Raw genomic sequence first — 72,089 nt, 5'->3', positions numbered from 1 at the left:
GATAAAATAGACTTTAAAATAATGTTACAAGAGACAAGGAAGGACACTACATAATGATCAAGGGGTCAATCCAAGAAGAAGATATAACAATTATAAATATATATGCACCCAACATAGGAGCACTTGCTCATGGGCACTCTCTCTTGGCACTCCACCTGCTTGGTTGATCCTGCTCCCTTGGAGCTCCTCTCATATGGCCACCTGTTTGGCATACTGTGCCTCTCTCCTTTAGGAGTTGTGTGTATAATAAATCTCTCTCAGTTTCCTGCACCTCTCCGTGGTGTTATGCTGTGTCTGCCTCTGACTGATCGTCAACAATTCCTATTTTAAGTAACGAAAACAAAACTAAACCAGAAATGGACCAATTCTTAGAAAAACACAAGCTCGTGCAACTCACTCAAGAAGATATAGGATGCTGCTTCAATCTGCATCTACTAGAATGATCTATTGATACATGCTATAACAAGGGTTTAAACAAAGTGCTTGGGGGGGTGGTATTTACAAAAGTGTAGTTAATTTCAGCTGAGAGAATCGGCATGAGTTTAATAATGTGGAGTTGAGGGGAGCTTCAGTGAATAAAATGAATTTTGTTAGGTGGGAAATGTATTTCAGGTTCTGCGAGTAGCCATGAGTAAAGACATGGAGATGTGAGCATATATTGCATGCTTGTTAAACTTTGAGGGCAGTGTGGCTGGGGCTTGAGTGTGTAGAGGGCTGTAGTTGGAGATGAGATTTTTTTAAAAGTACATCAAGACTAGTGGATTAAGGGATGTAAATACTGTCTTCAGAATCTAATCTGAATGATACAGTTAACAAACCATATTTTTTTGTTCAGGGAATGAAGTGATATGATTTGTATTTGTAGACAGCTCCCTCTGTATGTAGTGTAGAGGATGGATTTAAGGGGTTAAGACTTATTAAGAGATATTCAGTTAGCATCAGTGGGGAATGATGAGTACTTGACATAAGATAATGGCAGTAAGAATAAAAATTATCTTTTTCTTTATTTTTTATAGTTTTACCTCATAAAATGATGCTTGACAAATTGCTTTCTCTGAGGATAAAACCATCTCTATGTCATCTACAGTGATTATACCCAATGAATTTGGGCTTCTGTACTACAAGTATCTGGAGGAAGTTTTATCGCTGTCTATTCAGAATTTAGCTTATAAGAAACAATAAGATAGAATGGGGATCCATTCATATCCTGTTATTTTCAGCTTCAGGACCTCAACTATGATGCTTTTGAACATGACTAAAAGATTAAAAATAAAAGCCCTATGAATACCTTGCAGATAGAGCCTGTATTTTAAACCAACAGTTTAATACAAAGCTTGTCTAATAATAGGGGTATAGTAATTATGTTTTTCTTAATGAATGATTAAAAATTATAAACTGCTCTAATGGCTGTCAATAGTTTATAATTATAGTAACTATATGTCATGGATTTTCTGGAGCAGTTACAAGTGAGGCAGCCAAAGTTCAAAACAACTTTTGCAATTTTGCTCAGAACCTTCCTTCTGATTTTTATTCTTTGTCAATTAAACTTCTGAGAGCAGCCGCAGAGCACAGGGAGATCAGCTCGGTGCTTTGTGACCGCCTGGAAGGGTGGGATGGGGAGGGTGGGAGGGAGGGAGATGCATGAGGGAAGGGATGTGGGAACAGATGTATATGTATGACTGATTCACTTTGTTATAAAGCAGAAACTAATTTAAAAAAAATAAAATAAATTTAAAAAATTACACTTCTGAGCACAGAATCAGAGCAGAAATATCCCCCCCCCATTGTGAACAGAGGACCCACAGGTGCATCTAAAACTGATCAAAATGTATAAATTAATTAATGTTACAAGTATTTGATCTCTACTAGGTGAACAAACAAGTGCCCTAAATCACCAGAATTACCCACTTAAGCCCAACAGAACTCAATGATGATAAAGTGAATTTAGAGCCAATAAATCTCAAGAAATAAAAACATGCAACTACCTAGAGATTTATTGGGCAATCATGGTTGTTTTGTTGGTTGCTTTAGTTGTTTTTTATGACCTGAAAACCCTAAAAATGATTGTTACTAGAGAAAGAAATAGGACATCATAAGTACTATATGTTCATTTTCCTTCAGCCTTACATTTGACAATTCTTTTGATTGAAATCAACTGAAGATAAGAAAATAAATGCCTCTACTTTGGTCCTGAATAATCTTATTGTTCTTTAAAGCATAAAAATTATGTCCTTTGTAATACCATCTCCAGGCAGCTCAAAATAAAAAAAGGAAAACAGACTTTGATTGGTATGTATGCTGAAGGTTTGTGTTTGGAGCTGTGTGGAAGAAAGAATTATATAAAGAGGAGGGGAAAATGAGATCAAGAGGTATCCACTGATGACATTTAAATAATAGCAAAGTTATTTCTGAAACAACAGGATAAGGGGGTGTGTTACAGATCTGCGGAATAGAATGAAAACCGTTGTGAAAATTCTGACTCCTGCATTTCCAGAAAGAAATGCAAGAATTAATTAACTCAATGAAGAGTTCACTCTTCTGAATACTAACTGAGACTTCTCATTTTCTGCTGCTCTAGTTGACAGATTTCACATTTTTACTCAACTGGTATATTAATAAACAACATGCTGTGTGGTCTTACTTTCATGGGCTTTTTACTGACATGTTGACATGAATTTTCATTATTCTTTTTAATATGCAATGCACCTTTGATTCTTTTCCTGGAGTTCAAGCCGACAAGAAAGACTTCAACTGTCTGAATGTAGATTCCCAGAAAAACCTTTACCAATAGAGGTTATGAAGGTAAATTTAATGTTAATGTATAATTGGAAGGGAGAGGGGGTGAAGCTGCCTTATAGAAGAAAAATGAGAGGAACTCAGAAAGAAAGAGAGACAGAGACATAGAGGAAGGGAGAGGGAGGGGGGAAAGACAGAAAGAAGAAAGGAAGGAAGGGAGGGAGGGAGGGAAGGGAGATTGAGAGAGAGAGAAAGGGAGAAAGAAAAAGAAAAAAGAGAAAGAAAAGAGCTGTTAGAACTGTCAGGGGAAAAAGGAGAAGGCACTGACTATAGAACTTCAGGGTTTTGTCTGCCTTTGGCAGGAGAATCTAGTAGTCAGTGAGGAGGATTTCTCCACAGGAGGCAAATTGCTTGTGGATTCTGAAAATTACACAGTACTTATAAAACAGTGAACATATCCCTGGTTACAACTATTTAAGTATTCAATTTGGTACTTCTTAGGGAAAGTTTTGCATTACGTAAATTTGTGTTTCAGAGCCTTCTCCCATTCTGGGTACAGGCTGAATAGCCTAGTGGGAGGTGACACAGCTTTTATATTAATCATTATGCAAATCTGCCTTTGGGTCTGCCTCGGGTTTAAAATATTCTCAAGTCTGGAAAAATGATCAAAGTTGGGGAAGTGATGTTTTGCCTAAATAAATGCTCTTCCTCTCAAATCAACCTACATTCTTCATTAATGACATGCATTTTTGAAAGTCAAAAGAGACAAAATGGGTGAGCAGTGATTTAAATGACAGCTTTTATGGATATTTCCTTTAATATCAGAGCTAGAAGAAACCTGAGTCCTACTAAGGTACAGAGCTTGAAACCACTTCTCTAGGAGCTCGCATAAAATTAGTGACAGAGATGAAACTAGATCCCAGGTCTTACTGCTCCCAGACCATTGCTTTATACAAGAGCTGCCTCTGTAAAACTGCAAAGGAAAGGAGACCTTTAACTGCCCTCATTCAAAAAGCAGGCGTTCTCTCCCTCCTATTTACCTGTCTCCCTTCACAAATACAGCACCCTCACCACCTGCCCCTAGATCTGCCATGTCCTAAGCAAAAACGTACCTCTATTGTGAAACTCGACTAACTCCATTCTCCAGCCCACACTGATCACAGATTTCACCTCTAGCTCTAAGCACAACATTCAAGTTTTAATTTTTCTGTGTTTATGTCCTTAATCATGTAGTACTTTGGAATTATTCTTGATTATTTCATGGGGGTTCTTTTGTCCCTTCAATTTAATTGTGAGCTCTTTAAGGACAGGGGCCATGTTTTCTACTTGCTTAATAACAACTCCCAATCCTTTGCCAACCACCCACGCACACCCTTCCACAGTAGAGACAATTGATATATGTTGTTGTTATAACTAGAGTTTTTAGTGAATCACAGGCATTTTCAAACACATTTTTTAAATGTGTTGTTTTTCTCTTTGTACATTTCTCTATTTTAAAAATTCTGTACAATGACTACATTACCTTTTAAACAGAAAATTGTATACCATTAAAAAAATTGAGAGGCCCACATTTTGTTTTTTCTAATGATTCCTTTCCTCACAGCTTCAGCTCCCACCTTTTTTCTGATGCCTCCCCAAAGCTATAAACTCTCCCTGTACTTTTCACCCAAGCTGTATACATGTATATCTTACTGCTTATGACCTATAGGTCTCTCTTCAAACTCTGTCTTAAATCTATCCCATTGTAGTGTTTATTCAGTCAGCCAACAAACATTTGTTAGGCACTGATAAGTGCCAGGGACAGATTTAGGTCTTGCATATACATTGAAGTAAAACATATAAGGTTACCCAGTGAAGCTTAGTTGTTAAAATGCACAGCAAACAAATAAACAAGTCAATAAATCTGTAATTTCTAATTGAGAAAAGTAAATTACAGATTCAGATTTAGAGTCTGAGAGCTAGAAGGGATGTGAATGAATTTCAAACCATTCTATTTTCTATTTCTATTTTTAAGGTCCAACGAAGATAAGTTAGTTTCCCAACATTACACAGCTGAACCTATACTTGTGTGGAGGCCTTGGCTCTCAGATTAGTGCTATTTTGTTTATACATCATTCTGTTACCCTTCCATTTAGATGGCAGCTCATCATTCAAATATGACATCTCTTAACATGTAGTATTCAAGAAAAAAGATGTTCCAAGATCTTTATTAGGTTCTAGGGATACAGTGGCAAAAATATGATCAACAACACCAAAAACAATACATGCAATCACTCTCATCATGGAACTTATCCTAGAGAGTTTGAATCTTGACAGAGGTGTGTTGGTTTTATTAAACCTTTCAGAGAACCATATTTTGATTTTGCTTATTCTCTCATTTTGTTACCATTTTTGGATTAAATTCTTTTCTTCTATCTATTTTGTATTTATTATTTCCTTTTCCAGTTCTTTGAGTTGACTCTTTTGTACTTTTTCCACCTTCTTAATTTGGCTACAATGTAATGATTATCCTTAAAATTCCAAATTGGAAAAGAAGATTTTAAGAATATACATTTTCTTTCATGTGCCATTTTAGCTTCATCTCCAATCTGAAATATAGTGTTTTCATTATTGTTCAGTTACAAATGTTTTCTTATTTCTATTGTGACTTTTTTTTTTACTTATTAGAGTATAATTGCTTTACAATGTTGTGTTAATTTCTGTACAATGAAGTGAATCAGCTAAATATATACATATATCCCCTCCCTCTTGAACCTCCCTCCCACCCCTTCATCCCACCCATCTAGGTCATCACAGAGCAATGAGCTGAGCTCCCATTGACATGTATACACTATCATGTATAAAAGAGATAGCTAGTGACTTCTCCTTTGAACCACAAATTATGTAGAATATTTTTGTTTTTCATTTTCTTAATGCATGGAGGCTACTCTTGTTTTATTGATTTCTAACTTTATCACATATTCTTCAGCAGAAGTGGGCTTTATATCCTATTTTTAGTCTTGCTTTGTGGCCTATACATGGTCAATATCTGTGTTATGTGAATGTGTAATATCTAAATAATGGGAGAAGATATATCTTCTCCAGATAAAGCTTGTTAATTGTGTTTTTCACACATTTTGCATCCTTATTTGTGTTTTGTCTGTGTAATCTTATCAACTCCTGGGGGGAATATCTGTGCTAAAGTCTCCTGGTATAATTAGGGATGTGTTTATTTTCCTTTGTAATTCTATTTTCTTCTATATTTTAAGCCTAAATGACTACAGCAGCCTGTTGCCTCTTCTTGTATCTTGCCTTTCCTCATGCAACCTCTAATTCCCTAAAATGCAAACTTGAGCATATTGTTCTCCTGCACAGTACTCATTAATGGTGCATTTGTCAATCCATCAATCTTGAGTACTTCTGCATGATTTCCATGTTTGGGATCTACCCTATGTCCTCACTCCTATTTCCACCAATTCCTCATCATGAAATTTCTGCATGAATTCTTCTTCTCTTACATAAATCTCATTTCTACTTCCATGTTGGTCACAAATCTAGGAATATCCTCCCTCCTATCCTTTATTCTTCTAATTCCTACCTATTCCTTAAGGACATTTCCTACACAAAGCCTTCATATTCACCAGAACTTGTACTCATCACTCTTTTCTCAGACTTTCAGAGAACGCTGGGTCTAAAGGGCATTTGATAATTTGGGGGTTTTAACTAGACTGGAAAATCTTTGAGTGAGAGGCTGAATCTTATAACATTACAAGGTATAGCATATGGTAGGAATTTAATCCACTTATGCTGCTTAAGGTTTTTATTGATGTTGATTTTCTAAGTTAAATGGAACTCAAGACTGAAGACAAAACATGTTGAAAGACCTGGCATTGTGACTTAGTTTGGTCTAATGATGAAAAGAAACCCTGTTAGTCTTATTTTCAGGGAATAAAATTCTTTCTTTTTATTGGTGTGTTAATTCCTATTTTTAAGACCAAAAAAATGAAAGGTTTTACCCTTCTAATAAAAGAAACTGGAAAGAGAATAGAAAGACAATCCTAGTTACTAAACCATAGATGAAACACATTTATGTGTGCTAGATATCACAATCTTATTACAATTCCTGCTTATATTTGACCTACATCCAAACCAAGAATAACATGCTAAGAAATAACTGTCTTTCACCTTCTTTTTTTATGAAAAAAATCAAAAAAATTTAGGAGGAATTTCCAAAAGGTTAGTTACTGGTTCAGTTTATTTCCTGACAGTTTATTACATGCTTCAGTACACAGGATATTTTCTGCAGAGTAATGGCTAATCAATGTCTTTTTAAAAAATGGTATTTCTTGTAAATCACAGAAAGAGCATCTGTCTCAATACCCTAATTTCTTTTCTCATAGTTTCATTTTGGGGAGTTCAATTATATGGCACATAGTTTCATCCATAAAAAAGACCACATGAGGGCTGTGACATTATCTGAGAGTAGATCTTCCACAGAAAAACTTACTTTCAATTACTTAAAAGATTCTAGTTGGTATAAATATGGTTTAAAGATTTTTTTTTCATAATCTCCTCTTCTTATTGAACTTGGAACCCTTAGGAAATGAGGTCTCAAATTCAACATGAACACTAGGCAATTCTTACCTGTCTATTCTTTCCAAGAACTGAATGATTTTTTTTTGGAAGTGAGTGGTTACTTATTCTTTACTCCACTTGTTCTATATGAAGCCCTTTCCCTAAAGTAATGCTCCTGGCCTTTCTCCTCAGCAGAGGAAGAGTGGTTTAACTGATTGGAGAGCCTGGGAGAATAAACCATGAGAGCATGATTAAACCCTTTTTTTCTCTTTTTCTCTCAGCACTGGATTAACTGTCCAGCTGAGAACATGTGTTTTCACATTATCTCCATATCATGAGGTAAAGGGTATCCCCCTGCATAGTGAGGCCTGAGGTTTACCAGATATGCTGGTGACTTCAGAGCTTCTTAACCACTTATTTGTACTGTTCATCGACTCTGACATTATCTTAGGTTAAGTAGATTGCCCAAAGTCACAAAGAAGTTTAGGGTTGAAATTGGAATTCTAACATAAGTCTTTCTGACTCTAAAGATGTTTTTTTAAAAAGCACTATACTATATTAGTCCAGATTAATGTTAAATTCAAATAATGGAGAGGTCTACTTCTGACCAATATAGAATGACAAGGACCAGATTTATCCTCTGTCCTGAAACAAAAATAAACAAAATAGACAAAATGTATGAAACAATAGATTTCAAAACACTGGCTATCAAACAATGAAGGAAAGTGATCCAAGACAGAAGGGAAAAGGAATCAACTGAGAATTGTGAGTGCCCCAGATTATCTGCCTGAGTTTCCAGACTTCTGTGCAGAGCAGGATAATCCAGGTGAAGCACCCTCGGTATCCCTGATGTAAGGAAATGGAGCTGAAAGTCCAGGGAGAACAAGGTGACTAGAGTTCACAGGACAGAGTACTGCAGAGGAGAGAGTTGCACGGAGTGAGAACCATAGAGATATTTAGAGAATACCCCTATAGTATTTGGCTGAAAATTGATAAGCACATATGTATGAAAAAAATCACCTGAGGCCAGGGGGAAAATATAGTCCATAAGGATTTGAAAAGAGTGGCCCATGCTCATATAGGGCCAGTAATAATGCCTATTCTCACCAGCTAGATGGGAAAAACACATAATTCATGTGGCAGTGGGTGGTGTATTCCTGTCAGTAGACAGGAATAATTGGCACCAAACTGAACACTGCTCTGATCCTTCCTAATAATTTATAAAAGAAAGACTCAAAATGATCAAACTGATTCCAATTATTTTAACTACATCTCAAGGTAAAGCTCAAGAATATTTACAGGAATACAAACATATCCAGCACCCAAAAAAGTAAAAATACCAATGTCTGACATCTAATCAAAGATCAGATATACAAAGAAATAGGAAAACATACCATAATAAGGAGAATAATCAATCAATCAAAACTGACTCAGAATTGACACAGATGTTAGAATTAGCAGATAAAACATTAAATGTTATTGTAACTATGTTGCATATGCTCAAAAAGTTGACTCACATGAAACATCTGGAGATGAAAACTAAAATATATAAGATGAAAAATATACTGAATGGGATTCACAATAAATTAGACATTACAGAAGGTAAGATTAGGTTATGAAGATGTAACAATAAAAACTATTGAAAATTAAACACACGGAGGAAAAATAATCCAATAAAATTAAAAGAGCAGCTATGATCTGTGGGATTACTTCAAGTAACCTAATATACATGTAATTAGACCCCTTATTGGAGATGGTGGTGACACAAAATATATTTGAATAAATAATGGTCAATAACTTTCCCAGGTTTATGAAAATGATCAATCTGGAGAAGATCAACAAATCTCATGTGCAAGAACATGCAGAATTCTATATGAAGTCACATCGTAATCAAGTTACTCTAAACCAGTGATAAAAACTTAAAGCATTCAGAAAACTTGTGGCATACTGCTAAAGCAGTATTAATGAGAATTTTATAGCACTAAATGACTATGTTAGAGAAGAAAAAGTTGTTTCACATTAAAAACCTAAAAGGAAGAGCAAATTATGTCCCAAATAAGAAGAAAATGGAAATAATAAAGCCTAAAGGAGGATTCAATAAAATAAAAAACAAAAGCAATAAAACCCAAAAACTAGTTCTTTGAGAGGATTAATAAAATTTATAAACCTCTGACCAGACTGATCAGGAAAAAAAAAACCCACAAAATTTACCTATATTAGGATGAGAGATGTTACATCAATACATATTCTTAAAAAATAAAATGATAGTAAATGAATATGACCAAATTTATGCCTACAAATTCAACAACTTAGATGAAATGGACAAATTCCTTGAAAGCTATGAGCTACCAAGATCACATCAAAAAGAAATATACAATCTATCTATTAAAGGTAATATATTTTTACTTGGAAATCTTTCCACAAAAAAATCTCCAGGCCCATATGACTTCACTGGTGAATTTTGCCAAACACATACTCTTCCAAAACACTGCAGAACAGGGATACTTCCCACTCATTTGATGAAGCCAGCATTAGCCTAATAGCACAAGTAGACAAAAACATTCCAAGATAAGATAACTACAGACCAATATATCTCATGAAAATTGATGCAAAAACAAAAGATGTAAATAAATTTTAGCAAATTGGATCCAACAATATAGAAAATGATAATAGACCATGACCAAGTGAAGTTTATCCCAGGAATGCAGAGATGGTATAACAAAATCAATCAATGTAATTCACCGTGTTAACAAACTAAAAAAGAAAAAACAAACATATGATCATCTCAAGAGACACAGAAAAAGAATTTGACAAAATCCAACACCCATCCATAATGAAAAAAACACTCTCAGCATAAAACAAAGCAGACAAAGATAAATACTCTATGATACCACTTATATGTGGAATCTAAACAAGTTAAACTCATAGAAACAGAGACTGAAAAGGGAATTACCAGGGGTTGGCAGCACCAGTAAATGTTTGATGAGTTTATTTATTTATTTATTTATTTATTATTCATTCATTCATTCATTCATGAGCTGCATGACAGTAGACCTGAGTTCCAGTTCTAATACTGTCTCTAAATTAGTTTGTGACTTTGGGTAAATCACATTACTTTTAAGCTAGTCACTACAATTTCTTTTAACTCTAATAGTCTGAGACTAGATCTAAAAGTCCAGTCTCCAAGGTTTAGCAAACCAGACTTGGAGCTAAACATCTGAGATAGAGACAGTTCAGTTCCCATAAAAGACAGACATCAAAACAAACAGATCAGTACTATCATAGGATAAAAGACTCCTGTCAAGAATAAGTCTCATCAAAATTATATTTTCTCAAACATAATGGCCATAATAGTCATCCCACAGTTCCTTGTTTTGGAAACTTAATAAACAGAAGACTCCTATACTTCTTTCCTAAGTAATAAATTTATCAAATATTGACAGAACTCTGATAAGTTCCTTTCAGACATGTCCACTAGCTGGAAAAAATGAATCATACTTATTCAGTTATAAACAAACCCATAAATAATTGCTATAAGCACAAATAAAATTCTCTTATTTGGTTTATGAGACATACTCTTAACAATCATATCAGCAATCTGGCCCAGAGTAACAAAATCCATTATGGAGTGAGCTCTGACAGGCAAAGAGCTTGCCAGTCATCACTCCCATCTTTACAACAAGAGAAAAGATGGACAAACTGAAAATCAAAGAGACCCAGAAAAAAACTTAGTTTGGAGGACAACCACTCCATGAATAATGAATAAACAGACAATCCAGAGAACCATCGCTGACATCTGCTTCTCTGTAGTAGAAACTGCCAGAGACATAAATTGGTAAGAACACTTGACTGAGTTGTTGGAAGCTGAAGGTTGATGGGCATGAAAGTGAGAAACAACCAGGGTCCATGATCTTAGCAGGACCCTCACACTTCCATGAGGTTTACAGGCAAAAATCCTACTACTTTCTCATATTAAAGATCTAAGAAAAATCCCTTCATGTCTGTGGCAGAAGTACGGGGAAAGTAACCATTTTGAAGTATGCCCAGAGCATTCTGCATAAGAAAGTCCCATTCTCCAGGGGGAAAGACTTTACCGGAGACTTATGCCGCCTAAGAGAATGACATTTCTCTCACTCCAGCCCCCTCTAACCTTCAGAAACAATTGTGAAGGTCATAGGCCAAAGACATAAGTCCACTAGAAGACTGATATTTAATCAGGAGATTGTAGAAAGTGTTGCCAAAACTGCCTCTGTTCACTGGTGCTGAATAGAAATGCGGAGACAGAGTTTTGGGTGAAGTAGAAAAGAGTACCTTTTATTGCTTTGCCAGGCAAAGGGGGCACAGCGGGCTAATGCCCTCAAGACTGTGTGACCCACCCTGGAGAGGGTTGTGGGGAGTTTTATAGTGTTCAAGGAGCAGGGTGTAATCAGCTTGTGGACAGTTCTCAGATTGGTTGGCAGCAAGGTGAAGTTTCAAGCATCATCATCCTTCTGGTTTCAACCAGTCTAGGGTGTATGTGCTTGTGGTCAGCGGTTTTCATCTGGTGGGGGTCTGCTTCCTGTACAAACAACTTAGGAATGTGTGTCAGGCCTTTATCTATAGCTTTCAGGGAACTGGGAGTTCAGTGATTCTGTGATGTGGCAGAATTATAGTCTAAATTGTTAGCGGTTCCCCAGCCCAACAGCTGTTTTTTGTTTCTGCATCTTCACATTTCTCAATCATTAACTCTTGAGTCAGCATTATACTTCAAAAGGCAAGGACACAGGGGCTTGTACACGGTTTCAAGAGCTCTGCTTCCTCTATATATTACAATGACACTAACAGGCCTGTAGTATGCTAACAGTGGATTACAGCTGAAAGAGCTACAAGACAGAGAATCTCTCTGAGAAGGAGTAGTTATGGAACCCAAACTCAAGGAGACAAAAAGAAAGACACTATAGGGAATTTCTTGGCGGCCCAGTGATTGGGACTCTGCACTCTCACAGCCAAGGGCCTGGGGTTCGATCCCTAGTTGGGGAATTAAGATGCCACAAGTTGCATGGCATGGCCAAAAAAGGAAAAAAAAAGAAGATGCTATAAGAATTTGATGCCTTCAGTGTCTATATCTATAGTTACAAAAAACATTAAACACAGGGCAATTCTTAGAAAAATTAATATATGTCCTCACCCTATAGGCCTATTTATCTCAGTTCCTGTTACCCCATGCATCCTGTCTGGTTTTTAACAAGAACAATATATATATATATATATATATATATATATATATATATATATATATATATATATATATATATGACAGATATGCTAAAAAGAAAGAAGAAAATACATACTCTGAAGAGACAACGCAAGCATCAGAATCAGACTCAGGTATGACACAGATTTTGAATGATCAGATATGAAATTTCAAATAACTATGATTAACATGCTAAGGGCTCTAATGAAAAAATGAAACATTCAAGAAATGGGTAATGTAATCACAGAGGAAAATTTCTAAGAAAAAATCAAAAGGAAATTGTAGATGTAAAAAACTCTGTAACAGTTATGAAGAAAGCTTCTGTAGGGTTTATCAATAGACCAGACATAGCCAAGGAAAAAATTAGTGAGCTTGACAATAGATCAATAGAAACGTCCCAAGTTGAAATGAAAAGAAAAAAAATGGGAAAAAACCCCCACCAGAACATCCAAGAACTTTGGAACAACTTCAAAGGAAATAATTGGAATACCAGAAGGAGAAGAAAGAAAAAATAGAGAAGAAATGTTTGAAGTAATGATGTCTGAGAAATTTCCAAAATTAATGACAGACATCAAACCATAGATCCAGGAAGCTCAGAGAATACCAAATGGGATAAACATTACAAAACTATACCTAGGAATATACTATTTAAACTGCAGAAAAACAAAGACAAAGAAATATCTTGAAAAAAGCCAAGAGTGGGGACACCTTGTCTGTAGAAGGAAAAGAATAACAATTACAGTGGACTTCTCATCAAGAATCATAAAAAGCAAGAAGAGTGACATGAGATATGTAAAGTGTTAAAAGAAAAAAAAACACAATCCAGTAAAATTATCCTTCAAATATGAAGGAGAAAAAAAGCCTTTTTCAGACCCTCCCATTCCCCCCCAACAAGGAATTCATTGCCAAGAGACCTGCCCTCCAAGAAATGTTTAAAGAAAATCTTCAGGAAGAAGAAAAATGTTTTAGGTCATAAACTCAGATCTACATAAGAAAGGAAGAGCATCAGAGAAGGAGAAAATAGAGGTGAAATAAAATCTACTTTTTTCATATTCTTAACTTATCTAAAAGATAACTGTTTAAAGTAATAATATTCACAGTGCATTGAGTGATTATAGCTTACGAATAAATGAGTGAATGGCAGCAATAACATAAAAGCCAGGAGAGAGGAATTGGGAATACTTTGTTATAAGATATCTGCACTACACAAGACATTTTATTTAAAGTGGACTTAGATTAGTATAAATTGCAATTACTAAAATATTTTCAAAAGAAGAATAATTGATACACTAAGGGAGGATATAAAATGGAATAAAATAAAATGCTTAGTTAAAACCAAAGAAGATTGAAAAAAAAGCCTCTGGCAATAGTTAGAAAACAGTTACAAACATGGATGATATTAATCCAAATATATCAATAACTACTTTATTTTTATTTTTATTTTTTTTTTGCTGTACGCGGGCCTCTCACTGCTGTGGCCTCTCCCGTTGCGGAGCACAGGCTCCGGACACACAGGCTCCGCGGCCATGGCTCGCAGGCCCAGCCGCTCCGCGGCATGTGGGATCTTCCGGGATCGGGGCACGAACCCGTGTCCCCTGCATCGGCAGGCGGACTCTCAACCACTGCGCCACCAGGGAAGCCCATCAATAACTACTTTAAATATTAATGGCCTTAACACACCATCCCAGATGATTTCACCATTTAATTCTACCAAACTTTTAAGGAAGAAATAATACCAATTCTCCACAATCTCTTACAAAAAATAGAAGCAGAATGAATATTTCCTAACTCATTCTATTAGGCCAGCATTACTCTAATACCAAAATCAGGCAAAGAGACTACAAGAAGAAAAATGACAGATCAGTATCTCGCACGAACATAGATGTAAAAATCCTTAAGAAAACGTTAGCAAAATGAATCCAACAATGTATAAAAAATACACCGTGACAGTTCTGTGAGGCTGGTCCAACATTAAAATCAGTTAACCACTGAATGTAATCTACCACATCAACAGACTAAAGAAGGAAAATCATATGATCACATTAATTAATGCAGAAAAAGCATTTGAAAAAATTCACCACCGATTTATAGTAATAACTCTCAGCAAACTAGGAATAGAGGGGAAATTTCTCAATTTTATAATGATATTTACAGAAAGCTTAAAGGTATTACCATCATTAATCATGAGAAACTGTACGCTTTTCCCCTAAGGTCAAGAACACGGCAAATTGTCTTTTCTCACCACCTCTATTCAACATCATAATGAAAGTCCTAGCTAGCGCACTAAGACAAATAAGGACATGAAATGTATACAGATTGGAAAGGAAGAAATAAAACTACCTCTATTCATAGACAACATAATTGACTATGTAGAAACCCCCCCCAGAAAAGGACAAAAAATTTCTGGAACTACTGAGTAAAACAAGGTTGCAGGATGCAAGGTTAATATACTAAAGTCAATTGCTTTCTTATATGCCAGCAATGAAAAACTGGAAATTTAAATTTAACAAAACAGTATGATTTATAATAGCATCCCCCTCTAAATGAAATAATTAGGTATTTATCTAGCAAAATGTGTACAGGAACTATATGCAGAAAACTACAAAGCATTGATTTAAAAAATCAAAGAAGCTCTAATTAATGGAGAAATATTCTATGTTCATGGATTGGAAAACTCAATATTCTTAAAATGTAAATTCTCCTCAATTTGATCTTTAGAGTCAACACAATCTCATTTAAAATTCCAGCAAAATATTTTTAAATTATTGACAAACTGATTCTATAGCTTAAATGGTAAGACAAAGGACCTAGAATAGCCAACACAATATTAAAGAAGAACAGAGTTAGAGGACTCACACTATGTGATTACAAGACTTACTATAAAGTTACAGTAATTAAGACAGCATGATATTGGATGAAAGCATAGGTACATAGATCAATTGAACAGAATAAAGAGCCCAGAAATAGATTCATACAAATATAGTTAACCGATCTTTGACAAAATGGAAAAGCAATTCCATAGAGAAAAGATAGTCTTTTCAATAAATGGTGGTAAAACAATTAGACACTCATATGCAAAAACAAACAAAAAACAAACACGGGCTTCCCTGGTGGTGCAGTGGTTGAGAGTCCGCCTGCCGATGCAGGCGACACGGGTTCGTGCCCCGGTCCGGGAAGATCCCACATGCCATGGAGCGGCTGGGCCCGTGAGCCATGGCCGCTGAGCCTGCGCGTCCGGAGCCTGTGCTCCGCAACGGGAGAGGCCACAACAGTGAGAGGCCCACGTACCGCATAAACAAACAAACAAAAAAACCCCCACAAAACCTAGATGTAGATCTCTTACCTTACATAAAAATGAACTTAAAATGGATCTTAGGCCTATATGAAAAAGGAAACACCTATGACATTTCTAGAAGAAAACATAGAAAAAAATCTATGTGACTTTGGGTTTAGTGGTGAGTTTTTAGATAGAATACTCACAACATGAGCCATTAAGAAATAACTGACCAATTAGACTTTATCAAAATTCAAAATGTGCTCTGCAAAGGACACTGCTAGGAGAATGAAAACTCAATCCACAGCCTGGGAGAAAATATTTGCAAAACACATATCTGATAAAGGGCTTGTATCTAAAATAAACAAAGAACACTCAAAACTCAATAATAAGAAAACAAACAACTCTACTGAATAATGGTCAAAAATATGTATCGGTGACAGAACAGACAAATCCCCCATGCAGAATAATTCCAATAGTTTATGTAGATACTCTGCCCTCAAGGAGATGGAGCCAAACACCCTACTCCTTAAATGTGAGCTACACATTGTGACTTCCTTCCAAAGAGAACATTATGGAAAGCGGGGAGGGTAACTTTACAGTGGAGAAACCTAACAAACACTACCTCAGCCAGGTAGTCAAGGTTAACATCAAGAGTTATCTGTCATGTTGATAGTCCGTATTCTTGATACAATGTGATGAGAATGGCACTTTAACCATGGGATCTTCCTCCCTAAAACTCATAATCATAGGGAAAAATCAGACAAATTCCAATAGAGGAGCCTCCTACAATATTCCTGACCAGTACTCTGCCAGACTCTCAAGATCGTCAAAAACAAGGAAAGTCTGATTAACTGTCACAGCTAAGAGGAGCCTAAGGAGATACGACATTTAAATGTCATGTGGTATCCTTAATCGGATTGTGAAATAGAAAAATAACAGCAATAAATAGTGAAGAAATCTGAATAAAGTATGGACTTAATAATATATCAACATTGGTTCATTAATATTAACAAATGTACCATACTAACATAAGAAGTTAATAAAAGGGAAAACTGTAGTATATGGAAACTCTCTGTACTATCTGTTTGATTTCTCTGTAAATCTAAAACTGTTTAAAAAATAGTCTATTAATTTTAGAAAATTAACACAAGTAAGAATTTGTCCTGAACTGAGAACCTCTCCCAACACCACAAAACAAATTCCACAAAGTCCACCTCTTTAAAGTAATACCACCAAAAGGAAAAAAAAATCCTTTGATGGTAGAAATTCCTCAAGAGGATATTCACTCAAGCATTTGGTAGTTCATAAGGCTGAGTTTTTGCTCTATCTGCAAGGCATATTTTGAGTGTATACAATTCTCCTCTAATATTTAAGCATTTTAGGTGAATGGAACTTTATTCTAAATCCTTCTTTTTGTTTATTTATTTCATTTTTTGAACACATTTCCAAGGTTTATTTTTTTTAAAAAGACCTAGTTTCAAACCTAAGTTCTTCCACTTTTACTGGTTCTGCGGACATTGAAATTGACTTAACCTCTCCAATCTCCTGTTTCCTCTTCTACAAAATGGAAATAATAATCCTTAACTTGCAGAATTATCATTGAGACTAAATAAGTTTTATATGTGTGATAAGGAAAAAATAATCATCCCTTATCTTCGTCTAATTTCTAAGGAGAATGAATTCCCTTTAACTAGCCAGTTATAATTTAGTTATAATTTATAAAAATGAGGAAAGGAAGAGTAAAGCCGGAGAGGTTCACCAGATATGCAGTGGAGCTGGGGAGGAGAAAAGACAGCTGCTATTTGTATGGCCATATTATGAATAAAATCTCCCACTGACAGTTTATTAAAAGGCTGCAGTAAAAATTTTAATTGCTTTTTATTTGTATTTAGATTCCTGATTGATATTTCTTTGAATGCAAATATGAGGCAGCTTGGCTTCTTGTAGGTTCTAATGCCTAAAATATAATAAGAACTCAGAAAGGTATTTCTTTAAGAAAAATAAAAAACAGGGTGAAGTTGAATAAGAAAATTGGCAACACAGTGGGAGAAGAGTTATTGTTATCATGGAGAAAACCAAAATGGAGTGATTAATTAAAAGGCACCCGCTAGGAATTGAAATTGATCCAGTATAGGCAGCACAGCCACTCTAGTTTCCAAGTCAGAAAAAACTCTACTGTTTAGTCTTTTCTCTTTAATGCCTTTAAGTTTTTAGAAATCATGTACCCTCAATGAATACAGGAGTTTTGTGAGGCTTGTTAGCATTGATATAATATCTATTGTTTTATTTGTTTCACATATGTTTTTTTCTGTTCGTTCACGTGGAGAGGACCTCCTTTTACTTGACTTCAGGTTTCCATGTGGACGGACATTAATTACTGTAATACTTCCGCCCCTCTATCGAAAGAGTAGTGATTTACCTGGTTAGTGAGTTTAGGAGAAAGAAGTGGATGTTTTTTGATTCTAATATTTCTCTTTGGGAGATCTGATTGACTACAGGGAAGGAACACCCTGCTCTGCTCTCAACCCATGTAGGAAAGTTAGTGGTCCAATCTCTACACCTGTGGGGAGTGGTCTGGAGGTATTTAAGCTGTGCCTGTGATCCTTCTAGGGCTCATTAATAGGAAGTCAGTTGTTGCTAGGCAATCTAACACATGCTCTCTAGTATCGCTTTATCAAATTATAGCTAATATTTTGATAGTCTGGCTATCTTGTCCTATGTCTCAATTGATTTAGAATTTAGGAAATTAAAGGATGTGTCATTTATTGCTCTTATTCCCTGCACCTCCCCCCCAAATTACATCTTTATGAAAGTACCCTTGTATTGAGAGTGCTAGCCAGGAATCAGGGCATGACTCTGCATTTCCATTTAGCAACTATTTCCAGGATCACTGGCGAGGGGTATTATGCTGTGGAAGGAGACACTTCTATCAGTGGCTAAAGACTGTCATGGGAAAGGTGTGCCAGATACAAATGATGCATAATATACAACTATAAGTGATTATCTGTCAAACTACAGGTACCACAAATAACAATCCTTACAATCCAAATTCAGCACAATGTATAAAATATACTATTATGAGCAATGCAATGACAGTGACAATGAAATACTGTACTGACAAAAGTCCTGGAAGTTGCCAATAAGAGACATTTCTGACCTATTGAGAATTTAGTATTACATATCACTCCTCATAATCTGTAGCACAGTGCCAGGCAAAAGATTCTCCCTTCAAAAAACACATCAAATTGGATCGCTTTCCCTCTAATGATGCACAATGTTTTTACTTATACTATTTCTGAAGTAGTGTGACCCAATTCTTAGACTAGAGGTAAATAATTTTTCTGCAAAAAGCCAAAGACATGCAATATCCTGCTGCGTACATTTGAACAATGATGTTCTCTTACCGTTTTTTTTTTTTTTATTCTCTTCTTCATGGTAAACACCTTATCTCTCAAATCCATGCTCAGATATCACTTTCCCTATGCAGCCTTCTTTTTTCACGATCCCCCTCAGTGATTTATTTTCTCTACTATATTATGTTAACATGATGTCAATATCTTATGCATATATTTATTACCACATAATCACTTGTGTTTTGTAATGAATTGTTGGCATGTGTGCCTTCCACACTGGATTGTGAATTCTTCGATGGCAAGAATCATTTCTTTGCTTGTTGTGTGTCCCCAGTGCTACTCATGTGGTCAATTGTTCAATTACAAACTTCTAGGCTTCAGAGATACAACCGTTTTCCAGCCATGTAAAAGCAGACAACACATTTTTCCTTGATTCAGAAATTATGTGATTGGTTGGTTGCTATATCTGATTGCTAGGTGTGGTAAATACCAACAGAACTCATCAAATTTGTATGAAGAGAACTCAGGCTTTTGTGAATTAAAAAATTCACCATCAGCTGATACTGAATGTATGTATTCTTATAAGATTGACTTCAATGATCAAACCACACTATCCTGACTAGTCTCTCTGGTGAGGGAGTTGTTTGCAGTGAGACTTGTGACACAGAAATAAGATGGGGCAACGGTAAAATGTGCCACAGATGATTAAATCTTTGACTAGGTCCTGATTAGCTCAAAGCTTTTGTTCAAGGATCACCAACCAAATGATTAGTTCCTATCAGAGCTATCAAATGCTTACTACTTACTTTCTTTTCCTTATTTCATTATCTACAATATAGGGATAATAACCCATTTCATAGAATTATTGAGAAGATAAAATGACATTATAGATGTACTTACAATAGTACTTATATGTGGTTTAAATTTGTTTAAAAAATTATTTTCAATACTGAGCAATTCTTGAAGTTGGTGACAATGGCTCTGCCTCCTTTTATAAGCTGTTTGAGGATTTTCAGCAAGGAGGGTAAACTCCAGAAAGAACTCATATACATCCCCCTCTCCTCATGGAATTTGCAGTCTTATGTCCAATCCACACTTTTAGGGTTTAGCTCAATATCCACTCATAAGTTCAAATAACCTCAAAGATTTAGGTTAGGGTCCAGAAATCTAACCAAACACTCTTCCCAAGCATAAAGTTAAACCAATTATTATATGCTTGACCTGAAGAAATTTAGTGCTTGACAACTTATTTAGGAAAGAAGGCAGGGACATTGAATTTAATTAACTGAATTAATTAAGAATAGAAGAAGATAGGGACATTGAACTAATTTAATGTTGATGGAATCAACCATAAAGTTGCTTATTTGCATATCAAAATAGAATTTGAGCATCTCGGAAGCATGTTAGTTGCTGCCTGGTAAATGAGTATGCAATATGACTCGATTAAAATGTTTGAACCAAGGCATTAATTAGACATAGTCCAAGACAGCACAAAACTCTCCCTGTTTCAGGGAGGATATTGGCATTACCCATATAAATATGATAATATCTCTTTAAGCTTAGTTCCTCACAGAGTACATTTTACATAGTTATCAAGTATACCCCAATAAAATGGATAAGTACCCTGATTCCTGTGCTACTTTGAACAAAATAAATGCAGTATGACTTAAACATGTGGGTCTAAAATAAATTAATGCCAATAATTTTTTATATATTGCCTTCAATACACCCATCCTGGCTGATGTTAAATTTCTCCTGAAGCTTTGAAAATTATCCAGAGGTGTGATATTAATGGTGACAATTTGTTTACTACAGAAGCCTATTAAGACATTTGTTGGTCATTTGAAATAAAATAGAAGAGAGTGGGGAAGAACAGTCAGAGATACACTAATTAGTATCTTTATTAGAAAGGCTCTAGACACTGAACTTCATAAATTTCTAGAAAGAACATTTATCTTAACTCTGCCAGTGCAGTTGGGAATTTGAAAAATAGGAATAGCTGGTTTGCTAAACGGATAATATATAAAACATTGGACAAAGAATATTCTGGTCCTGTATAGTGTTGGATCATACAAAGGAATAAGGCAAACAGATTATTCTCACACTGTTAAAATTTCAGTGATAATTGGGTTTTTGTTTCACCTTATGATTACTAAGTCCTTATAAAAAGAGTTTGCTTAAATAGGTGTTTTGCAATGGAGTGCTAACTAGTTTTAAATCATTATAGAAGCAGTTTAATTTAATATTGTTTTACAAATATGCTGGGGTTATTTGCATGCATATTTTGCTCAAGCACAAGATAAAACCCCAAATTCCTAGCAACAACATAATGATGTTGTGATGACAGTAGCAAACAGATAACTACATGTGCTGTTTATTTCTTAACCACTCAATCACTAGAAACAAAAATTTTAAACATCTCAGAAAAGCAGAAACTAAAGAGGTGACATGTGCTGTTACACATATACGTATTTTTTTCGTCCAGGTTTTCTATGGTCGCAAATGATCATAGTCACTCATTTCATTTATTCAACAAACATTTGTTGAGGATTTAATATATGCCAAGACATATTTTTTGTTGAGGATTATATGAGGTTAAATACAAAGTGCCTGCTTTTTAAGATCTCACAGCCTAGTTTCTATAATATAAAAAAATTATTAGTTAAGTCTGGTTAAAACGAGTTAGTAACTTTATTACCTAGTGCACCAATTGTGCTTTAAAAATTTAGCAATAGATAGAAACCAGAAATATAACAAGAATAAAAGGCCGTGAGTGGAGCTGAAATCTGCTGGTCTCTGGAGCATGTAGTAGCTGCCAGGAGTTTGGCTACTGAAGTGTGTTGAAGACTAAGCATGTTCCACATGAGATGGGATCAATGGCAGTCTCTCATTATAAAGCCAGCGTTTGGGAATGTGGCACACTATTCACTAAAGGTAGGAGAGAACTTCAGGTACCCTCATCAAACATGTTTAAATGCATGCAAGTACTTTGTTAAAATGAGTTAGCAGATCAGTAAGGAAAGAGAATATTTTTTAAATGGAGCTGAAAACATTTGTTATCTATTTTCCCAAACACTAATATCATATGGCTATGCCTCACCATATAGGAAAATAAACTTCTACTGGATAGTGAATATCTTTCTAACCTTGAGGATAAGGGAGGCTTTCTAAAACAAGCCATGATTAACACCAGAATTAAATAGTTTGATAAATTTGACTATATTAAAAGGTTGAAAGACATTAAAAGACAATCTAGGGGCTTCCCTGGTGGCGCAGTGGTTGAGAGTCCGCCTGCCGATGCAGGGGACACGGGTTCGTGCCCCGATCCCGGAAGATCCCACATGCCGCGGAGCCTGTGTGTCCGGAGCCTGTGCTCCGCAACGGGAGAGGCCACAGCAGTGAGAGGCCCGCGTACAGCAAAAAAAAAAAAAAAAAAAAAAAAAAAAAAGACAATCTAGAAACAGAGAAGGTATTACAGCACAAATAGCTGGCAAAGGATTATTTGAGAATACATCAAGAATTCTTAGAAATTCGAAAGAAAATAAAAAGATAGGAAACATACCAAATCACGAACAAATATTTTGTAAAAGAAAGACATTTGTGAGGAATAAATATATGTTTAACTTCACAAGTAAGGGTCTATAAATCAAGACTACAATGTGATTAACAGTATGTACCCATTTTGATCAGCAAAAAGTCAGAAGTATTGAAGAGGATCCAGCGTTGAATCAACAGGATCACTTATATATCACTGTTGAGAGTATAAATTGGTACAACTATGAAAACAATTAGGCATTTTTCTAAAGATGAATATTCACATACTCTACAAAAGAGCAATAACATGAAAACTGGCACACATTTATAAGAATGTTAATAGCAACACTGTTACATGTAAAAAAAGTAAAATGAAATATTCAAATACTTAGTGACTGAAGAATGGATAAATTATAGTATATTCATGTAATAATATTCTAGAGGTACATGCAACAAAGTGGATGATCTTTAGTAATATTATATTGAGTAATAATGCAACATTTTATATACTATTATACCTTTTAAAATGTATAAAAACCCAAATGTATAAAATGATACAAGTTTAAGCACACATATACATACAATGAAACAAAAAAAATGATAACATTCAGGATAGTAACTACCTTTGGTAGGATGGGGATGGGATAGAGAAGTAGTACATAGTGTACATTATAACTGACAAGTGGACAGGTAATAATAAAACAACGTATTGCTTCTATACCATCAAACAAAGGGAAAGGAGTTCACATAGAACATTTTCAATCTAAGCAAAGGCAAGAATGGAGAATAAAAAAGAATAAGCGAATGAAAATCAAAGAAAAATGTTAGAATTCAAAATATAACCATATTGAAAATAAATGTTTATTGGAAACAAAGATTGATTCAACTTTTTTAAAAGCCAGAAATCTGTTACTATAAAGAGAAATACCAAAATAAACTGTCACAGGAAGATTAAAATTAAGGATGGCAAAAAAATGCTATGTTATGCAAATACTAACCAAAAAGATGGCACAAAAATATTAACACTAACATATATAAAATTTGAGTTAAAAAGTATTAATAGTGATAAAGTTTTACCGCATGATAATAAAAATAAAATCCAACAAAAGGAAATAATAGTATGAACCCATATGCATCTAATACCATTTTGTGTGTGTAATGACAGAATTAGAAGTACAAGTTGACAAATCCATAATAAAAGTGGAAGATATTTAACTCATTTCTATAAAAAGCAATCAAACAAACAAGATTTAATTAAAGTTATAGAGATTTTGAGCAACAATATAAATAAACTTGATCTAAGGTATAACAGAAAACATACTATCTTTCCCAGTAAGCATTAAACATTGTTTAAAAAAAAAAAAAGGAAAAGCGATGTACTGCATTTAAGTGAATTTTGGGGAAATATCAAAGAATCAGTATCATACAAATGGTAGTCTGAACATGTAACATTAAATGAGAAATAAATTATCTAAATATAGGAAAACATGTTTAGTGGGTTTAAAAGTCACTTCTAAACAATTCATGGGTTAAAGAAAAAATATTTAAAATATATGACAATGAAAGTTCTACATATCAAAACTGAAGTGGTACTTACAGGTAAATATATAACATTAAGTATGCATAGCTAAAAACTATAAATATTGAAAGTAATTGAGTAGAGTATTGAAATAAATAAGCTAGGAAAAGAACCAGAGGCATGGGCGAGGGAGTGAAGGAAGTAATAAAGATAAGAGAAATTTGAACTACTAGAAACACCACCAAAAACTTTTTAAGAATATCGATAAAACCAAGACTGACATTTGAAAAAGATTCACAAAGTAAACAAAGTTTTCAAACAGGATTTGAAAAAACTTCTTGTAAGCTGAAAACATAAGAGAAGTATCTGTGTCTGATTAGAAAAGACACTCAGGTAACCCCTCAAACCTTGAGAATAACTTTTACCCCCAGAACTAATGAGACTTGAGAATGAACCTGTAGTTTTTTTAAGATGTTCAATATTCTAATAAAGCCATCATAGTGCCACTTCAATGTATCTAGCACCTTTAACATTTCACATAGATGATCTCATTTCTGGCAATTAAGAAGAACAGGATGTGCACCTGTCATAGGTGTGACAATGCTCACAGGGGGCCTTCCCTGGAGGCACAGTGGTTGAGAGTCCACCTGCCGATGCAGGGGACACGGGTTTGTGCCCCGGTCTGGGAAGATCCCACATGCCATGGAGCAGCTGGGCCCGTGAGCCATGGCCGCTGAGCCTGCGCTTCCGGAGCCTGTGCTCTGCAACGGGAGAGGCCACAACAGTGAGAGGCCTGTGTACCGCAAAAAAAAAAAAAAAAAAAAAAATGCTCACAGGGTGCTTAAAAGAGAATTACAGTCAGACGCCATGTTCTTGCAGCCTTCCTAAAGAAAAGGGCAGCAAACCAGTATTCATAAATTGCTTCCCCTTGAAGAAAATACAGTTACATGATTCGATAGATAGATATACTCTTGCTATTAAGATGTCCAAAAAGAGAATAAATTATATTCGGAAGTTCATTTTTACAATCTTAAAATTCATCATAAAAACAATTAGCAGGAGGATTTCTGTTTACCTGCTGCATTAAAACTTAAGCAAATTTTACTTGCTCATTTGGAAACATTTAAAGATAAAATTCAAGGTAATAATGTGTTATAGAAATGAGTCACACATAGAAAACTAGATATTTGGGATAGACTGATTATAAGGCATGGCTTTTATGTTTAACAAAATATTTTACTTTGTTATATTCATTTTCTTTTCTTATAAGTGACTTTGCAATCATGAAGAATCATGACACTATATATGAATGAAATTATTGCTTATATTTTAATCTTCTATATGAAATATATTTTCACAAAAATAAAGAAAATATTTTAACATAAACTAAAGAAAAGGGGTTCTATCAAGGAAATAATAAAAGATTGTTTCTAGTCAATGAGTGTTTACAAGTTTAATTTTTTTTTGATCAAAGAAAGAGAATGCTCTTCCTCTCATATGCCCTTGGCACACACACAAAAAAGGGTGGCTTTAAAAAATGATATATGACCAGCAGCTGCTCTCACAGCCTCTCCTAATGTGCTCTAAAGTACCCAAATACATTTTTTAAAAAAAGTAAAATACACAACTCTTCAGAAAACTAAAGTTTACAGAGAAACTTTGCCAAAATTAGGAATTTCCACCAACTCTAATGTAATGGAGTTTGATTAAATAAACACACACACACACACACACACACACACTGTGGTGTCCCTCATGAAACACGGTAGTTTCATTTTAAAAATCGAAAAAGATTGGGCTTCCCTTGTGGCTCAGTGGTTAAGAATCCTCCTGCCAATGCAGGGAACAGGGGTTCAAGCCATGGTCCAGGAAGATCTCACATGCCGCAGAGCAAGTAAGCCCGTGCACCATAACTACTGAGCCTGTGCTCTAGAACCCTCGAGCCACAACTACTGAGCCCACGTGCCACAACTACTGAAGCCCGTGTGCCTAGAGCCCTGCTCCGCAACAAGAGAAGCCACCACAATGAGAAGTCCGCTCACCACCACTAGAGAAAGCCTGTGCACAGCAACGAAGACCCAACACAGTCAAAAATAAATAAATCAATTAAAAATAAATAAATTTTAAAAATTCACTTTAAAAATGGAACAAGATTAATCAAAGGCCCTGAAAAGCCTCAAAATATCATTTCATAGTGTGTGAATAATTGGAGCAGTCCCTGCCTAGTAGAAGCCGAACAGAACCTCCTGATTTGGAAGATATGGGCTGAAAGTTGGGTAAAAATGGAGACAAATGTGGAACAGGCACTTTGACCAAATTCATCACTGTAGATCCACACCACTTGGAATCAGCTGCAAGTGGACCACAAGGTCAAGTCTAACAGAAAACCTAACGGTGCTGTGACTTTCCTCCTCCTGGCTTCCACCTTAGCAGTAACTGACAGTAACTAAGAAAAAACCCTGACTCAGCCACATTATGTAACTGGAGTAGAATTTAGGCAGAGCAGAGAAAAATACATAATTTTTTTTTGGCTGCGCTGCACAACATGTGGGATCTTAGTTCCCCAACCAAGGATTGAACATGCATCCCCTGCACTAGAAGCATGAGTCTTAACCGCTGGACCACCAGGGAAATCCCTAGACACAAAATTTTAAATCAAGGAATAGCAATTCATCACATGGTGAAGAGGAAGTGTGCAGAGACAAATTTTCCCTGAAAAGACAGGCCCCAAACTCCAAATTCTTCCCCACTCAGGCTTCAGTATCACTAATTTGGTGACATAAATATACATCAACCCAGGTGTCCTGCAAAACTTCTGAGTCATTAAGTCCAATAGTATTCAGACACAGTGAGGGAATCCAAGGGAACTCCTTATACACTGATTTGGGTCAATGACCAGTTGAGTATAGACCTACCCCATTTAAAAGATAAACACTTACTTTGTGAAACCAGCATGTGACTTATGAAAACATTCTGCCAAAGAAAAAGATGAACATGAGATTTAAATAGAAGTAGAGAACAAAGGAAACAATCAACAGAGTGAAAAGGCAAAAACAAATAGCCCATTTTTGAATAGACATTCCCCTCCCTGCAAAAAAATAACTGCTACAAATGGCCAACAGGTGTATGAAAAGATGCTCAACATAACTAATCATCAGAGAAATGCAAATCAGAATCAAAATGAGATATCACTTCATATCTGTTAAGATGGCCATTATAAAAAAATAGCAAGGTTTGTGAGGATGTGGAATAATTGGAGTGTTTATGTACTGTTGATGGGAAGTAATGCAACTATTATTAAAAAAGGTATGGAGGCTCCTCAAAAAATTAAAAATAGAACTACCATATGATCCACTTCTGGGTATTTATTCAAAGGAAATAAAATCAGTATCTTGAAGATATCTGCACTCCTATGTTCATTGCAGTATTATTCACAATAACCAGGAGATGGAAACAACCCAAATGTCCATCAAAGGATGAATGGGTAAAGAAAAAGCTGTATATGATACAATGAAATATTATTCAGCCATAAAAAAAGAAGGAAATCTTGTCATATGCAGCAAAATGGATGAACCTTGATGGCTTTAGCCTGAGTGATAAAAGCTAGTCATAGAAGGACAAATACTGCATGATTCCATTTATACAAATGAGCTACCTAAATACTCAAACTCATTGAAGCAGAAAGTAGAATTGTGGTTTCTAGGGACTGGGAAGAAGAGAAAAAGGAGAGTTGCTGCTCAGTGGGTACAAAGTTTCAGTCACACAAGATGAAAGAGTTGTATAGATCTATTGTACATTGTGTTTACTGTTAACAATACTGTATTGTACACTTAATAATTGTTAAGAGGGTAAATCTCATGTTATAGGTTAGAAGCTTTTTGCTTAGTACAGTTGTAACTGCCTTTTTTTAAAAAAAAAGTCTGCTACTGAAATCTATATTTTGCAAGAGTATATTCTTCAAAATACTGTCAAACCCCAGACACCGGTATTCATATTTGCCAATGGCAAACATGTAAAATATGTAAAAATGTAAAAGGCAGCTTTTAGGGGTATTTTTATTATTTGAAAATGATCTGATGCCATTAATAAATTCTTATCTTATTTTTTAATCTGAAAAAATAAAGAAAAAAGAGAACACTTTAAAAACTATTTACTAGAGTAAGCACAATTAATTTTTAGAAAACATCTGTTTCTTGCTTCCAATAAAATTTAAATAAATCGGGCTTCCCTGGTGGCGCAGTGGTCGAGAATCTGCCTGCCAATGCAGGGGACACGGGTTCGAGCCCTGGTCTGGGAAGATCCCGCATGCCGCGGAGCGGCTGGCCCCGTGAGCCACAATTACTGAGCCTGCGCGTCTGGAGCCGGTGCTCCGCAACGAGAGGCCACGATAGTGAGAGGCCCACGCATCGCGATGAGGAGGGGCCCCCACTTGCCGCAGCTAGAGAAAGCCCTCACACAGAAACGAAGAGCCAACACAGCCATAAAAAAAAATTTAAATAAATCATGAATCCATAAAAGAAATTTTGAATGTTGAATCTGTTGAATGCAACAGATTCATATGAAAATGGAGGTAGGAATGTTCCAGAATGAACATAATTAAGTCAGTAATAACATGACACAAAGTACAATGTTACTAGAAACATTGAATTACAGAATCAACTTTATAAAAATTTCAATCAGTAAGAAAATATAAAATATTCTTAAACAAAATGAAACATAATGTAAAAAAATACAACCCAAATAATAGGCATTAAAATAGAAGAGATCGTGGAAAAAGAATTAAAATACACTAAATTTTTCATGAGCCCTACCCTGTTGTTTAAAATCGTAAACCATTCCCCATTTGACATCCCTACCCTCATTGTTCTGCTCTATTTTTCCTCATAACATTAACAGTCATCGAATGTACCATAAAAATAATCTAACATAACATAAAAGTTACTTGTATTGGACTTCCCTGGTGGCGCAGTGGATAAGAATCCGTCTGCCAATGCAGGGGACACGGGTTCAAGCCCTGCTCCAGGAAGATCCCACATGCCATGGAGCAACTAAGCCCGTGCGCCACAACTACTGAGCCTGTGCTCTGGAGCCCGCGCACCACAACTACTGAGCCCGCCTGCTGCAACTACAGAAGCCCACACGCCTACATCCCGTGATCTGCAACAAGAGAAGCCACCGCAATGAGAAGCCTGCGCACAGCAACAAAGAGTAGCCCCCCCTTGCCACAACTAGAGAAAGCCCTCATGCAGCAACGAAGACCCAACGCAGCCAAAAATAAATAAATAAATAAATAAATAAATTTATATTAAAAATATATTACTTGTGTTTGTTGTTGCCTGGTCTCTCAACTAGAATGTAAGCTTAATGAGAGCAAAGACTGATTTTTTGGTTCATCGATTTATCAAAAGTACCTCGAAAAGCACTGGTACATAGTAAGAGACTCAATATTTTATATATAAAGGAATGAAAGACTGAGGAATGAATTAATCTAACCCTAAGTAGTACAAGCATATAATTTAAGGATGAAAATGAAGCAATACGTATGCATATAAAAATGTTTTTTTCTTTGTTTGAACCTCAAGTAAAGAAGTTTCAGTTACTGTAGTCTTATTTCTTAATTCATAACATATTATCATTATTGATCAGAGAAGTCCTTCTTATTTATTTTCCCTTTTTTAAACTTCATACTCCACTTCCTTTCCCTTCTACCTCATAGGCAAGTATTTTAGTATGTTAAATGTATATCTGCATAAGTGAATGAGTGTTTTGCAAAACGTGTATTACTTTGTGCATGTTTTTCCAATTTGTGTAAATGGTACTGTCTTATATCATTCTGTTTTTAATTTATTTGAACCAAGTATTGTGTTTTTAAGATCCATCCATGTAGCTATATGTACATCTGAAGCATGCTTTTAACTGTTGCATAATAAATACTCCAGTGTACACTGACCACATTTAACCAGTGGTCAGGATTAGGTTGTCTCTTATTCTCCTCCATAACAATATTTTTCAATAAATATCTTTGAAAATATCCCTTTATGGAGCTATATTATAATTATTTGGGAATATATATCTAGGAAAGGAATTGGTGGGCCATAGGATACACATATATGTAATGTACCTATATGAATATTGCCAGATTTCTCTATAGAGGGCTGCACAATTACATTCCTACCAGCAGAACACGATGGTGAATGTCTTAGCTAAATTTCCCCAAAGGAATGAGACAAGGATTTATGTACAGATGGTTTATTGGGGAGGTGATCTCAGAAAGCAGAATAAGCCACTAGGGAGACAGAGACAGAGAAGGAAGGAAAGCCAATAACGTGTGCATTAATGAGTTAGTCCCTGATGGGGACAAAGAGGACTCAATTTTGTCCTAGATTTTAGGAACACCTGAAAGTATACAGAATAATTCCTGGATATGTTTGACAAAAAGACGTAAGGTAGAAGCATTTGTCAGTTTATGACACTCACTGGTCAATGTTTGTTCCTGGTGGTGTTAACCCCGCCTCTCCTTCTCTGGTTCCTGCACTTCTGAGCTATGCAAGCCCCTATGCTCCCTGCACTTCTAATCTGTGCATACCCTTGGGAATAGTGAGCTTCTATAGCTGTCCAAACATTGGAAGACCTCAGCATGGAAAGTGGACACCCATGATATGTGCATGAGATGAGATGCAAGTCTTCATAGAACTGTACCAGGAGGACTAAAATCAGAGATGAGACAGAAAGGTGTGAGTCAAGGCACCAGAGCATCTGGTATAGTTCCCACAGTCCTATTTCCTTACCAACATGGGCTTATCCAGTCTCCTAATTTTTGCTAGTCTATTAGATTTAAAGTGATAGCTCTTCATTTTAATTTGTACTTCTCTCATTTCTAATGAGTGTGAGCATCTCTTCATATACTTGCTAGCTTTTGAGGTTTCCACTTCTGTTAATAGCTTGTTTGTATTCATTGACCATTTTTCTATTGGGGTTCCTGTCTTTATCTTATTGATTTACTGAGACTAATCGTTTGTGCAGTTTTAAACATTGAATATATTTATTTCTACTGTCACTGTCACTTATCTTTGTCTATTGTGTCTTTTGTTGAACATAAATCATGAATTTTAATTTAATTGGGTCATTTTTCTGCTTTATGAATTATAATGGTAAAATTTCATTTTAACAGTCCTTTCTTTGCCTGCCCATAGTGCACACAAATATCTCCTTCATTCCCATCTACTAACATTATAGTTTTCTCTTTCACGTTTATGTCAATAATCCATCTAGAGTCCAAATTTTTATGTTTTGTTACCAAATTTCATCATTCTCCATAAAGTGAACCAGTTTTCCCAAGATTATCAATTAAACAGTCTTTCATTGCCTCATTGATTTGTGGTAACTTTTTAAACACATATGAACTTTTGGGCTCTCTTCTGCTCCACTGGCCTACGTACTCATCAACACCACATTGGTGTTATTACTGTGATTTTATTATGTCAGTGACTGGTAAGGCAATCCTCTGATTTTTCTTTTTAAAGATTGATTCAACTCCTTAGAGTCCATTATTCCTTCACATGAATTTTGGAGTTATTCAGAAAGTTCCTCAAAAAATCACATTGAAATTTTTATTTTGAATGCACTGAATTTAATGGTCTTTTAAAGAAAGAATTACTGGGAGATCAGCTCAGTGCTTTGTGACCACCTAGAGGGGTGGGATAGGGAGGGTGGGAGGGAGGGAGACGCAAGAGGGAAGAGATATGGGAACATATGTATATGTATAACTGATTCACTTTGTTATAAAGCAGAAACTAACACACCATTGTAAAGCAATTATACTCCAATAAAGATGTTTAAAAAAAAGATCAAAGAGACATATCAACAAAGAAAAAAAAAAAGACTAGCTTTTGAGGTAGCTTCCTTAATATTCCAGCACTATATTCTATTCACCTCGCTATAAATACATTTTTGATGTTACACTGAAGCCTTTACAAGTAGTTTTCAGCAGCTAGCACATACCAAAATGATATCTCATCTTCAAACAGAAAGGCTATTGGATGTTTAATAACAATGAAAGCACTTAAAAAAAACCCTCTCCTAGTGTCCTATTCCATTAGGAGCATCCAAGAAAAACTAGCGACCTGCTCTTCAACTTTTCTGAATGAAGCATTGTAAAAGATATGCAAAAGCAAGAAGACAAAGACTGCATAGGAAGTAGAAAAAAAGCCAGAGCCATAAAGTTAATGCACAAGACTGTGTGCCAAGAGCATTCAAAAGGTGAAAACAGGAAAATAATGACACCTTTACAACTCTCTCATATCCTTCTTAACCCCTACCATATCTGCAGCCCAAGCTAAAGAGAAATATAAATTAACATTTGATTTCTAAATTCGACAGTGTCAAATAGTCAGAAAAGCAGCGTATGCCCTTTTGCCTTTCATATGAGGACAGCTATATGCAGGAATAGACCAATAAGCACAATAAGGAAAACATTTTAATACCAACCTTGAAACAATGGTAGAATCCTCCAAACTGAAACTGGACCTAAGCTAGCAAATTGTCCCAGTGAGCACTCTAGGAAGAACAAAGGTAAACCAGCCAGTGCTAGCATAATCGCTTAAGGTATCAAGAAGGCACCTAGAAAACACAAAAAAAGAACAAAACACTCTTATATGCCCAAATCTTGATGGCACTTTGACAACTAGCACAACATTTTGAAAGCATTGTGATATAGTGGAGTCAGAGAGTACTGGGTTTAGGCTCCAAATTTACTACTGTCTGTGAGAAAATAGTTGATTCTCTAAATCTTGGATTCCTCATCCATGAAATGGGGATGCTAGTATTACCTAATGAGGTTGCTGTGATTATTAAAAACAATAGCCCGGGGCTTCCCTGGTGGCGCAGTGGTTAAGAGTCCGCCTGCCGATGCAGGGGACATGGGTTCATGCCCCGGTACGGGAGGATCCCATGTGCCGTGAAGCGGCTGGGCCCGTGAACCGTGGCCGCGGAGCCTGCATGTCCGGAGCCTGTGCTCCGCAATGGGAGAGGCCACAACAGTGAGAGGCCCACGTACTGCAAAAAAAAAAAGAACCCCAAAACAAAAAACGTATTTGGGCTTCCCTGGTGGCGCAGTGGTTGAGAGTCCACCTGCCGATGCAGGGGACACGGGTTCATGACCCGGTCCGGGAGGATCCCACATGCCGCGGAGCGGTTGGGCCCGTGAGCCATGGCCACTGAGCCTGCGCGTCCGGAGCCTGTGCTCCGCAATGGGAGAGGCCACAACAGTGAGAGGCCCACGTACCGCAAAAAAATAAATAAATAAATAAAGGGAGGGGATGCCAAGTCAGATATAAAATTCAGACATCTGTCAGTTTGCTCACTCACATTTAAAGATTTGATTATGTTGCTAATATATATTTCACTGGGAAAGGAATGAAAGCACAATAGAAAAAGAAACAGTTCGAGTTGTTTTCTTTTTAATAAGCTACACTAAAAAGAATATTGAGATACAGTGATTTTAATTTCACTCCAGTGTGAAAAAGTTTTTTCTAATGGTTTACAATACAATACTGTAAATGTCTCCAAGTTTGCATTAAAGTAAATGGGATTTGATGGAACTCTTTCTTACCACTGTTGAATCTGTGTAATAATAATACTAAGAGCTATCATTGAGCACCCTAAAATGTGCCAGGCACTCTGTTAAGGTCTGTACTTTACACAATTGTAAAGATAGTCACAGAAACTCTTAACTACTCTTTGTAGTCAGCTCTTGAAGTGGATTTCTTTTCCAGTACCAGCACTACCACCAATTAGATATTATCAGTATTTCATTAGAAGTGTGCCTGAACTGTAGAAATCTTCCCTGAACTGTAAGAGTCAACGTAGAAAATTACATGCATTTTTTTATTTGGTGAAAAATCCACACTTCAAATAACACCAAAATATAAGGGTAGAATGCATGTAATATAATATGGATTAAAGTTAACGTCTAAGCTGTAGTTATCTATTTCAAATAGTATTTTATAAAATCCAGTATAATTGAGGAATTAACAATCTGTTGACATTCACTAACAGCATTTGATCTACACTCAAAGAAAACCCTCAAAATATCTAACACGAGTTCATCTTATATATGTACATAATTCACTGAGGTTTTTCAGTTACAGGCCTACCTATTTACCTACCTTCATGCCCCCTCCCCCCAAAATAAGTTACCAGTGTAAATTAAAGAAACACCTTAATCCCTTACTCCTTTAATCTTCAATCAAAAGGAAGACGAAAAGGAAATTAAAATGTATAAGAAATTAAGGCTTAAAATTATTCTTTTATTCCTCATTTGACAAGAACAAAAAGCCAGCAGTAGTATATGTGGTTCTTAAACTTTTCTGAGTCACAGATCACTTTTGATATTCTGGTGAAAACTATGTACTCTCACCCTAGAAAAATGCATACACACATACACGTAGAAAAACATTACATGTAATTTCAGCTTCCTACATTCTCTGAAGCCCAGGTTAAGAACCTTAATAAATGAAAAGTTTCTTACATAGTTAGGTAATATTCACCATCCTAGGCTGTGATAGTAAACCAGTTGTCAGTGATATATAATCAACGTATAAACCTATTAGTGGATGGATCTAGAGACTGTCATACAGAGTGAAGTAAGTCAGAAAGAGAAAAACAAATATCGTATATTAACGCATATTTGTGGAACCTAGAAAAACCTAGACACAGATGTGGAGGACAAACGTACGGACACCGAGGGGGGAAAGTGGTGGGGGTGGTGGTGGGATGAATTGTGAGACTGGGATTGACATGTATACACTAATATGTATAAAATGGATAACTAATAAGAACCTGCTGTATAAAAAATAAATAAAATTAAATTTAAAAAAAGGGGATGGAGCACTTAGAACTCCCATGAGTTGTCAAAAAAAATCTACGAGTGATATAATATGTTTTCATTATCTTTTGGAAGCAAACTGGGATATAGGACTTTCTAATTTGGCTGCCCTCATTCTTGACAAGTTTCACAGGTTTATCTCCTGTAAGTATGTAAATAAGTTACCACCCATAAGTAGTAACTTATTCAGAGAAGACAAAATCATTCTACTTGATCTATAAACTAGAAGTAATCAAAGCTTCTGGATTCCATTTTCTAGATTTATCACTTACTGGCCATAGGATCCTTAGTTTTCTGTCTTACTTCACTATTTGTAAATAAAGAATGTAACCACTAAGTTCACCTAGAAAAAGTGAGCCATGAATACATGAAGTTTTTAGACATATGAACCAAAAGTATTAAGCTACAGTCATCATATTATATACACAGTCCATGTTTTTCATATATATGGCATTTCTAAATAAGTGAGGCTTTCAATTTTAACACTGTCTTTTAAATATATTGATTTATTTTCCCCAGCTTTATGGAAAGGAAGGATTATGTACTAAGAAAACGTAAGCAAGTGATATTTAAAAACTTGTATAATAGAAAATATAACTATTTTCTAAATAACCAGTTCAAAATGAAGCCTTCAATATATTAGAAAAATATTATTTTTAATATTTTATTGTGAAATAGAGGCAGCTATGTGTGTGTTAAGATAATCTTAAAAGAAATATAATAATCACATTGCTAAACATTAGTAGATTCACATTTTTATATTACATTCCTGCTTAAATAGGAAAAAAAGCTCATCATACTATTACGAACCTAGTATATACGTTTTTCTACTCAACATTCAAATAAATAAAAATTTCCTCTATTCTAAAATAATCACGTTACACAACCACATATTTTTAAAAACTAGATCTCATTCTGGTTTTCTACTGCCACTAACAGTAGGTATTTCATGGTCAGTCTCTTTTTTAGGATCTACCATATTTTTATATCTTTCCCCACGATGTCTTTCCAGGTATGGCCCCCAGTTAGGAGCTGGTCTGCAGCAGCTTAAAATGCGCTGAAAAGCAAAGAAAAAAAAAATGAAGTTTTAGAGTGTTAAGTCTCCTTGCTAACCAAAATGAAATAAGAACCATAGAAAAGTAAAAAATGATCATCTAAATTCTTAATATACTGTCTACCAAAAAAAAGACACTCAAATGTAACCAATTGTTAATAGAATTGTATTAACTACAAAGCCAAGATAATTGAGTATGTAAATGATTTCAAAAGAAAGTGTTTTGTGAGCCCATTCAAGCAACAATATCACTTCGTATACTTTCACTGAATTCTCAGACATTTCTATCCTGGCCTTAGGGTGAGGGTTAAGTGAGGATCTAAACCAGTGTATGCCTGGGAAGTTTCAAGAACCAAAGAGAGGGTCAAACCATTGATCTAGATCCACAAAGCACTCACCTAGATCTTGAACCCAATCTGCCTGCTGAGCCTACCCTGTCATTGTCCTATTGAGATGTCATAATCAACTCCCCCAGACCTCCATGGAAGAGGGATAACTCAGGGTCTAGACTGGGTTCAAGAAATTTACCAGAGTTTTTCCAGCTTTAACATGCTATTACAGTATGTATTATAACCAGATGAAGTTTTAAGGGTGAAAATTATAGATATAAAGGAAAAAGGTCATTTGCTTTGTGTCATCTCAGTAGAACTCAGTACGGGTATAGATACCATAACTTTTAAAGTATAAATAATATTAACATGCTTACTTGAAGGATGGTTCCTTCAGCTTGAATTATTTTTATAATAGCCATAATTGGAATCCAAATAATGCAGAAAATAATCATACACCAGCCTAGAGCAACTCCCCAGTCAGGGTATGGAATTTGGGCATAACTAGGTCTATGAAATTGTACCAATGACCAGATCAAGATTGCCTGTGAAAGTAAAATATGAAAAGAAAATGGTAAAGATTAAACTTTATTGCACTAATGATTTCATTTGCACTAAGTATTAGCAATTTCATTCCATTCCTTATCAAAAGCAATTAAAATGAAAATACATTCAAGCCAACTAAGATAATCAGGTAACTAGCCAGAAGATAAAATACTAAATGAACCAATCTAAATAACTTGTATTTGGCTCTGAATAGATTCTTCCAAAATTAGCACTTCCATATACTTATAAAAGATACAAATACTTGTACAACATGTATTTCAATAAAATACTGAAATACAACACGTATTTCACTTATAATAGCATGGTTTTATTCTGTTCTATAAGCTAGCCAGCATATCAATCAATTCAATGAGAATGTAAAGTACACTTGAGTGAACATGCTCTGCACCTTGCTTAGCAGTTGTTTCTATTATTTTCTACTACACAGAGTACCCCTTACTCCACACCCAAAACACACACGCATTCACACATTGGTACATAATTACCAAAGAACCCTTCACTTTCTTATTGAGAAAAAAACAAGCTCAATATATGTTTGGGCAAAACAGTGACTCTTCAAGATGAAAACTAAGGCCAAGTTTTTTAAAAAGTGTTAAAAAATACCCTACTAGAATGTTGCAGCATTAAAACTAATTATTTAGAAATCTATAAAGCAAACAAAACAAAATGAGCAAAAACTAAAAAATCATCTAGTAGTTCCTCTAAATTTACCTGTCTTGAATTTTATAGATATTCAAGTTTAATTTTAGAAATAAATAGATTAATTTCTTTCATTTCATTACAGTAATTTAAGTTTATTTCACAATTACCATAATTTTACATAACTACAAGAGAATGGCTGAGGGATAGTGGAATCTAATATATATGACTTTATACAAAATAGATGATAATGTATATCATTTAATATCTAATACTTTTGCATTTTAAAGTAAATCCAGTTGTCAAACCTAGTAATCAGTGAAAATTAGCTGGCTAAAAAGTCTAGCTAGAACTTCTAAGTTGGTAAAGCACTTATGTTATTATGGAGACTTGTGGAGACTTGTGAAGTAAGGAAAACAATATTTAGTAGCACTGTGAAAATCATTTAGCAAGAATACGGAGCATACAAATATTTTATTTCAGCACACCCAGTTCCCAACTGCTCACTACTTGAACCTGACCTTATAATGTTAAAAACACCCTCTAAAACAAATTCTAGATCAAGTTATGTAATGGCCTTTTCTAGGAAAACCTTTGAAGCATGGGGGCAGTGAGAACCAAAGCATCCTCTCTAAGGCTTTGCCACTGCCCCACCCCCACCATTATCTCTAGTCCATAGAAATTCTCTGTCCCATTAAGTGTTTATTTTGGCATTCAGCCTTTTACTGTCCTGAGCTTTTATTTAAAGATATCATGTCTATATGTCATGTTTCTCCAAGAAGACATCTTTTGCTTTCCCCCAGCTCCTTAAATAGCACCAATTTTTAACATAAACTATTGCCTCTATTGGCACACGTGAGTTTCTTTTAGTAATTTCAGATACTAAACACTTCCCATAAAAAATATGCACTAACAACTGAGTGTTGTTTCTTAGCAATTAGTATGTTTAGATTGAATTCCTTGGAGGCAGAGACTGGGTCTTAAGCAGAGAGGTTAAGAACATTGTAGATGGCTCAGCATATTTTTTAGGGAATGAACAAATGACTGGCTTTTAAAAATGTATCCTATTGATAATTTTTAAGTATCTAGGACCTTTAAGTCTATAGGAGCCTGGTTATTTTCTCAAATGGTAACTGTTAAAGCCTATGGCCTCAAAAATAATACTACAAAGAAAGGCATTGTAATTTAGGCAACTTGGAGGCGCCAGTCATGAAGTAAAAGTTGAAAATCATTACTTTATGACATTAATTTGCCTTACTGTATTCAGTGTGAATAATTCAAGTTTACCTTAGAAGTGTTTAAATATATATATATATATATATTATTGATACCAAATTCATGGCATGTTAATACTTACCGTCAAAAGGACAGGCGTAATGAAAAACCAGCAAACTCTCCACCATAGCCAGAATATCCACCTTTTTGCTCCAATCATCATTTCTATATCTTCAATGAATCTGTTGCCTCCTAAAAACAACAAGGAGTGCATTCAGCCCTTATTTATACTTTCATTCATTAATCATTGTGGCCCCAAGTTAGCTTTCTATGTCTAAACCTTTTCCAATACTACAGCAATGAAGAATATATATACCTTTAACTACATTTTATTCATAATAAATTTTTGTCCAGTATATTACACTTAGCTATTACAGTAAACATAATGAGAAGGAATCAAACTAAGTCATTTTAGTAAAATGTGTAGATAATTCTATAGTCACTATTTACCATAAATCCAGATGATCCCTATTAGTTCCAGTATAGCTGCAATCAAAATGCCCCATCCAGCACAGAAGTGGTCAATCAGATGAACCCAGTAAATTCCAGCCTACCAAAAAAAAATCAGTTACTTTTAAGTGTATTTTTAATTATTTCTATGATTGATGAGGTACTCAAATTGAATCTACTAATTTGATTTTAACATATGCTCCTTGGTTTCACCTCTGCCAAAATGCGAAAAGGAATGTTTTCAAATGTAAACACAAACGTGGCTTTAAATATCTCAAACAGGATGTACCTTTTATTCTATACTGAGTCACTGTTAAAAAATAAGCATTTAGAATAGTTGATTATCAAAATGATATGCAGTGTGTGCTCTGTAGTAGCTGCCAAGAAATACAGCCTATGTTTAAAGTATATAACTTTATTGTAATTGGGGAAATTGTCCATTATTGGGCTTTTTCCCCCTCTGCAAAATATACTTACTATTGAAATTGTGTTATAATGGGGAAAAAACCTGGGCTAAAACTCAGAAAATCTTGATGCAAGTCAGACTTGGACTTGTCACTAAACATCCTCTTAAACCTTGGCTTCCTCATTTAGATTATAAAGTACATTCCAACTAATATTTTGTCTATGAAAAAATACTGTAGTATACCTGAGTCACACAGACGAGGCCAAGGAGAAACAAAATGAAGCAGCAACCCAAAGTGATGGGAACCCTCATTTTCTTCATCACTTTGGAAAATAAATCTTGAATCGTTGTTGTAATCGTTTCTTCAGAAGGGAAAAAATGACATGTCAACTCATTTGCCAATAATTTTAATCACAGAAATCAACTTCTATTAATCAAACTTACAAATATGTGTTGAGAATATACGCTGGGCCCTACTTCTTACTTTTAAAAATCCACAGGGTCCTTTCTCTTGGCAGTGACCGCTCATCAGTTCTGATAAAAATCAAATGGAGCTCTATTTGTTGTTTTTAGTCTGTTTTATAAGGTTTTTCATTGGTAGCAATTATAAGGTAACAGGTTCCCAAGGGCTGAGGTAGTTTGAAAGAGGGTTATAGGGAAGGAAGAATTCTAGTAGAACTTTTAAATAAGGTGAATATTTGAATAAATAACATGGAGACAGAAAGGCCTTCTAGGTTTAAGAAATAAATGTGTTCGTGAAACAGGGTACTGGCTAAAAGTAGAAGGATATATGAGTAAAAGGATTAAGAAACATAGTCGAGATTTTTGGAGGGCTTTGAAAGTCAACTAGAGGAAGCCGGACCTTATCCTGTAAACTATTAAAATGGTTTATGTAAGAGCACAATATGATGAAATTCAGAATCTTTAGGTGTGTACCCTAGGGGAAATCCCTATGTGTACACAGAACCATGTGCAAGAATAGTCACTGCAGCAGTGTGTGTAATTTTTAAAAATTGGAAATAATCCAAATGCCCATCACTATGGCAACAGATTGTGAATTAATTAGCACTATATGTCTATGTGTCAACATGGATTCATAATACATATAAAAAACAACTGTCAGAATGATATGTATGCTATGAAACTTCACATTTATGTGAAATTTTAAAAATTTATATGTTATTTATGGATACATATAAAATGTATACAAACATGGTCTGAATAACATACATAATCCATGGTGACAGTTGCTTCTAAGAAGGAAGAAATGTGAATTGTATTAGACAGAGAGACACAGGGGACTTCAAATTTATCTATAACAGTTTAGTTTTCTAAAAAATATCTGAAGCAAATATAAAATATTAATCTCTGCTCCTTTTGGGCGTCTGATACATGAGTACTTTGGATTTTTCCATATTTAAAACTTAGGTTAAAAAGAACTTTCAGAAAGATGATTCTGAGAGTAAAAGCTAGAGGGAGGCAACAAGGGTAAGAAAAGGATGTTTTTAAGTAGAGGAAACATGAGTAAAATATAAGAGGGATATGTTAACATTGGGAGTATTACTTACCAACGGAAGCAAACTGCGAGTCGAGACCCAAAGTCAAAAGCATGAAGAAAAATAATATGGACCAAAATGGCCCACCTGGGAGTTGAGCTAGAGCTTCTGGATAAGCAATGAATGCCAAATCAAAACCTAAGAAAAATGAATGGCATTTTAATTTAAAATTAGTTGCCAAGAAAACTCACATATTTGAAATTTTCAAAATAAGACACTAGAAAAATCTCATTTTCATTTGGCAACCCAATCCATAATATACATTCTTTAGCAACTGTTTCACTTTCACTTTTAAAAGCGTTTGACTGGGTTGTTCTACGATGTGATAATGTGAACATGTGATGTGAATTAAGCTAGTGAGATAAATTTTGTAAATGGTACATTTCTCACATAAGAAATCTTAACTATATCAATGATTTTGTTCAGCTGATTTTATTTATTTTTTAATTAATGAAGAACAATTGTCTTAAACTCCAGAAACCTAAATTAGGTCACCTTAGCCTAGAAATTCTAAAAAAATTACATTATCAAGAAAGATATGTTCATGGAATTAACTTTTTAGTCTTTAACTCTCTTTCCAAATGTTTACCCAAAATCACTATATGTAGTGCCATTTAATTATTTTTTTCACTGTACATTTCACAGCCGTGTAGTGCCATTTTATTTTTTTTATTGAAGTATAGTTGATTTACAATCTTATGTTAGTTTCAGATATACAGCATAGTGATTCAGTATTTTTTGCAGATTATACTCCATTATAGGTTATTACAAGGTAATGGGTGTAATTTTAGTGCCATTTTAATTATTATATGGATACCTGCAAAATTGTATGTAATGAAACTGTAAATTGAATCTTATTTTCTATTTGTTTTTGTTTGTTTGTTTTTATTTTTGACTTATTTTAAACATTTTATCAAGAAGGCACTTTTTTTTATACAGCAGGTTCTTATTAGTCATCAATTTTATATACATCAGTGTATACATGTCAATCCCAATCGCCCAATTCATTCTATTTGATATATGTTACCTTTAGAGACGCTCTATTAAAAAATTTCAGTCATGTTATATGATACTCAGTTTTAAGTATTTTAAGTTTCTCCAACCTCCCAGAGGACTGACCTAGGAGTCAGGAGAATTAGCTTCTAGCCTAGGCTCTGTCACTTCCTAATGATTCGATCTTCTGCAAGACATAACATTTCTGTGCATCAGTCCACTCCTCTGTAAATGAGGAGCTGGATACTAGATGATCTCCAAAGTCCTTTCTAGTCCTAACATTCTATTCTCATTCATCAATCTCTCCATCAAATGATACTAACCATAAATAGAAATTTAATAAGAAAGTCCTACTTAAAAGAACCCTAGAATTCTGTTCCTGAGAATCTTTAGCCAGATAATTAAGCATCCCTAGTTAATGTCTTTAAAGTTAGGAAGTTCACTAATCAGATTCCTTTCAAGTTGGACACAGCTGTATACTCAGTCAGTTGTGTTTCTATCTGTATGACATTTGTGCGTTTTAAAAATTCAGACCTAATAGTGTAATTTTACGTGGATTGATTTTTATATATAGTCTCTCATATATTCATATATACATATTAACACACACATGTATATATATGTATGTGTATATAGATATACATACACACAAATGAAGATAATGCATGTAAAGTGCATAGCATGATGCCTGATACTTGCAATTGTGCAGTAAGTAGTTCCTATTAAGGACTAAACAAAATTTGGAAAAGATATTCTTAAACAAGTGTTCTGGAATGTACCGTTGTTTCTCAGATCATCTAAGAATTATTAAATCATTAAAACAATCAAGTTATATAAGATGAAATGAGAAAGAAAACACAATACCCTAAATCTTGAGTGCTTTAATTGCTGTAAAATATATCAGTGTTTCTTAAATGAGCTATATTGAGTTAATCAAAGTTAATAATATATAGCATTACATACCTGATTTTACAACTTGAGAGACTTCCTTTCCAGATATATGAGCCATGTGTCCCAATATAGAAAAAATAGCAAATCCAGCGAACACACTAGTGAGGCAATTTGTCAAACAAATTACAATGGCATCTGAGAAGCAGTTGTTATTGAACTTATTGTAAGATGACAGAGCAACTAAACCACCCCAAGCCACTGACAAGGAATAAAATATCTGTGTGGCGGCATCTTTCCAAACCTACAAGAGAAAATAATATTTAAAAACACACTCTTAATTTTTCATTTGTATAAAATATTTCGTATATACAAATGAATAAATATTCATACAAGAACAAAATAAATACCCAAGTACCCACTACTCAGCTTAAGAAATAAAATGTTACTAGTCTATTAAAGCCTCCCTGTGCCCCTTCCTGATCATATCACTCTTCCAACCTCAGTGGTAACTGCTATCCTGACTTCTGTGTTTAACATTTCTTCAATTTTCTTTATATTTTTACTAACCTAAACAATATGGCATTTAGTTTTACATGTTTCTGAGTTTATAGAAAAGTTTTCTTAAAGCATATAAACTTATACAACCTGCTTTTTCCATTCAGTAGTGTATGAGATTTATCCATTATCAATTTGAACCTTATGAAATTTCAATTTTGTAACTCAAAAATGAAAGAATATAGGCAAATTCCTATGGATCAATTAAATGTATGTAGTTCTGAACATTTTTTCCCACTGCTGTATTGCCCCACTAAATATTGCCAAATTATGCTCCAAAGTAGTTGCATCACTTTGCACTCCCACCAGCTGGTATGAGAGTTCCCATTCCCCTACATCCTTGCCAACACTGGTCAGAATTTTTAATACTGTCCAAACTAGTGGCTGTGAAATGAGTTTTGATAACCCTAAGTACTTTATAAGGTTTAGCATGTTTTTATGTGTATATATTTATTCCATAGTCTTTTCCTGTGAAATTCCTGTTCATACTTTTGCCAATTTTTTGTTTGGGTTATTCGCCTTATTTGAGCTCTAGGAATTCTTTATGTAGTTCGGATTCTAATCCTTTAGGTGTTATATATGTTAGTTTTTTTCTCCCAATTTGTGGCTTATATTTTTCACCTCTTGACATTGTGTCCTTTGACGAACCAAAGATTGTGTTTTAATGTAGCTGAAGGTATTCATCTTTGCTTTTATGTATTGTTCTTGATTTCTCTGACTTAAAAAAAGAATCCTTAGCCCAAGGTCATAAAGCTACTATCCTATATTTTCTTCTAAAAGACTTAGAGTTTTGCTTATATCCTTAAGTTTTCAGTTCACCTGAAATTGATATTATGCATATTAAATTAGAAATCCCAACACACTGTTTTCTAAATGGAATATCAATGATCTGAAGATAATTGATATTATCAATTATGTCCAAAGATTATTGATATTTTCAATTATATCATTTGGATATCAATTTTATATCAATTGGATAGTCCATCCCTTTCCCACTGACCTGCATCCCCACCTCAGCCACATATCAAGTTCCATATGTTCATGAATCTGTTTCCGAGATTACTATTCTGTGCCACAGGTCTGTATGTCTATACCTAGGCTAACACCACATTGTTTTTATACCTATAGCATTATAATATTGTTTCATATCTGGTAGGACAAGTCTTCCTCACTTCCTCAGAAACACCTCGCTTTTTTGCCTTTTCTCCTTTGCATAAATTTTCAAGTTCCATGGAAACTGTGCTGGGAATTTGGTTGGAATTCTATTTACTCCACATATCAACTTGGGGACAATAAAAACATTAATTCTTAACAAGGGTGGTACTAGGCAGTTTTTGAAGAATGATGATACATTTAGGCATCCCCTCAGTCATCCAGTACCCTCATTCCATGTTTTGATTAGAGCCCCACGTGGCTGGCCTCATCTCTCCATCTAATTCAACCCCTTTATCATTCCCCCTTTCACAATTTACCCCTCCTATGTCTCTGCTAAAGGACAATAATAAATCTTAGAAACTAACCTAGGTAAATCCATTTTAATAGTAAAATTCTGTAGATATAACATTACCCCAAAGAACAATCTAACTGTGAAGACTTCACATAATAGGGCTGGCATATATGTAGGCAAAAGTGTGTTTTTAGTCCATCTGAAAACAGGACTGGTCAGTGGAAGGCAGGCCGTATAACATGGTGACTAACAGTTCTTGCTCTGGAGTCAAAAAGAATGAAACCTAAATCCAGTACGTCTCACTTTCATTGAATTTGATTTATTTAACATCTTCAAGCCTGTTTCATCATCTATAAAGTGGAGATGATGATGATGATAATAATAGTAGTAATAATTATGTGTCCTAGGAAGGATGTGAGAATTAAATGAGATAACATATGTAAAGCAATTAGTAGGATACTCAGTGATAGCTATTATTGTTTTTATGGAAAAGAAACATAAACTGATACTCGGTTTATTTTGTGGAAGTTAAAAACAATAATTTTCTCCTTGAAAGATATGTAATCTATTTCCAATTTCAATTGAAATAAAGTTGTTAGGAGTGAAATAAATACTTACTAGGTCTTCAGAATACAGCTTGATGTTAGATTATTATTACATTTTATTTCTCACATGATTTTGTTATATAGAAGTGAAATATATATATAATATATACACTGGCAGGAAGCCAGTAGGAAGTAAAATGGGTGGATAAATAGATGGATAGATAGACAGCTAGATCACAGTTATTTCACTTATGTATAACAAAATCATGTGAGAAAAAAATGCTCTCTTATTTCTTAGGCGGTTGTACATATTAAGAAATGAACAATAGGCTTATGTTGGTCTCTCAGCTGCTTTGACTTGATACATTTATGTATGCATATGTGAGTGGGGGGAAGGAGGCTGGAGGTCGTGTGGCAGGTCTGGGTTGTATAAGAATGCTACTGCATACCATGATGTACCTAGGCTGCAAATAAAAGTGAAATATAGTTCCAAACATAGTTATAATCTCTGTATCTACCCATCTCATAGCTATATACAAGATTATTAGTTGAGTGATTAGGAAACCTTAATTCAAGATGCAAAAGCAGGCTAAGTAGATTTAATTAAATGTGACTCTTCTTGGGTCTCAACTTCATCACTGTAAAATGACGGAGTTAGTAAAACAGTCACTGGAGGCCCCTCTAGCTATAAATTTCTATGGTTCTCTACTCTCCTAGAGATATCAGTAGAGTTCAAATACTTAAAGAAAAGGAAAAAATATATATACTTATGATTGCATGTTTAGAATATGGATTGGAGAGGAATAAAAAACATCTAAGAAAAAATTCTCATTGCCAGCAAACCCAAAGAAGGCATGAGGGTAGTGTTTGTGTTGGGGAGAGGAGGTAGGATGATTAAACTGTATGTTTCCTAAGGAGCTTTAGGCTTAGCTCTGATGTTTTAAAGACAATAGAGACACCGAAACACAGACCAGTATAAAATAGTCATATAAAATTTTCTGGATAGTTTCATGGAGCTATAAAGCCCAGGTGATCTGAGGCTTGTAAAAGCCACTTAAAGGAATATCAAAGGGGCTTTTCAACTGTGCTCCAAGTTATGAGGTTTAAAGAAAATGGAGGGTCCACTTCTTAGGGAAAATGTTGCATCTACAATAATATAGTATTATATAACAGCAATAATTAAAATGCTTGTGTGCTTATATTTATATAACAGTTTACCATTTCAAAGAACATTAACATATTTTATCTTGTTTAATAACCTAACAGAGGGAAGATGGTGAGTCCCAACTTCCATTTTATTTGCTTCTCATCCATTACCAAAAATGGTCTAGTTGGAAAGAGACTAACAGACAAGATTAAAAGATATGAGGCCCAAGATAAATGAAGAAATCAACAGTGGCCTACGGACACATCAAACTATGTTAATCTCTAGCACATAAACAATAAAAGTTCATGGTTCTAAGATAATTTAGGGTTTTTTGGTTAATTATTGAGTGAAAATTATTTGGACACACAGAAGGTAACTGAAGGCCAGAGACTGACCTCTCAATTTTCAAAAAGGTAAAGGATGGATTTCCATGACTAAAAACTGACAACTTTAACTTGCTTACCAGAAATGTTCTACAACAAATAATTAAATATCCGGATTGTGAGTATTTAGAAAGTCACAATTGCTGGAAATTAGCATGAGTTCCACAAAGAATACCATAGCAAACTAAAACTAATATCCATCTTGGCTAACACTACTAATATGGTAGATATTATAGTGTTTCTTGATTTTAATGTAATATCGTGGGGTTTTACCTGACCAGAAGCTTAATGTGTTCCAAGAATGTGACATGACTACTAAAAAAGTGAAAGTGTTATTAGCCTGTATCAATAGAAGCATAGTATATAGAGTACACTTACTGACAGTGCTGTCTGCAGTCAAAATTGTAAAAGATTTTATGTACCTATGATACACACAGCCATTGTCTGGAGATGGACTAATATTATAAGGGGTTACCAATTCATATTCATGGCACATATTTATGTGTCTGGTACAAGTAACAGTTCTGTTTATGGAATGCTTCATCCATTTCAAATTTATGTTTTAACTTCATAATATTAACTTTTGATACTAACTTTTGAAGACAATTAAAATTTATATTAGACCATTAAACCATCAGCTATAATCTTTAAATCTACTACGAGTTTATCTGATAAGTCACATAGCCCTAGTCATCAATTTGTGGGTACTCATGCATGAAATATTCTTTTTCAGATTAATAAGCCCCAAATCCTTTTGGTCAAATAGAATCAGTTTGAATAAAATGACTTTGAAAATCCTATTGCTAAAAATGATTGTCTCACTTCCAATAAGAGAGCATTAGTGCCATGTTAAATAGTTAAATCAGACATCCTAGGGGACGGAAACACTAATAAACTTAAGTACATATTCTTTTGCAAGCTACTATATTATGACACTCAATGGCAATCAAAGATTTTCAATATCGGCTTTTAAGTTTTACCTCCTCAGATAATTTGAAATCCAAATTGTCTTACCTCAGCTTCCCTAAGTTTTGTAAAATTTGACTGTGCTCCAATATAGTATGAAATGCCTTTTGATGCACCATCCAGAGTTGCCCCTCGGATCAGCAGGATGAGCAAGACAACATAGGGGAAAATAGCTGTAAAATATACCACCTACCAAGAAGAACAACCAAAAGTTAATGTTATTTTTTTAAATCATGGTGTATAATTATATACAAATAAAGTTATTAGCCAGTTGAAATTAGTAAAATAAAGTATCAAAGATTTCATTAGGTTATTAATGTCTGATAATACTAATACCAATGTTGGCATAACTTTCTCTTTCTGTTCTCACCACTCTCAAATGTTCCACTTTCAAAACACTCTGATGTATGAAGCAATATTTACCAGGTTTGTGTTGTAAATACACAATACATTAGCAACGGTGACTTGGAATCTAGATCGAGTGCTTTCCTAAATGTATCCTAATAAATGTCTGAGGGGACTGAATAGCACCTCTTGGTAAATTACTGCATTGATGTGGGAAGGGAAATGATTTTAAACCCTGCAATGATACTCAATCCCCAAGGAGAAGGAAAATCTCCTAGTAGGTGTCCAAATCCCATGAAAGTTGATTAAGTGAATACTTAATCGACACTTGCTATTATTATCCTTAAAGCTACCATTAAGAGAGTTTGATAGCACACATATATACGTGTGAACTGCTTGTGTCCTAGATAATACATGGTTCCAGATGAGCAGACTGCCTTTGAGGCTGGCTTTTCATTAATGTGGATGATTTCTTTGGTCCATAGATGTCCTATGTTTGATAATATGCCCAAGGAGATGATTTAAACAAGTCATCCAGAGACCAATAAAAATTAATTGCGTGGCTAAATGGCTTTTAATGGATTCTTTCAATATTAACATCAAAAAGGAGCCAAAGGTTTAAAAAATGTGCAACTGCAACATTATTTTGGAAAGTTTCCACTGACTTTGTGATGTTCGCTGTGTTTTTCTGATCTAACAGCATGTCTCGTTACAATGTAACATTAATTGACTGTGCTAGATATTGTACCAGAACACAAAGATAGTATCCACAGTTATTCCTGTCGTCTGTCTTTAAGGAAATTTCAGTCTAGTAGTTACAAACACATACACATTTACTTTTCTGAGTACTGTCCAACTGCTCACAGAGAAAATTTCATACTGTTCTCTGAAATTGCCACCATGTTCTCTGAAAGTTTAAAAAATAAAACAATGAAGTGGGAAATGTTTTTCAGAAGAGGACTCTGCTGAGACAAGGTTCTGAGTCAATTTTGGCAAGCTTTAAGAGAACAATGGTATAGCTTTTTTCCTTCTCTCTCTAACAAGGGGAATCCTGACACTGTCACCCTATATAACATATATAACAAGGATCTAAACTTTCCAAACCAAACATTGCAATATATAATTCCATTCAAGATGCTTCTTTATTATAGTAGGACAGAAATACTCCCAAGCCTCAGAGTGCTGTATCAGCTAGAAGGGCCCAAGTTTAGAGAAACTGCACACATCTAGTACTAATTTTTGCTTGCTTTGTTTTATTTTTAATAATAGCAGGGTTCTTATGTATTTTCTTAGAGCGAGGCTGCCTACTTAGAAAGCTTTTCACACATTTGAATGTTCCCATCATAGAAAAAACATGCATTTGGTACTACCTGGCATTGAACTACAATGAAATTGGAAAACAGCTACATCACTGTCTAATGTGTTTTCTAAATTACCTTCCCAGAAGACTTGATTCCTCTAAATAGTGCTGCTCCAACTATGAGCCAGGCCAGAAGAAGACAAAGTGCTAAATACCACACAATGACTCCAGTCTCATCCAATCCACTTGACCGTTGGAGCGCCACTTTACTGAAAACACATAAGCCCTTTGATGAACACACAATCACTTGTCTTGATACATTGAATTTTTAAATATCTTTCATCCAGGGAGAAGCTTCATGAGTACTTTATTAATACATCAACGTTGTGTGAGTCTTTTATTGATACAATTGTATGGAGGGGCAAACATAGTTCAGTGAAAAATTAGGCTCTGAACTTTCTGGTCAACTGCAGCCAATCCAAAGTTCCAAACCCCAGAATAAAAGACCCACTCATTCCTTTAGCTATGATTTTCCCCTAATATTTCAAAGCTCCTGTATGGAAAGAAATTAACCTTACATCAGATTATTTCATCTTACTCGTTACGGTAGTTTTTTCTCAAGTTCAAATGATGGAGAAAACATTTAAATTGTATTAAATATTTTCTTATTCATCATACTTGTAGTTATCAAACCTAAATGGTCCCATTATGTATACCTTTTTCAAAGGTATAATTCCATGATTTCCACTAGGGACATATATGGATCTAGGATTTTAATTCTTAGCTTGATATTTGGAACATTTCAAGGTCCAAATTTTAAAAGGGTCACAAAGAGCAACAACATGGAGCTGAGGAAGAGCTCATTACAGCAATAGTCAAAGAAGTTATGTAAGGGTAAAGGGTAGGTATACAGTAAGGAGATAACAGAGAGCTCATTTAAAATTAATAAAAGCAAATATAACCCCAAACATCTATTTTTACCATATGATGACAATTATAAGCAAAATGGATAATGAAGAATCTCAGCCTTAAATAGCAATTTTGTCCCCAATATTACTCATCACCCAACTGTTTATCATTAGAACTTGCTCATTAGAGTCTAAAAGTAGCATATTTTTCCTTCAAAGCAATGCCCTAGCTTATAGCTAATAAACACTGTATAAATCATCACTGAGAACATTGTGCCCACTTAGTAACTAACTTATAAATGACAATCTATTAACTATGAGCTAATTTTGCAGGCTACTACTACTCACACAGGCTGGGTAAACATTTGAGTCAAACGAAGTATAATTTGCTCTGACTTGACTCCCCTCTGCCTTTTTTTTCTACTTATATGAGTTAAGAAAAGAGCGGATCAATATTTTATGGTTATAAACATTTTTAATAACATCCGTTTAAGATGTAGATAATTTACTGTACTCACTTCCAATATTGTTCACTGGGAAGCTGCCCTGGCTGATAAACTTCACTTCCATTGATGCAGGTAAAATTGTTGGCGTCTACCCAGCTTTTATTCACTTGGAAGATTTCACCTAGCTTTATACTCACATTACAATGTGTCACTAAAAATTAGAAAAAAGAATACATACACAGACACATACTTAGTTTTAGAAGAGTACTTACCTGGAAAAAAAAAGTTTTAATGATGAAATATTTAAAGTACTGTCTAAATTGTTACTTGGTGAAGGTGGAGTAGAAATCTTACAAATGGAATAAGCCATGCACATTCAGCATCTGAAATCCTCTCTACTACTAAGCTGGGGGTGAGTATGAAAATATCTGCCTTTTTAAGTTGTGGTTCTATTTAGAGTAATAACAGCTATAGAGTAACAATCATTTCAGTTGGGACTTAGTGCTCTAAGGAACTTTTCATATGTGGACTTATTTAACCTATATAGATAAATGACACCTTTAAATTCCTAAGAAGTGTTAAATCTTTACCACTTTATCCTCCAATATACACAGGCAATCCCAGTGGTAATAGTCTACAATATGGATGCTACATTGTCCCAAAGATTAGCAACACTCAACCATCAACTGAAACACTACTACTATCATAAATAGTGCTTTTCTCTCTTACCACTTTCCCATTTTCTTCCTTTTCTTGATGCCCACAACTTAGGCCTGCAAGAAGTACTCCAAGTAGTGGTTTAGCCTTCCTGGGTGCCCTCAGAAATTAACATATTGCATTAATCAATTTTCAGGTTATACGTGCTTTATTCTGCTTTTATCAATAACCTATGGCTCACTTAAAATTGAACCTAAATTGGTTAGAAAATGATTTAACCTTTTAATCTTCTTAGAAAATATAAAAGAATGATGCAGAGTTAATAATATTTTTTAAATAAATAAATGAATTTTACCTACAGGCGATCTGCTACAGGTTTTATCTGCCCAATAAGAACAAGTTTTCCATGGTAGTTCACGTTGAAAAGAAGCAAACATGTAGTAAAGACTATGGGCAATTATGACATTATAATAGATTGTCACAAAAATGGATATCAGGACCATTGTAATCCCCACACCTGGAAAAGAGAACAATTAAAATAAAAAACAAGTGAAATTTGTTTTCCTAATTCATAAAGCTGCATCTCAATTTCCACAAAATCTATTTTAAAATGAGAAAACTGTTTCAAACAATGTTTTCTCTTTCGCTTTTTTTTTTATGTGGGGAGGCAGTACTACTGTCTGAGTAGCTTTCTTCTCAAAATTATTTTGATGATTGACTTTCTGAGACAGTTTTTTAGTTGATCAGAAAAAGGTTCTAAGATCAAAGACCTGTATTAAGCCATCAAATTCACATAAGGGAAAACCATGTTCATTATTCTTTCTTATTAAGTCTGTAAATACTAGTCAGAGTGGATACTACTAAAAAAAAAACTATTCAAAGCTCATATCCTATCGACTCGCTGACCAATACTTCCCTCTTCATCTATAAACCAGCATTTTTTTAAACATCTTTATTATAATTGCTTTACAGTAGTGTAGTAGTTTCTGCTTTATAACAAAGTGAATCAGCTATACATATACATATATCCGCATGTTTCCTCCCTCTTGCATCTCCCTCCCTCCCACCCTCCCTATCCCACCCCTCTAGGTGGTCACAAAGCACAGAGCTGATCTCCCTGTGCTATGTGGCTGCTTCCCACTAGCTAGCTATTTTACGTAAACTGGGACCAAGTGAGAGAGTGGCATGGACATATATAAACCAACATTTTGACAAGTAGAAGATAAATCCTCTGAATGAATGTCCTAAAAGGAGAGTGTACAGCATTTCTACAAGTGCATGTAAAGAAAATTCAATAACTCAGTAACAATCCAAATTTAAACTTCTGAAATTTCTTTAACTCAGTAGTTTCAAAATACAGCAAGCATATTGAATGTAACTCCTATGTTAAGACTAGTTTTTGTGACAAAGTGAGAGAGTGGCATGGACATATATACACACATAAATACACAACGTAAAATAGATAGCTAGTGGGAAGCAGCTGCATAGCACAGGGAGATCAGCTGGGTGCTTTGTGACCACCTAGTGGGGTGGGATAGGGAGGGTAGGAGGGAGGGAGACGCAAGAGGGAAGAGATATGGGAACATATGTATATGTATAACTGATTCACTTTGTTATAAAGCAGAAACTAACACACCATTGTAAAGCAATTATACTCCAATAAAGATGTTAAAAAAAGAATTAACATCTTTATAAATATTAAGCCATTTCATCAAAGAACATAGACTGTCTCTCCATTTGTTTAAATGATCATATGTTTTTTTCCAGCTTCATTAAGGCATAATTGACAAATAAACAGTTTTATATATTTAAGGTGTGCAACATTTTGATACATGTATGTATACATTGTGAAATGATTACCACAATCAGGCTATTTAGCACTTCCATTATCTTACATACTAACCATTTTTTTGTGTATGTGGTGAAAACATTTAAGATCTACTCTCTTAGAAAATTTCAAGTGTACAAAACAGTATTATTAAATATAGTCACCAGGTTGTACATTAGATCTCCAAAACTTATGTATCCTGCATAACTGAGACTTTCTACCCTTTGACCAACATCTCTCTATTTACCCCCACCCCCTCACTACCACTATTCTATCCTCTGTTTCTATGAGTCGGTATAGCTAATCTACCATAGATATGAAATTTACAGACATGCCTTTATGCAACTTCACTAAAGGCCAGATTTTAAACTTCAGGGGTTTTCAAAGCAAGAAACATTCCAGAAAATGTTTGCTGCTCTTTACCATCTGTCTTTTCACACAATATCTTCCATTAACAGGGTGGGAGAGTTTCCAGTTTTTCTCTTGACATCTGGTCACATAATTTAGGTCTACGAATGGAAATCAAAATGCAGAATAGAGCCTATTATCTAAATTATTCTGCCTTCAGTCTCTCTGCACCCCCAGACTTAAATAAAATCCAGAAAAAGGTGTGTGAAATATTCATAAATACAAAGCAGAAATATTTGATAAGCTTTCAACAAAATAGTTAAAATAATTGCCTTCAATTCCTACTAAAAGCCTTTTTCCTCAATGTGTAGTACTGTTCCAGGTGGTTTGCATATATAAAAAATAGCTCATGAGGAAGGACAAAATATATCAGGAGAAATACTACATGTTTAGTGCTGAAGGAATGTTGATTAAAAGATCCCCTGGGGATGCTAAGAATTGGGCACAGAATAAAGTCAGTGAAGTAGAATTTCATAATGGCTGATGATTATAATTTTGCTCTTAACCAAATTTATGTAAATTGATTGAGAAAAATAGAGAACCTTCCTAACAGTGGCAGTAGCATTAATAAAGGCATGGTGGCAGGAGGGAGCAAGGTGTATTAATGATAGTGATTTGAATGAAGAAATGGGCAATATTATGAGGAATGAAAAATACATTTATGGAGATAATATGAATGTAGAATAAATTTATGGAGAACTTTACATGTTAGGCTAAGGATTTAAGGATGTATAACTTCCATTACCAGAGGTAAAGTGAAGTAGGAAGTCTTGCCAACCCCCTCTCTCTGGAAACAATCAATCCAGAAATATGGTTTTAAAAGAAAACAAAACAGCCTCTGGTTTGGGACAAGATGGCATAGACACATCTCTCCCAGCTCCTCTCTACTAAGTACAAATAAAAATCCTGGAAATAATAAAGTAGACAATCATGGATAACCCTAAAGAGTTAAAAAGAGAAAACAGACTGCCTAGGGAATCCCAGAACTTGAGAGGAAACACAGCAACCCAGTTTTTGACCACCCTCCCAGGGGAAGAAGCAAAACCAGGCCCAAAGTTTCTTGACTCTCCAAGAGACAAAAAACATGCCAGCCTCAGTGCCTTGATAGAGTGGTAGCCCTGCTGGCACTACACAGCCAAAAGAGACCTGGAAAGCACTCTCTGTTACACAGGCCCAGCTACTCCCAACAGGACCTAGTGGTACCCAGTAGGCCAGTGAAGTACATCTTACCCCTTCAGGCAGCACCAGGAAGAATCAAGAGGGAACTCCACCAGCACCAGGTGACTTGGCAAAGAGTGGTTCTCATGTCCCATCAGGCCCAGTGTCTCTTGTCTCCACTTAGGGGCATCATGCCTGGGAGAGTACATTTAAAGAAGAATTAGTGCCACATTTTACACATTCTCTTTCAGAAAGCAAACAGAAGTGGATAGAACACTTTCCAACATATTTTATGAGATCAGTATTATTACCTTGATACCAAAACCAGACAAGGGCAGTACAAAAAATGAAAACTTCAGACCAATAGCTGTCATAAACTTAGACTCAAAACACTTCAACGAAATATTAGCAAGACATTGTGTAAAAGTGGTATTCATTCTTCTTGAACTGTTTGTTAGAATTCTCCAGGGAAACCATCTGAACCTGGAGATTTCTTTTTCAAGAACTTTTTAATTGCACATTCAATTTCTTTAATGGTTAGAGGGCTATTCAGATTGTCTGTTTATCTTTTTGAGTTTGGTAGTTTTTGATTTTTAAGAAATTTGTTAATTTCTTCTAAGTTGTTGAAATTATGATCCTACAGCTGTTTGCAGAATTGTCTTATTATCTTTTTAATGGATGCAAGATCTGTAGTGATATCTCCTATTTTATTTCTGATATTGGAGATTTGTGTCTTCTTTTTTCTTCAAATCTTGTTAAAGTTTCACCAATATTATTAATTTTTTTCATAAAACCAGATTTCTCGTATTTTCTCTATTGTTTGTCTGTTTTTATTTCATTGATTTCTGTTCTTATGTTTGTTTCCTTCCTCCTCTTTGTTTTGGTTTTACTTTACTCTTTCTAGTTTCTTGAGTAGGAATTCATTAGTGATTTGAGGCCTTATGTCCTATAATTTTATAATTTATTTTAATCCACAAATCAGCAAAACAAAAAATAAAAATATTAGGGTATAATATCTCTAATGGGAGGTAAATGAACCAGTCCAGATGGACCATATGAAGTGGTTAGCAGATTATTTGTACAGATAACTCAGAAAAATAAAATCTCCTTTCACAAGAATTTGTTGCAAAAGTGAATATTCCTTTGAAATATCTTAGTGATTTTCTCAAATGTTCAATTTATATTGACAGCAAATAACTTGAAATAATATAGAACTTAAAATAACATGAAAGGCAGATACTCTTTAAACACATTGTATGTTGAGAAAAAGGACAAATGGAGACAAGTGAATAGAGGACACAAAAGAGTATCTTGTGGTGTTTGCACCCAAAGCAGTAAAGAGGATTTCAGGGCAAAAAGAATCACCAGAAATGCAAAAATCAACAAGCCTAAGCAAGAATAAGATTGATAAGGAAAACTAGGAGCACCAAACATAAGATAAGTCAGATGCAGTTTAGATAAGAGAAGACAATAAGAAAATAGGAATAAGAAAGATGAATTAAGAGTAATTATAAGGATGAGGAGCTTTACTTAAGAATGATGGTGGAGGTTCCCTGGTGGCACAGAGGTTGGGAGTCCGTCTGCCGATGCAGGGGACACGGGTTCGTGCCCTGGTCCGGGAGGATCCCATATGCCGTGGAGCGGCTGGGCCCGTGAGCCATGGCCGCTGAGCCTGCACGTCTGGAGCCTGTGCTCCGCAACGGGAGAGGCCACAGCAGTGAGAGGCCCACATACCGCAAAAAAAAAAAAAAAAAAAAAAAAGAATGATGGTGGAGGGGGAAGAGGGTGGAAGAGTAAGACACGGAGATCACCTTCCTCCCCACAGATACACCAGAAATACATCTACACGTGGAACAACTGCTACAGAACACCTACTGTACGCTGGCAGAAGACCTCAGACCTCCCAAAAGGCAAGAAACTCCCCACGTACCTGGGTAGGGCAAAAGAAAAAAGAATAAACAGAGACAAAAGGATAGGGACGGGACCTGCACCAGTGGGAGGGAGCTGTGAAGGAGGAAAGGTTTCCAGACACTAGAAGCCCCTTCACGGGCGGAGACTGCAGGTGGCGGAGGGGGGAGCTTCAGAGCCCCGGAAGAGAGCTCAGCAACAGGGGTGCGGAGGGCAAAGCAGAGAGATTCCTGCACAGGGGATCGGTACCGACCGGCACTCACCAGCCTGAGAGGCTTGTCTGCTCACCCGCCGGGGCAGGCGGGCCTGGGAGCTGAGGCTCGGGCTTCAGTCGGAGCGCAGGGAGAGGACTGGGGCTGGCGGCGTGAACACAGCCTGCAGGGGGTTAGCGCACCACGGCTAGCCAGGAGGGAGTCCAGGGAAAACTCTGCAGCTTCCGAAGAGACAAGAGACTTTTTCTTCCCTCTTTGTTTCCTGGTGCGCGAGGAGAGGGGATTAAGAGCGCTGCTTAAAGGAGCTCCAGAGACGGGCGCGAGCTGCGGCTAACAGCACGGACCCCAGAGACGGGCATGAGATGCTAAGGCTGCTGCTGCCGCCACCAAGCCCGTGTGCGAGCACAGGTCACTCTACACCTCCCTTCCAGGGAGCCTATGCAGCCCGCCACTGCCAGGGTCCCGGGATCCAGGGACAACTTCCCCGGGAGAACGCACGGCGCGCCTCAGGCTGGTGCAACGTCACGCCGGCCTCTGCCGCCGCAGGCTCGCCCCGCCTCCGTACCCCTCCCGCCCCCCGGCCGGAGTGAGCCAGAGCCCCCGAATCAGTGGCTCCTTTAACCCCGTCCTGTCTGAGCGAAGAACAGACGCCCTCCAGCGACCTACACGCAGAGGCGGGGCCAAATCCAAACCTCAGTCCCAGGAGCTGTGCAAACAAAGAAGAGAAAGGGAAATCTCTCCCAGCAGCCTCAGGATCAGCGAATTGAAGCTCCACAATCAACTTGATGTACCCTGCATCTGTGGAATACCTGAATAGACACTGAATCATCCCAAATTAAGGAGGTGGACTTTGAGAGCAAGATTTATTGTTTTTTCCCCTTTTCCCCTTTTTGTGAGTGTGTATGTGTATGATCCTGTGTGAGATTTTGTCTGTATAGCTTTGCTTTCACCATTTGTCCTAGAGTTCTATCTATCCTTTTTTTTTTACTTAAAAAAAATTTTTTTTTCTTAATAATTATTTTTTATTTCAATAACTTTATTTTTTCTTACTGTATTTTATATTCTTTTATCCTCTTTCTTTCTTTCTTTCTACTTTTTCTCCCTTTTATTCTGAGCTGTGTGGATGAAAGGCTCTGGTGCTCCAGCCAGGAGTCAGTGCTGTGCCTCTGAGGTGGGAGAGCCAACTTCAGGACACTGGTCCACAAGAGACCTCCCAGCTCCACGTAATATCACATGGCAAAAATCTCCCAGAGATCTCCATCTCAACACCAACACCCAGCTTCACTCAACGACCAGCAAGCTACATTGCTGGACACCCTATGCCAAACAACTAGCAAGACAGGAACACAACCACACCCATTAGCACAGAGGCTGCCTAAAATCATAATAAGTCCACAGACACCCCAAAACACACCACCAGATGTGGACCTGCCCACCAGAAAGACAAGATCCAGCCTCATCCACCAGAACACAGGCACTAGTCCCCTCCACCAGGAAGCCTATACAACCCACTGAGCCAACTTTAGCCACTGGGGACAGACACCAAAAGCAACGGGAACTACGAACCTGCAGCCTGTAAAAAGGAGACCCCAAACACAGTAAGATAAGCAAAATGAGAAGACAGAAAAACACACAGCAGATGAAGGAGCAAGATAAAAACCCACCAGACCTAACAAATGAAGAAGAAATTGGCAGTCTACCTGAAAAAGAATTCAGAATAATGATAGTAAAGATGATCCAAAATCTTGGAAATAGAATAGAGAAAATGCAAGAAACATTTAACAAGGACCTAGAAGAACTGAAGAGGAAACAAGCAATGATGAACAGCACAATAAATGAAGTTAAAAATACTCTAGAAGGGATCAATTGCAGAATAACTGAGGCAGTGGAACGGATAAGTGACCTGGGAGATAAAATAGTGGAAATAACTACTGCAGAGCAGAATAAAGAAAAAAGAATGAAAAGAACTGAGGACAGTATCAGAGACCTCTGGGACAACATTAAATGCATCAACATTCGAATTATAGGGGTTCCAGAAGAATAAGAGAAAAAGAAAGGGACTGAGAAAATATTTGAAGAGATTATAGTTGAAAACGTCCCGAATAAGGGAAAGGAAATAGTTAATCAAGTCCAGGAAGCACAGAGAGTCCCATACAGGATAAATCCAAGGAGAAATACGTCAAGACACTTATTAATCAAACTGTCAAAAATTAAATACAAAGAAAACATATTAAAAGCAGCAAGGGAAAAACAACAAATAACACACAAGGGAATCCCCATAAGGTTAACAGCTGATCTTTCAGCAGAAACTCTGCAAGCCAGAAGGGAGTGGCAGGACATATTTAAAGTGATGAAGGAGAAAAGCCTACAACCAAGATTACTCTACCCAGCAAGGATCTCATTCAGATTTGATGGAGAAATTAAAACCTTTACAGACAAGCAAAAGCTGAGAGAGTTCAGCACCACCACACCAGCTTTACAACAAATGCTAAAGGATCTTCTCTAGGCAAGAAACACAAGAGAAGGAAAAGACCTACAATAACAAACCCAAAACAATTAAGAAAAAGGGAATAGGAACATACATATCAATAATTACCTTAAATGTAAATGGATTAAATGCTCCCACCAAAAGACACAGACTGGCTGAATGGATACAAAAACAAGACCCATATATATGCTGTCTACAAGAGACCCACTTCAGACCTAGAGACACATACAGACTGAAAGTAAGGGGATGGAAAAAGATATTCCATGCAAATGGAAACCAAAAGAAAGCTGGAGTAGCAATTCTCATATCAGACAAAATAGACTTTAAAATAAAGACTACTAGAAGAGACAAAGAAGGACACTACACAATGATCAAGGGATCGATCCATGAAGAAGATATAACAATTGTAAATATTTATGCACCCAACATAGGAGCACCTCAATACATAAGGCAAATACTAACAGCCATAAAAGGGGAAATCGACAGTAACACATTCATAGTAGGGGAATTTAACACCCCACTTTCAGCAATGGACAGATCATCCAAAATGAAAATAAATAAGGAAACATAAGCTTTAAATGATACATTAAAGAAGATGGACTTAATTGATATTTATAGGACATTCCATCCAAAAACAACAGAACACACATTTTTCTCAAGTGCTTATGGAACATTTTCCAGGATAGATCATATCTTGGGTCACAAATCAAGCCTTGGTAAATTTAAGAAAATTGAAATTGTATCAAGTATCTTTTCTGACCACAACGCTATGAGACTAGATATCAATTATAGGAAAAGATCTGTAAAAAATACAAACACATGGAGGCTAAACAATACACTACTTAATAACGAAATGATCACTGAAGAAATCAAAGAGGAAATCAAAAAATACCTAGAAACAAATGACAATGGAGACACGACGACCCAAAACCTATGAGATGCAGCAAAAGCTAAGAGGGAAGTCTATAGCAATACAATTCTACCTTAAGAAACAGGCAACATCTCGAATAAACAACCTAACCTTGCACCTAAAGCAATTAGAGAAAGAAGAACAAAAAACCCCAAAGTTAGCAGAAGGAAAGAAATCATAAAGATCAGATCAGAAATAAATGAAAAAGAAATGAAGGAAACGATAGCAAAGATCAATAAAACTAAAAGCTGGCTCTTAAACAAAACTGATCAACCATTAGCCAGACTCATCAAGAAAAAAAGGGAGAAGACTCAAATCAATAGAATTAGAAATGAAAAAGGAGAATTAATGATTTGTCTCCCTTTTTCTCTAAAGATGCATTCTCTTGGACTGATTTCTTTGGACTTTTGTCTTTTAAAAATCAAAAGCCAGGGACTTCCCGGGTATCACAGTGGTTAAGAATCCACCTGATAATATAGGGGACATGGGTTTGAGCCCTGATCCAGGAAGATCCCACATGCTGCAGAGCAACTAAGCCCGTGCACCACAACTACTGAGCCTGCGCTCTAGAGCCCGTGAGCCACAACTACTGAAGCCCACACGCCTAGAGCCCATGCTCCGCAACAAGAGAAGCCACCACAATGAGAAGCCCACGGTGCACTACAATGTAGTGCATGAACAGTAGCCCCTACTCGCTGCAACTAGAGAAAGCCCATGTGCAGCAACAAAGACCCAATGCAGCCAAAAAGAAAAAAAAGAAAAAAGAAATCAAAAGCCAGAAATTTTGAGATTCACAAACCTGTTCTTGTAAGTTGCTACCTCTCTGATGAACTTCAAAGCCTATTTCAAAATCTATTTTGAAACTCAAAAGCTGATAATTGGTTTTTTTCTGTTTGAATTTCTATCATAACTGTGCATTGAAGGAGGTGAGTATAGCATGATACCCTTGCCTTTGCATTGATGAGATAGAGTAGGGAGAGCAAAATGCATATTATGTCATATTTTACAAATTTACCAAATAAAATTAAAATATTTGTCTCAAGTCCTTCCAACCAATAAGATGTTCTAGATGTGAACTTGAATTAGAAGATCAGATTCTTCCCCTATCCAGAACTTCCCAGCTAGTATATAGCACATCGAAGTGCTCCAAACATGTTACGGATACACACTCTTCAACCTGGGGCGGGCTCTGGACATTGGCAGTTACATATAAATCTTGTCATTTAAAAAAAAGTTGGAAAACATCATCCCAGCCTATCTCCTTTCCTACTCCTTTACTTAAGCCTTTTTAACAAATGGATTTATACAGCAGCAAGCCTAGTCAGACCAGAGATGGATGGGATATGAAAAGCAGAATAAGCCAATTAATTGGGCAGATAAACCAAGAAGGATTCAAGCAAGAGGAAGGTGGTAGAGGTAGGAGTGGAAATCAGGCACAGCATCTCTGTTTTAGAGACAGGCCACCAGTTTCTAAAATTCTTAGAAGGGGGAAAAAGCAAGAAGAATTAGGGTTCAAGGAAGAAAGTCAAGGGAATAGTTCATCAGACCCACTTATTAGCATGTGGGTCTGATTTGAGAGCAGGACCAGCAGTAAGGCTAACACTTATAAGGTTCTGAATTACTGACCTAGGACTCTTTAGATTCTCCTGCCTTGGGAAAGAAATGGACCTAGCAACCAGAGAAGGGATGAACTTCAGCAAGCTTTAGCATTAGGGGGCAGGACAAATCAGAGAACACATCTGAACAGAAATGTATAAATACCAAGAAAATAGTGGCTTGTCTTATCCTAGGGACCCATGATTTTGCATGAGTTCCAGAATAGGAATTGAATTTAGGAAGAGCCAAGAACACACACTGTCTACCCCTTACTGATGTGATCTCTACTGATGTATTTTTAAACTTCTTTGTTTCCTTCTAGATCGACAAATAGAAAAAAATATTTGGGACTAAAACATGCAATATTTCTCTCACATGGTTATCACATGAGAAAAGCTTCGGGTACCAAAATTAACCAGACTAGGCAGACCCTCTCATCCCCATCTTCGTAAGTAATCACCCATAACACCAAGGCTCCTGAGTTCTCTGTCCTCTGTGATGCTCTGTATTTCCTTGCCCGTAACTGAAGCAACTGCTCTCCCCGCACACGCCTTTCCCAAATCCCTTTACTAGGCCCTCTGTAAACGGCCACTGCTCCATATTTAGCAAACAATCTTATTCTCAGAATACATGTGAGCATCACATTCATTTTCTTATCTTAACTGAGTCCTAGCTCTTCCCTGAGGCCACTTCTCCTAGGTACTCTAAAGTGGGGTTTACTTTCTCACGCACCATGCAATTGAATTGACAGGGTTGTGTCCTCTTTGATCTTCATTGCCACTTTCATTCATTGCTCTTGGCATCTTCTTCTTTTAAACAAAACAAGCACAAACGGCAACAGCAGATTCCTGTTTTGTTGCTAATTATGCCATTCCATTACAGCATCCTCTCCCTTCCCAGTCACTGTCCCCTACGATCTCCCTGACATTCCCCTTCCTTTATTAAACACTTTGCCATCAGGCTCATAGTTTTTGTTTTTGTTTTTTTATATTTCTATATTTCTTTAGTTCTTATTTAATTTTCTCAGCAATGCTGTGGAATTGGCAGCATACCGGTCTTTTGTTTTTTTAAAATTTTTATTGGAGTATAGTTGCTTTACAGTATTGTGTTAGTTTCTACTGTACAGCAAAGTGAATCAACTATACGTATACATATGTCCCCTCTTTTTTGGATTTCCTTCTCATTTAGGTGACCACAGAGCACTGAGTAGGGTTCCCTGTGCTATACAGTAGGTTCTTATAGGTTCATAGTTTAAAAAAATTTTTTTTTCTTTTAGGATCTCTTCCTTCATCCAGGTGACTCTCATACCTTCAGGGATCTTCTATTTAATAACAAGACCTCTCAGTGCTTCAACCAGCCCCGATAACTTTTTCCTCCACTCCATGTGAGTCAGTCACTTCCACGATTCTGACTTGAACCTCACCATCATCCACAACTGTTATAACAGAAAGAAATCATCTTTCCTTTTCTGACTTCAACCTCCTATCCTTCCAGTTTGCTTGTTCAACTGCCTCCCTGTGTCATGGAGACATCCAGTCTATTGATCCCTCTACTTTTTCCCATTCACTCAGATCCTTCCTTTCATCACTTGCCTCCTTACCCAATGTAGATTTCATGGCCCATCATTTCAGTAATGCCCAGCCAATATCCCCAGTGTAAGATTACACTCACTATCCTCACCATCTTTCTCTAAGTCACTATTTCAAAACTTCTCTACCATCCTTGAGGCTCTGACTCCCTCTCCCTTTCTGTGCTGATGCAGAAAGAGGGAGAAGGGGTCCAAAATTTGAGAATAGAAGATAGAAAGAAACTTCCAGAAGGAAAGTTTCTCATTTTCTCTATACAAAATGCACATATTTACTTTAAAACTTCAAACAGCTTATCATCCTTCTCCCCAATTAGGATAATGAGGCTGCCCTTTATTCTATCTAAGACTAATTTCTCCACATTATTTATACTCATTGTTTCCATTTCTTTACTTTCAACTCACCCTGTTCAATCTAACTTTTTGCCCCTCCCTCCATAAAAACAGATCTGCTTGATGCCATCAGCGTCACTAAATAAAATACAATTTACAGTTTATGTTTTATTTGACCTCTCATCAGCCGCATTCACTGTTAAACTACCCAAACCTTCTTGAAACACTCTTTTTTGTTACCGTCTACAACACAATACTTAACTGTGTCTCTGCCCATTCCTTCTCTGCTCCTTTGCAGGCTCATCCTGATCTACCAGCAAATCTATATTACATGTTAGAATTCATCAAGGTTTGTTCATAAACCCCACTGGTTTCTCATTCTATAGTCTTCCCCCTGATTTCAACTAGCACGTATACCCAAGTGAGTAAAAAAAAAAAAAAAAAAAGTACATGTAATGGCAGAGAGACAGAAAAATAGTAACCGTTAAGTATTGTGTATACATTATGTTAAGTATTGTGTGTGTCTATATATATCAGACATCTGACGTCTGTGATCCAAAGCAGTATATTCAATGGATAACAGAATATTCAACTCATTGTATTTTTTCTTTCCTTAGTTTTTTTTTTTTTTTTTTTTTTTCTTTTTGCGGTATGCGGGCCTCTCACTGTTGTGGCCTCTCCCGTTGCGGAGCACAGGCTCCGGACGCGCAGGCCCAGCGGCCATGGCTCACGGGCCCAGCCGCTCCGCGGCATATGGGATCCTCCCAGACCGGGGCACGAACCCGTATCCCCTGCATCGGCAGGCGGACTCTCAACCACTGCGCCACCAGGGAGGCCCTCCTTAGTTGTTTTAAAGTTACCTCAGACCAACAATGAACACATCTCACATACACACATACACACACATTCACACACATCTACCCCACCAAATACAGTCCTCTTCCAGGATCCCCTTACCAAAATGGACCCTTGATGGCACCTCATGCCCACCCCATTGCTAATCCAGAACTGGCTCATAGATTTTACCTTCCAAATCTGCTTCATTTATCCAGGTTTTTCCATCTCCACTGTCAACACCCTAATGGAAAGCAGTGTCTCCTGAATGAACTATGACAGCTTCCCAATTTTGTCTTATTGTATTCATTATTACCCCTTTCCTATCTGCTTCCAACGGCTGCCAAAATTTGTAATGCAGATCTTATCGTGGTCCCTCTCTCAATTTAAACTCTTTCAGTGTTTTACCATTGCTCTTAGGATATGGTTAAAACTCCTTAACATTTTCAACAATGCTCTGTGTAGTCTGGCCTTTGCCTACCTTTCAGGGCTTTCTTGCCATGTTCCCTCACAGCACAAGTCCTTTGCATATGCTACCTCTTGTTTCCTAGAACATTTTTTCCCATGTCCCTCCAAGTCATCCTGCAGAACTCAAGTCATATCCCTTTGTGATACCCTTTCCTTTTTCCTAGTATCACTCTTAGTTTGTAGTTGTTTATTTGTATGGTTATTACTGCCTGCATTTTCTTTCCAGAGTCCAGACTCTAAACTCTATGAGGGCATATCTGTGTTTGTCCATCTTGTACTCCCAGCGCCTAGTGAATAATTGTTGAACGAATGAATGAATAGACTCTTTACCAGCACAATAGTGAAATTTACCAAGTAAGAGTTTACTTCTTTTGGCCACTCCTTTCCATGTCTTCTTTTCTCCACAGTGGTACAATCAGTATTCTCAAAACCATTCTCGGGCTTCCCTGGTGGCGCAGTGGTTGAGAGTCCACCTGCCGATGCAGGGGACACCGGTTCGTGCCCCGGTCCGGGAAGATCCCACATGCCGCGGAGCGGCTGGGCCCGTGAGCCATGGCCGCTGATCCTGCGCGTCCGGAGCCCGTGCTCCGCAACAGGAGAGGCCACAGCAGTGAGAGGCCCGCGTACCGCAAAAAAACAAACAAAAAAATGTTCTCTTACATTCTTCCCTAGTTCTGAAGTATTAGTTTTGGAGAAGTGAGGAGATAAGCTCATTGAGACTTAGGAGTGACAGGCTGGTAAGGCTCAATAGTTTTCTCCTCCCAACTGAATTTACCTTTTGAAAATGGATTAAACCTTAAAATTAAAACAAAGAAGTTCTACTGTGAGATTTCTTCTGTCAGAAGAAGGCTCTGAACAGATACCACAAGTTCTACTGAAGAGATTGTCCTTTCCTTACTCAATTTTTGTGAAATCCATTTCTTGTTCATAGTGTAATTTAAGTTTATTTTGGCTTCTTCTAGAAAATCATTGATACTAATGTTACTGATGTTTAGCCAAATATCTAATTCTGTTTATAATATCTCAGAGCTGAGGAGGACTTAAGCTTCATTTCCACATAATGTAATCATTAATTTTCATTTCCTAACTGCCTTAAGTAGTAATTATTTTTTATGTGGTTATTGTCAAAACAGTACATAAGGGGCTTCCCTGGTGGTGCAGTGGTTGAGAGTCCGCTTGCCAATGCAGGGGACACGGGTTCGTGTCCTGGTCCGGGAAGATCCCACATGCCGCGACTGGGCCCGTGAGCCATGGCCACTGAGCCTGCGCATCCGGAGCCTGCTCTCCTCAACGGGAGAGGCCACAACAGTGAGAGGCCTGTGTACCGCAAAAAAACCAAAAAAAACCCAAAAACAAACAAACAAAAAACAGTACATAAATTATGTCAGTTGCTATATAGATATTCAGATAAATAGATATATACATAATTGCTTTTATCATACCTATGTTATTGGTTAGGACAAATGATCATAACATGCCATTCTCCCTGCTCTCCCAAGGAAGAATAACTTCCCTTGAGAGCCATAGACCCAGTGAAAGATTTAGTACCGGAGCTGACAAATTTGTCCTGGCTTTTGTGACTTGTAGGAAGCTATACATTCTGTTTGTTGGGAAATCTAATTTTTCATTAACCTAGCAGAAAAAAGAAATCCACAAGTAGCTGAGAATCTGATTGATATGCAGCTGCATTAAAAGAAGAGAAAATGTAATGCTGTCTGCCTATGGTTTCCTTCAGTCACCACAGGGTAATAAAAGCAACATATTTTTTAATTACCATTTCTTACTAGAATGTGGAAATATTAGCCTCCAGATACCCATTTAAAAGCTTGAAACCAGATGGTAGAAAATATCCAGCTGAATCAAAGTCGAGGGGAGAACAATCTGAGTAAAGTGATTTGGAGACATCTGATATGTGGAAAGGGGGCATATAAAGACTCCGAGAGAAAGGAAGGGAAGGCAGATCAACTACTAAAGCCTCCGAAAATGTCAGACATATTTGAGAAAATCTTATCAAGTTAATAATGGCCAAAATTCACATCTTATTTCAGAGAATGGCTGGAAATCATAGGCTGTAATTTCTAGTATCAGATGTGAAATTGCTCCTTTAAGTGAAAGTAATTTTGATACCTTAAATTTCCATGGTGTCTTTCTTTTCAAAGAAAGTTTCTCAGAGTGAGGTTTGCAAGTACATAGAGTTAGTTGTCAGCAGAAACTTGCAAAGAAAAAAATGTCCCAAGCCAGGTTGTCCTCTTTCTTCTTTCTTCTGGCTACACATCACAATTGTCACCACACATCCCCCAAGCTCAACCTCCATATACCCAAAGGAAAACACAAAATATTGATATATGCTACTATACATATGAACTGCTTCTGGAGTACAGGAACAAATTGTTCCCAGAATCAACTCTGTGTTCTCAGGGATCCCACTATATCCATTCATTTATTGAGTAAAAAATATATTAAGCAGCCATGTTTCTCCAGACCCTTAGCAGGCCCTACAGTATAAAAACATGAGCAAGATATTCAGTTGACCCTCCACATCCATAGATGCCACATCCACTGATTCAACCAACTGTGGATTGAAAAAAAATCGGGAAAAAATTCTAGAAAGTTCCAAAATCAAAATCTGAATTTGCCTATCTGACAACTATTTACATAGCATTTACATTGTATTAAGTATGGTGCCTATGGCAAAGAATACACACATGAAAAAGCCCAGAGAGACTATTTACTGACACACTGAACAGAAGCAAGTATGGCTGAAGTATTTCAAGAATGGGTGTGTGCAAGATAGGGTGGTAGATCAGCCAGAAATCAAAGCCACCTTTCCGTGCCTTGAACATGCCAAGCAAGCTCCAGCCTCCTACAAAACTTCACATGGCTCTCTCTCTCACTTCATTGTAGCCTATGCTCAAATATCGCCTAATCAGAGAGAACTTCCTTAACCTCTCAATCTAGGATAATTTCCTTCCACATCATTCTCTGTGCCTTGATTGGCTTCATTTTTCTTCAATGCACTTACCACTATCTGATATATTATTTATCATCTTTCTTCCTTCAGTAGAATGTAAGCAACTTGAGAGGCCCTTTATTTGTTCTTTTCATTGCTATATCCCCAGTACCTAAAATTATTCCTGGCACATTGTAGTTGTTCAATAAATATCTGATAAGTGAAGACATGAAAAGCAGGTAGAAAAGTGCCTGACAGATAATAAGTGCTTCAAAGTGTTAGCTATTTTGTTGTTGTTGTTGTTGTTGTTGTTTTGCTGTACGCGGACCTCTCACTGTTGTGTCCTCTCCCGTTGCGGAGCACAGGCTCCGGACGCGCAGGCTCAGCAGCCATGGCTCACGGGCCCAGCCGCTCTGCGGCATGTGGGATCTTCCCGGACCGGGGCACGAACCGGTGTCCCCTGCATCGGCAGGTGGACTCTCAACCACTGCGCCACCAGGGAAGCCCAGTGTTAGCTATTTTTATTACGAAGTATGGATAAGGCAGAGGAGATCATAAAAAGATAAAATAAAAACTTGAGTATTTGAGTACCACAGTCTCTCTGACTGGAAACCTGGGTTTGAGTCTCTGCTGAAAGCTCCCATAAAAGGAGGGACTTTACTATTTCCTGCTGCAGACTATCCCACTGATTAGACCAAAGGTCTATTCATTCAAAGGTTTTCTCTTAGGCTGACCTGAAATCTGCATCCGTAGTTTCTTCCATCTCTTCCAACCTTCTTGAAAAACACAAAGCAAATCCCTTCTGGAGAACTAAAGTCTGCTATTACATGTTTCTTTACTTTTAATCAGAACAAAATAATTCAATTCCTTGAACTGCATGAATTTCTGTTAGCCTTTTAAAATATTCAGACATATGATCTGACCAATAGGCTTCATTGGTCCCTGGGTTATCATTATTAATGCAATTTATGATTCTATAAGCATTTTAATAACTGTGTTTACTGAAATAGTTATGTAAGTGTATATGAACATCGATTCATTTTAAAGTGTTTTCTCTAAAAAACATATACTTTGCTGATTAAAGTTGTTAGTTTAGCTGGTTAATACAGAATTCTATTTTTAATACTTGAAACAAGAGAAAAACTAATCTCTTAATCCAATGCTTTCCCCTAAGCTAAGTAGAGTAAATCTCTGGGATTTGAGGATTTAAAATTCAAAGTTTCAGATATCCACAGAAGACCCAAATATTAAAGGCATGCAACAATCTGTAATTTTCCTGAGGCATGAGTTTTCCTGAGGCATGAACAGCACACCCGGCAAGGTTAGTATGTGGCAGTGTGTCTCTTAGCTTATGAGTGAGCCAAGCTCTCTCCCAAGCTTATGTATCTTAACATGGCTCTGTTATTCTCTGCTCAAACTTGTATATATATATATATTTTATGGGATTGAAATATATGTTACAGTATTGTTAGAGAATATGGGGAATATCCAGGGTTTTAGTAGTTTTTCTTAGCAACTATTTTAAGTCTAATATCCAGTTCTTACAAGAGTGGTCATAATACTCTACTGCCACCTGGTGACATCATGTTGTCCACTCAGCGTAAATTTATGATCCAATCCCCTGCATCCTACTATATGTAGGATTCCTTTGCCAGTTTGGAAGAGCTCTTGATCAATATCCATGCTCTATTCATTCTCAAATTAGAGTAGGGAGACCAGGTTATATGTGAATGGTTCTAAGTGAAAAAAATCAGAGAATACTCACACTGCTGTAGCAGAGTAAAAAGTAAATTAATTAATTAATAATAAAAATAAAAAACCAAGATATTCTTTAAGCAAATTCAACTGATTAAGCCATGACTGAATAATTATTTTTGGAACATAAGATTTTTCCATTCGAAATTATTATGACTTTTAAATACTCTATTGTGTCTGGTTGAAACTAAAGTTTGATTGAACATAATGCTTTAGAGAAACCGTTTTACATTTTTTTAGAATCCATTTATTTTTTAAATTTGTGTTTTATTTTCTTAACTTTTTATTTTGAAATAATTATAGACTCAAAGGGAATTACAAAGATAGTAAAGAAAAGTCCAGGGTACCCTTCACCCAGTTCCCTAAGATGGTTTACATCTTAGTTAATCATATTATAGTATCAAAACAGAAAAACTATCCCATCTCCACAAAGATCCTTTGTGTAACTCCGTTACAGTTACACGTTTCCCCCACACCATCCACTACTATAGCTAAACCCTAGCAACTACTCATGTGTTCTCCATCTCTATAATTTTGTCATTTCAAGATTATTATAAATGAAATCATACTGGATATAACATTCTGAGACTGGCTTTTTTTACACTTGGCATAATGTATTTGAAATCCATCCAAGTTATTGTATACTATAAATAGCTTCTTTTTATTGCTGAGTAAAATTTCATAGTATGGATGTATCACAGTTTGTTTAACCACTCATCCATTATAGGCTATTTTGTTTGTTTCCAGTTTGGGGCTATTACCAATAAAGCTCCTATGAACATTTGCATACAAGTTTTTGTGTGTCTGAGAGTTCTCAGAGACAGGGTGCCTCTCTCTCTCCTTTGCCATTCCATGATGGTTTTATTCAAGGAAAAGACTATAAAAGGCTTAGCATCTACTAGTAACTTTGTCAAAAGGAAAGTCCCAAATCAAAGTCCCAATGAAAGACTTTAGTTGTAGAAAAGAATCTGTAAAAAGTGGGCCACTGCTACTATCACCACAATCCTACCCTGATATGCATAAGTGCTTATATCATTTGAGCCTTATATTTAGTGTTTTTTAAAAATATCTTAGATGAAAACATCAACTAGGAAATGTTAACAACTATTAAACAACCAACCAAGGATATGCCTTGGTATATCCTACACCAGGGAAATGTGTGCAGTGATCCTATGTTGACCAAATCCAATAGAGATTAAAGATCATGCGTTGAGTGAATATGTGTGAAAGGGGATCCAGTGGACAAAAAGAAAAATAAACATATTTTAAAATATTCCTTCATATGAGGTTATTGAATGTCAGAGGATTTATAAATTGGCCAATATGAAAATATCTCCTGTCTCCAACATAAAGAATGAACTATCAAGAAAAGTGCAGAGTAAAGGAAGCAATGTTTTCGGCTGGAGCTTCTTATTATCTCAGCAACATCTGCTGAGGCCTGATTTTGCTCTGGGATCCCTCCTCCCAGATGAATATATGGGAAGGTCTTACATAGACCAGCCATTTAAGATGGGTTCAAAAAGAGTTTATTCTGTTACATTCAGTGTTTCCTCACCCAGGTATCCACAAGTAGGTTAAAGCTTCACTTTCCAGAAGTCTCTTACAGATCAATAGCTGCCAGAGGTAGAGGGTGGAGGGTGAGGGAAATTGGTGAATGTGGTCAAAAGGTACAAATTTCCAGTTATAACATGAATAAGTTCTGGGGA

At 36.1% G+C, this 72,089-nt stretch overlaps 1 protein-coding gene across 1 annotated transcript; it reads right to left on the bottom strand.

Annotated features, from left to right (window-relative positions):
* Positions 1-36,001: 36,001 nt before the first annotated feature.
* On the bottom strand, positions 36,002-55,296 carry LOC132482150 (sodium- and chloride-dependent neutral and basic amino acid transporter B(0+)-like). Its single transcript, XM_060087240.1, has 12 exons — positions 55,287-55,296; positions 52,306-52,467; positions 51,366-51,504; positions 50,076-50,208; positions 48,343-48,483; positions 43,324-43,552; positions 41,380-41,505; positions 40,055-40,173; positions 39,406-39,505; positions 39,038-39,147; positions 36,852-37,019; positions 36,002-36,148 (listed from the first exon to the last, which is right to left on the bottom strand). The coding sequence occupies exons 2-12, from the start codon at positions 52,451-52,453 to the stop codon at positions 36,002-36,004; spliced, it is 1,560 nt and encodes a 519-aa protein (XP_059943223.1). The 5' UTR covers positions 52,454-52,467; positions 55,287-55,296.
* Between the last annotated feature and the right edge of the window lie 16,793 nt (positions 55,297-72,089).

The sequence above is a fragment of the Mesoplodon densirostris genome, chromosome X, assembly GCF_025265405.1.
Source record: "Mesoplodon densirostris isolate mMesDen1 chromosome X, mMesDen1 primary haplotype, whole genome shotgun sequence".
NCBI classification, from domain to species: domain Eukaryota; kingdom Metazoa; phylum Chordata; class Mammalia; order Artiodactyla; family Ziphiidae; genus Mesoplodon; species Mesoplodon densirostris.
This window is presented reverse-complemented; position numbering and strand designations above follow the sequence as displayed.

What these genes read in the sequence shown, in the direction of transcription:
- LOC132482150 (XM_060087240.1), bottom strand. Translation starts at nt 52,453, where the DNA reads ATGGTCCTGATATCCATTTTTGTGACAATCTATTATAATGTCATAATT. An exon ending in CAAAACTTAGGGAAGCTGAG is followed by an intron (nt 43,553 to 48,342) that starts GTAAGACAATTT and finishes TTTCTCTTGTAG; the next exon opens with GTTTGGAAAGATGCCGCCAC. An exon ending in CTCGCAGTTTGCTTCCGTTG is followed by an intron (nt 40,174 to 41,379) that starts GTAAGTAATACT and finishes TCCCTTCTGAAG; the next exon opens with AAACGATTACAACAACGATT.